At 32.9% G+C, this 72,089-nt stretch overlaps 2 protein-coding genes across 2 annotated transcripts in view; both read left to right on the top strand.

Annotated features, from left to right (window-relative positions):
- The first annotated feature begins 8,664 nt into the window (after window positions 1-8,664).
- LOC133202918 (uncharacterized) lies at window positions 8,665-24,938 on the top strand. Its single transcript, XM_061338781.1, has 11 exons — window positions 8,665-8,977; window positions 11,390-11,552; window positions 11,849-11,955; window positions 12,159-12,274; window positions 18,014-18,111; window positions 18,301-18,356; window positions 18,826-19,022; window positions 20,154-20,290; window positions 22,616-22,845; window positions 22,961-23,890; window positions 24,085-24,938. The coding sequence occupies exons 1-11, from the start codon at window positions 8,665-8,667 to the stop codon at window positions 24,225-24,227; spliced, it is 2,490 nt and encodes an 829-aa protein (XP_061194765.1). The 3' UTR covers window positions 24,228-24,938.
- A 28,775-nt stretch (window positions 24,939-53,713) lies between these two features.
- The window catches only part of LOC133202919 (uncharacterized), a 21,033-nt gene continuing 2,657 nt past the window's right edge, over window positions 53,714-72,089 (top strand). Inside the window, exons 1-14 of the mRNA XM_061338782.1 lie at window positions 53,714-53,807; window positions 57,642-57,785; window positions 57,913-58,144; window positions 58,475-58,550; window positions 59,827-59,994; window positions 60,638-60,844; window positions 61,589-61,877; window positions 65,819-65,981; window positions 66,687-66,793; window positions 66,993-67,108; window positions 69,495-69,592; window positions 69,790-69,845; window positions 70,302-70,498; window positions 71,650-71,794. Of these exons, the coding sequence (XP_061194766.1) occupies window positions 53,714-53,807; window positions 57,642-57,785; window positions 57,913-58,144; window positions 58,475-58,550; window positions 59,827-59,994; window positions 60,638-60,844; window positions 61,589-61,877; window positions 65,819-65,981; window positions 66,687-66,793; window positions 66,993-67,108; window positions 69,495-69,592; window positions 69,790-69,845; window positions 70,302-70,498; window positions 71,650-71,794 (2,092 nt within the window). The remainder of the gene's footprint in view (window positions 53,808-57,641; window positions 57,786-57,912; window positions 58,145-58,474; window positions 58,551-59,826; window positions 59,995-60,637; window positions 60,845-61,588; window positions 61,878-65,818; window positions 65,982-66,686; window positions 66,794-66,992; window positions 67,109-69,494; window positions 69,593-69,789; window positions 69,846-70,301; window positions 70,499-71,649; window positions 71,795-72,089) is intronic.

The raw sequence follows: 72,089 nt of genomic DNA on the forward strand, positions 1-72,089 counted from the left end.
TGAACATCAGTATCGCTACCATCTGGAAACTTTATTTTACTGTCAACATCACCCGATAAAAGTCCTGATATATATGCAGACTTGCACGGAAATTTCAAGAATCGACCTCATTTTTAAATCTATTTAATTATTTATAATTCTCAGGTTATCTCCTAAACTTTGAGTGTTCAGTTTTAGATCTTAAAGAAAATCTTTCATCATCTTTAATCACCTCAAGAACCACTGGTCACTGATTAGGTGTGTTAATATGCTAGCACTCCCATAGAAATACTCAAGTCATGACCACTGCCGGAAGGTTGGGGCTAAATATTTCATATGAGAAAATAAACAAAATCATATTAAAGAGTAGCAGGAGCGGGCCAAGCTAAATCATATAAATAATCAATAGTTTCAAGTTCTGTGTATTCTTTTTGTTAAATTTTGGACTATTGGGTTAAGGCGGCGAATAATTTCTTTCCATTGCATTAGTAAAAATGCTTAAATGTTTTTACTTTCAAAAACTTTTATATTTGAAATTTTATATAAAATGTTTACCAATAGAAAATCTTTAGAATAAAAGCAAATTGTTACTATTTATCTCAATATCAGAAATAGTGTTCCTGTGTAGCTATGAAAGCAAAATAAAACACACCCTTACTATTGGACAGTTTTCCTAATTTCCTAATTTCAAAAGTAAAAATGTTTCTTTGTTTCAAATTGCGTGACGTGTTTTCAACAATGTATTTCAAAGATAAGGGGTAGTATTCTTTGACCAAATCCTACCTACTTATCTTTTTTTCTTAATTTATTATCGTCATTATTATGTATGTCCCTCTAGCTTCAATTATGTGTACTAATAAACTGTAAAGGTCACCTAATGGAAAAAAAAATAAATGTATCCTTTCTTACTGATTTAGATTGACAAAGTAAAATGAGGACTTATTTACAACAATTGTAAGTATTGTAACTTCTGTTCAAGTCTTAAAAGAATCTATCGAATATATTTGCATGGCTTCAGTTTCATTAGCTATTTAAATTATCACTACATCAAATTTGAACTCAGCCAGTGTATCCTTTAACAGTGAAGTAAAAAAGCAAATAAGATATATTTTAATTCAAATGACTTTTCTTTGCTATCTTTGTGTGGTTGAAGGTTGTATCTCTAAGGTTATGAAGTTTTTTGTATTTAAAAAATGTTGCTTATGACATTAAAATTTAACAGTTTAAAGACCATTGATAAGCGTCATGTTGTAAAGATCATATAGTGATGGATAGTGGGCATTGGGGAGAGGATGATACTTGTGATGTTAGGGGTTTTTTTTTTTTGGGGGGGGGGGTACAAAACAACAGTCATGCATTTTTATTTTGAAGTACCTTTCAATATTAAAGGTGTAGTTGAACTATCTGAAAATAAAAAAAAAAGAAATGCATAAGATATTTTAAAATGACTACTTTCTGTAGAACAAAGCTTCTTAAATTGAAAATAATTCTTTTGCATCCTTCTTCCCTACCCTTAAATAGATGCACTTGGAAAAATCTGCGTGTTTTAAAGGTTTTCTTTTAAAGATCACATCATGGAAATGACTCTGGACAGCCACAGTATGATAATTAGTTGTCGAAAGCTATGATGACAGCTACAGTGTATGAAGACAGAGATAATTTTAGAATAAACCGAGACACTATAATGAATTAGTGTGCATTAATTTAGATTTTACATTCAATTATGTAAACGAAATTCACTTTTTCATAAACCTCCAGTTAGGTACAAAGTATTTTTGTATAAAACTTTCATAAGTAACTTGTACATGCTCTGTGAATCGGCAATGTGTCAGTCCAGATTTCATTATCATCTATTTTATTATGGAATTTCTTAGAAGAGTGCAGAGTTGAAAATCAACGATCTTGTTTATTATCAACATATAAAATGATCACACAGTAGCCTTTTAAGCAAAACTGAAATATTGAAAAGCTTAAGAATTCTATTTCTATGGTACAGTGTCAGCTTAGTATATCGTTGATATTTGAAATATTTCAAAATTTTCAGTCCCTATCTTATGATATCTTATGATAATCAATTTCATTGGCTCATGACTAATTAAGACCATGACATTCTAAGTTCTCTTGCTAGATTCTTTGATAACTTACAATTTAATATATTTGGGGATGAATATATATTTGTATCTCGATATACGTTTCAAAGAAAGTGGTCCCAACCAGCCACATACATCAAATTCCTTGACTCGACACAAATCTAGTGTTTCGATGATGTGATAAATACGAGGTTTATGATTTTGATAGTTTATTGATTAGCTGCAAATCCACCATCACCAGAAGCCTATTTACATCCTTATTTGGTTTATTTGTATACCAAGAAAAATTATCTTCCTTCATCCGATTTCTATGGTTGAAATCATATATATAAGAACATTTTGATTTGTTATGTAAAAGGTGTAAGTCAGTGAAAATCGAAGAAATGACTCCTTTTCACTTAACGTTTTATTTTGTAGTTTGGATTACAACGATTGAAAAAACTTATTTACAAGCAGTGAACGTTAGTTTTGCATCTCGTAAGTTTGCTTCTTTTTATATTTTTTATTTAATCTTAATGTACATGTGCTACTGAAGACCTCTATAGCTGAAATTTGGCCTTAATTTTTATGTGCCGTCTTAGCCATATTCTCGTAATATATCATGATCAATATTTTTATTAAAGTTATTTGTTGAACAGTTATGACGTCATTGGTCGGAGTCATCAATCTATGTCACAAATACAGCATAACAAATACAAAAAAATTCATTTTTGTTTATATTTGCATGTTTCTTTTCATTTTCATTAGTTTAAATTGATCTTTAGATACCAATCTTAAGAAAACTTGAGTTCTATAATTGACATCGTCTCTTCTACTATGACGTCACATTGTATCGCTGACTTAATCAATTCAGAATATGTTTCCTTTAAAAGTGATGTTCTTACTCGTGAGTTTTACACACATAGTCGATTATGGAAACACATCAGATATCCATGTTTAATTCCAGAAAAGTAAATCATAAATTAGATTTGTGGAGTGACTGCGGTAAATTGAAATATGGTTTTAGCTGAAAAATTCGAGTACGTTAACTAACTGTCATAATAGAAATGGCCTTGATATAAAATGCCCATTAGTATTTGTTTTAATCTTGGATTCTTAATCCAATTTTTTATTCGATTCATGTTCTTATTACATAATCATATTTATTTTACATTTTATAAAGGTAGATTTATACCATTAGGCACGATTAGGCACAATAATATGCAAACATATGACCTTGACTTTACACTTTGAAACCAAAACACGTTTCTTCAGAATGAATGGGTTTTTTTTATTACTCTGAACTATTGATATTTTGGTGTACAACAAAGGGGTTACATGTCTTTTACTCTTTACAGCAAGTTTGTATCGGCGCAAAGTTATTTTTTGGTTTGTCATCATGTTATCTTGCAATTGACGTGAGATAATTTGAAGGTTTTGTGTGTTTGATTATGCTTATAACAATTCTAGTTGATAATTGAATTAGTCTGTGACTTTGAGTAGTGTGTTCTGGTTTGGAAATTAAGGATTGCTTCTTTATAGTAAAAGGTTAGCACAAGGATTTTATTTTTCGTGCTGCTCGATCTCTAATAGTGATTCAGTATTCTTATATATTAACATTCCCTGTAATGATTTCTTTTGTCAATTCCCATCGAATACATCTTTATCAGTGTACGATCTACAAAGTATGACTAGTCACAAGCCTTGAAGCATAATACATGACGCCATTCCAAGTTCTTTTCCCCATGTAGAACACCTGCCCGCTTCTTGGTTTTGTGCACCCTAAATCTGAAGAAAAAATTTAAAAAATCGGGAATCCTGGAATTGATTTCTGCGATTGTGTCAAATTATTCTTTTTTACCAACTTTTCATTTCTCCCTTTTTTTCATAATTTCCTTTATTTAGATGTTATCATGGATTCCTATACCGTCTTTTGCAATTTTTCCCGTCAGATCGACTTGTCAATATCTTGATTTTCGTACGAGCATCTTTTCATATGCCTGTTATTTCTTTCCTAAATCGGAAAAAAAACTTTTGGCATTAAAGATCGATATTGTTTGTTGTTCTATTTTCATATTTTCTTCGGTATTTGACTAGTATAAAGTATATAATTTATATGATTTTATAGCACGCGTCTTAGCCATCACGTACTTAACGACATGGTGAACTACGCGATCCTCGAGTAATGTAATGTAATGTAATTTTAGTTTATTTTATTCTATTTATTCATTTTCTTCGTAGTTTTATTTAGTTGTAAAACAAAAACTGAGTTCGTTGTAGACAGTAATCATCTCTCTGTTTTACTTATAGGATTCGGTTGAAAATGTATCAATTATTAAATAATTATGTATAAAGGTATTCTAATGCTATACATTTCTGAATGGCCCAAATTCATCACTGCTAAGCATTTGATTGCTTTGCAAGAATCCTTAGAGATTAATTTTCTAAACCTTCATAGATATCTTGCTTGATTTAATCAAAATAAATCGGTACAAAATTGCTATATAAAGCTATAAAAACCGAGCCCCGTAAAAAAGGAAGCCAGGACTATTTTTTCCGGGTGTAGTATTTTGCTTTTGTTTAATAGATGTTGGTTTCCCTTACTTTTTGTTGCTGTATGGTTGAGCAGTGGCAATTTCTAGCATTTTAAGAAAAAAATAAGAAAATCCACCCCCACCCACACCACTCCACCCAAGCCATCCCACCCCCACGAAATAGGATTTTCTAGTTTGGACAGTTTACTTTTTCCTTTTTCTTTTCTATGTTTGCCAGATTTTTTTTTGGGGGGGGGGGGAGGTTGCTTTTAAAACTGTTACTACCGTCCTGAGCTGCAACATTCAGCTACTAAAATTTTCTCCAAAATCATCTCTACAATATCATGAATACCCTCTCTGATTTTTCTTTTCATCGCACAAAAAATTACACTAAACCTCATTAGCTTTCTGTCTGCTTATCAGTTACTTTGCTAAGCCATCAGTTGAATAATTAAATTGAAATAATGTTTCTTGATGACAATTTTCAGTGTCTTTGGATGAAATGGTGAGCGGATTTCGTTTCCAGCAGTTACAACTTTCAACAAGCATGATGAACGCTAGTCTACACGCTAGACTCCCCGAGAAATTGGCTGCAACGGAAGTACAAGAGGCAGAAGAAAGAAAAGCAAGAGGTCTTGTTCTTATATTTTAAGAAGAGAGAGAGAGAAAGAGAGAGAATATTTTTCCAATAAAACCTGCCTAAATGTAACTGTTTCTTATTTTGTTGATATATTATTTCCATTAGCTTTAAGTGGCACCGGCGCAGCACAGACTCCGTTTTTTGCCACGGAATCCCGTTATAACCTGGGATACATAGGCCGAGGATACGATTTGTTCAAAGGAAATCCTCTCAGCGACGACGGAGTGGTGGATCAAGGATTTCGCCTCCCAGTAATTGATTTACCATATTCGAACAAGTTCACTGCAGACGGATATTACCGAATTCCAGACAATGTTGATGTAATTGCAGAAACAAGGTCCAGAATTAGTTTATTTACTTGTTCACACTCCATATTCTAAAGGACTATTGGGAATAATAGATTACACGAATTAATGTATACACTCTCTAAGAACAAATGAATCGATGGCTATGAAAAGAAACAGGTGTAACCCTATTTTTTGAAACATTAGTAAACTAACACGGTAAAAAAATAGAGATATTTTTTTGAATGTGTTTCAATGTAAATACTAATGTTTGTCATTATTACCCTTTTGTAGAGTCATGTTTTTCTATGAATTATTCTACATCTTTGTTCAAAGTAATTATAATGTGTTTCTCTAAATTTTAGTGCTAGGTTTGGGTCCTCTCTGTATAAGGTGCAGTCGGAGTCGGACTACAAAAGCATGTTGAGCGTAGATGCTTCGGTATGCTCTAACCATTTACTGTGTATATTTTTATGAATTAGGAATTTTTTTCGTGCGATTTGCAACATAAAAAGGGGGCACGTTATTCGTCCAAGAACATAATGGTCTGAACAGCGAGGTTTCACGCATGCATTTATTGACTGATTGATTGTTATTGTACGTCCCTTGCAAGAATATATGAGGCGTGAAGGGCTTTAAATTTAGACCTTTCAAAACAGTTAAAGTTCTCTATTGTGCAAACGCCTATCGTAAAAGGTTTTAAGGTCTCTTGTCGAAGGAACAGTTTATACAATGTTAACTTCTTAAGATGATGCGCCACCGAAAACGAGAATTGAACCCAGCACCTCCCGATAACGAAGCTAGCGGCATACCACTAATTTTGGTTTCACCAAAGCAGAGCAATGACTATTTAATAATTACATGACGTACTTTCAATTTGATATGTTTGTAAACTCTTTTTCAAGGAAATGGTCATATGCACAAAACTATTAAATTTTATTATTATATTATACTATATCTATTATACTATGATATATACTGTAATATATACAATTTTTGTACTGTTGGTGTGTATGTGAGTAATAAAACCATTTAATTTTTAACATCAATTAAGGCAAAAAACTAATAAATTTTAGGCATACATTCAATGACATGAATTTATGCTAGCATTGCTAAATCAAAGAGGTTTCCCTAAATATTAAATAGCAACTTATGTCATACCATATCCTTTTTATTTTCGGTGTCTATTCATATTTTCTTCTTTTTTTTTCCCTATGAAAGATTTCGTATTTTGTGTTTAATTCAACAGTTTTGATTTTTCAAGTCGATATTTTTTTTTTCAATTGAATTCCTCTATAATGAATATCTTAATTACTGTACGCTGTGATTTGAATATAAAATTTTGCTTAAGACACACATATTTTTAAAGGTTAACGCTCATGGTGGTGGATGGGGAGTCAGTGCCAGCTTCAGTGCAAGTGCATCCTATCAAAAAAATACACAACAAATTCAAAAAGGGGAGACAACCACCTTAAGCATCGTTAGCCGAGCTGTCGCATACAAAGCCCGGATGTCTGAAACATCCAAAATATCTAAGGTAGTGAACATAAGGTGTTTGTTTTGTTATGTGTGCGTTTTATAATTCTTATAATTTGCATACAACTTGTAATCAATATTTGTAAATGTAAAAAAAAAGTATAATATATATATATATATATATATATATATATATATATATATATATATATATATATATATATATATATATATATATATATATATATATATATATATATATATATATATATATATATATTATATCCTGAAGATATATGTCCTCATTTTAGAGAATGCTGACCGGATGTCGGATTTCAATATTTTCAGAATTATTACAGCAAAGTAATAGATCCATAAATGTTTTATTCATAACGCACAGTACTTCAAATGTTATTACTCATATGTCTACCATTTTGAAACTTTCACAAGTCTGAAATACAGTGTCACTTTTGACGGTGCGACACATTTTTTCCAATTAAATCAGTCAATTTACAAGAAATCTAATATTAAATTTTTTCCACCTATTTTTTTCTAGATTTGACACATAATAAAAAGATAGTTATCGTCTTATTCAATCTAAAAAAAACTAACAAAATGCAAGTTTTACACATTGTGACCAAATAATGTGCCACATTGTAAGATTTAAATCGTGTTTCAGTAAATCTCCGAGGTAAATCTTTTAAAGCAACATCCTAGAAATGTCAGGGGTCTGTCTCAGTAATAATTTCTTCCTATTTCAGGTCTCTGATTACTTTGAGAAAGCTGTAACGCTCCTCCCTATGGAGAACTGTGAGGATGATTCACTGCAAGAAATGTACCTCAACTTCATCCGGGAGTTTGGAACCCATTACACAACCCAGGTGGTCATGGGAGCTAAGGCAGTACAACAACTTACCTTCTCCAGTTCTGATTTGTCAAAACTGGAATCGGAAGGAATATCTGCCAAGGTCAATGAAATGTAGTTCAAAACTCGAACTGTTTCGAAATTGTTTTTAAATTTAATATCTAGTTTTAACTGAAGTTAGAATACGTATGTCTTCACAAGTATTCAAAGCTTTAATTTAAGATGAATATGAGAAATGTACACATGTAACAAACCAGCATGTATGATTCCTATGCTCGGAGTTGTTATAGTATATTAAAACATATGTTATTCTTTCAAATTGGTCTTAACTTCAAAAGAAATCAAAGCGTCGCATTTACATTTTTTAAAAAATCAAAGGCTTCGGATAAAGGATAAAACATTTTTACTCCCGTTTAGAGGACACTGCTAAAACAGAAATGTGATTGATTTAATATTAAATTCAATTAGGGCTATATCTGTTAAAGACTCATGGTCAAAGGATGTTGTAACCAAATATAATAATTCTAAATTTAATCCAATGTAAATACCAGACCCCTTTATTCTAGATGGATTTATTATCTGAATGGAAAAAATAAAAAAAAAAAAAAAACTTCAGAAAGCGGCATGAAATATGGAGATAATGAAAATTATTCAAGCTCATAAGTCAATTCAAGTAATATACATCAGGAACAGAGCAAACACGGAACTCAAAAAATGATAGTGGTGGGATAAGTGCCATGACTGAGTGAGCATGCCCTGCCGACATTTATAAAACGTTATCCTTGCATGTATACTATTTCAAAATAAAATAATTACCATGGTAGTAAAAGAAATTCACACTTTTGAACCGCAGGTTGCTGCTGAGGCATCATACAGCGGTTTTGGTGGGGGCTTCAGTGTGGGTGTTGGTTCACAAAAAGATGCAAAACAACAAGTGAGTAACACCAACAAGGAACAATATGAGTACTATATTGGTGGAAACCCTCCAGCTGGAGATTTCTCAGAAGGAAGTACGGAGAGTCTCAGAGAGTGGGCAACATCCGCCGATGAGAAACCAGTGCCAATTCAGTATAAGATGACGTCTATTGATACGTTGTTGAAACCTGGATACTTTAATGACATCACATATGGTTAGTATACGCATTTAATTCTTATTAAAATATCCTTCATTGTTTCAATTTTCAAGACTGGGAATGCTGAACATAAAATATCATTTTAATTTGGAAAGGGAAAACAATTTTTTTTACAATCAAATGTTTATTTATGTAAATAAATAAAAAAAATATGATAATCATATTAAAAACCAGTTTAATCGGCTGAGCTAACTAAAAGGATAAACTTATACACATTTCTCTTACTTAATGTACTTCAAGTACCTCAAAAACGCAACCCGTTCCGTGCTAACTCATCCTAGTACTTCTGTGCTAACTCACAATACATCCTCATTTACACGTACTATACTCTCAATACAAGTTTAGTAGTAGTGTCTGTCTTTGATACTCAAGTATTTAAGGTTTAATCCTAAATATAACTTCAGCTACCTATCACTTACCTGTCCTCGATTTAAAGTATCTATCATCGTTTAGACGTACCTGTTCTTTATTTAACGTACTTGTCCCCTATCTAACATGCCTGTCTTCTCTTTAACGTTACTGCACAGTGCTCAATAAAGCTCTTGATAATACATATGGACTTTTTTGTTGCTTTGGTACCCTTAATTTCTTTTTAAAGTTACTGATACTTTACTTTAGTCTGTCTTTAATAATCTTGAGAGTACTTTTCGCATCTATCTTCCACATTTAAAGCTTCAAGTCCTCAGTACAACTTCAACTAGTGTTTCCTTCCTCAATGCAGCTTTATTTGGCTTCCTTTCTCAACAATGCTTCACATAATTATAATACATGACCTCGATGTAGCTTTAAGTATTTTGAGTGCATATCTCCTATAAATCCTAAGTAATTGCTATGCCTCTCCCAAATATAAGTCCTTACTGTTCCTGTCATGGTATGATATTTAAAGATTATGTACAGTTATTATGTTCAATTGAAAAATAAAATTTAGAGCACATGCTGAAGATAAAAAAATGAATTTTCACATTCATTAAACTGTACAGGTTTTTGTTTACAATCAATGTTTGTTTTTTAGTAAAACATTCAAATATAAACAGGTGTGTCAGACTTTGTGGTATCTTTTATTCAGAGTTCAGTAGCATATGTCGTATACACATATGAATGGAAATAAATATTTTTCATTCATAAAACGGCATTGATATTTTCTAGTGTCTAATTCAATGACAAAGCTGGATACCTCTTCCCTTATGTAGAAGTTTTTTAAACTAGTAAACTAGTAATTTTTATTTATAAAAATACAAAAACAGTCTTCTAAAATAACTATGTAATGACCAAAGGAAATCCAATATGTAGGTAATAAAAACTGATCTCCAAATACACGTTCATCCTATTGTAAATGAGGAATTCAAGAAGCTAATTAATGTCAACTTCAGAGTACTTATTATATAGAATCAGAATGAATAAAATTTGAAATATAATATGAAAATTCTCTAGGTATATGGTTATTAAAGAAGCAGTTGTCCATAATTTCAAAAGCCTTTAATTTATCGTTTAGAATATTTTTAAATGTAAAAAGTAATAGATTTTGGTGCCTTCTGTTGCGTTTTAATCTGAAAAGTAGTACGTTTGGATGCTATTGATTTTGGCAAAAGTTTTCCTTTTTAGACGTTTTAATAAGTATTTTAAGGGGGTCGAATGGGGTTTTCATTGCACAAAACTTTGCGCAGCATAGTAAAACAAAGCGTATATACTTTTTTAAGCAACAATTTTTACATAATTTATAAAAATCAATAAAATTAGGAAATCTCAGGTTAAAAAATCTAATAACTTTTTAAATAACTGATTTTTTAAACGATTTTTCAAATGATGGGTAGGTACACGTCTTAATAGTGTGTTTTTGACGTTATGAAAAACCGAAGTTCTTTAAAGGGGCCATTAATTATGTCATAAAATAAAAGTACAAAATAGATGCCATTGAAAATTTAAACATAGGAAATTGAGAATCTCACAATCATTATTATTATTATTTTTTATATAAATCTGCGATATCTGTCATGTTCTGTAAAACTCTGTAATGCGGAAAAAATAATATTTTTCTATATAATCCTATAGTAAATGATCATGTACCTGTATTTTGAGATGGTCTCTAAAATATAACCAGACGGTAGATTTTCACTAAACTTCGCATGTATACTTAACTAAATGTAAGGTACATATGGCATAAAATAAAGTAGTTTTCACACAAAAAAAAAACCACAGTTGGCTCCCTTAAATCGAAATCTATATAGAGGATTTTACTCTTTCGGTAAGCTTCATATGATATGAATGATTCAGAATTGTTATTTAAAAATATTTACCATAAGTGTCGCTTTTTAATTCTTCTAGAAAACTCATAACTCTGAAGACGACTTGAAAATTGAAAGAATCTAGATTGTCTAATCTAAATTGTCTAAGTATATGTGCTGTTTTTAGGTTTGTTTGAACGACGCCGATGTCTGCGTAAAGCCCTGTATACCTATTGTACGCAGACGGTGTCACCCTCCCTTTGTAACCCACCAGACGATTCCTACATATCACAGGGGGCACGACGTAAAAGACAAGCTACTGACGTCACCAATGCTATCGATATTATTAAGTAAGGAAATGCTGGTTACCTTTTACGCATAAAGAAATTCAGAAAAATTAAAATAAACATATTAATTTTTTGACACAGTATGTATATGAAACTCCCATGGCATAGATTAAAAAAGAACTTTAAACATTAAATCTAATTAAGGTCTTCCTCAGCCATATACCTTTTAAGATAAAATGATGTTCTTTTAAAACACAGTGTGCCTGTATGACTTATGAAACTTTTTCTTCAATGTAAAGAAAAATTTATGTATCACATAATATTTTATAATTATATGTTTTATTATAATGAATTACAAGGTTTGGTGATTTTTTCACTGTTGAGAATATTAAGACAAGGAAATTTTTAGCGTTGTCCAATTCTACTGGCTACCTCAACGGAGTCGTTACCAAACCCTTGGTACCAGGTATGGATACAAAAATCATATAATTTGCATAATAACGATTCGAACTATCTGTAAGGATTTAGTTATGTTGAATGGGTTTTTTTATATATATTTTGATCGGTAAACTTTATGGTATCAGTCAAATATGAGAATTCATTTTTTATTCTATTTTTTATCACATATTATTGAAAACAAATTGACCAATTCTTTTTCACTTTTTTCAGTTGATAGCATTACGGATTATAACGGACTTTTTCAAATCAAATCGATTGAAGGGGATTCTACAACATTGGGAACTCCATTGGCGTATGGTCAGAGTTTCAAGCTCGCCTCCTTGGAGGTTAGTTTTTACAAAACCTTAATATGTAAAAGATGAAAATAACGAACCGTGATCGACCTCAAAAAATCTATAAACAATACAAATATGTTAGAGGACATAAATCGCGGACCTCTGGAAAATTCAGAGGTGGGATCAGGTGCCTGGGAGGAGTAAGCTTCCCTTGCTTATCATTCTGAGCACTATGTATGGATTAGATAGACGAAACATTCCGTGCTCAAATTCACTATAAAAACACAGGCCAATTTCACTATAAAAACAGAGGCATTTTTGAATTTTCCATCCATTTAACTCTAATTATAAAATAAAAATACCAAAGTATTTTACGACAACCTGAACACATCTTTCAATATAATAAAATAATGAATGCAGATTACGTAAAATGCAAGAGAAATTGTCATCCCATACCGACGTAAACAGTGCAATGTTGTAGATAAAACCAGAACAAGAAACTACCATACTTAAAAAAAAATTGCGAAATATTTCATTTCAGAATTTTCTACATATAAAAACACTCCAAAGTACGATGGTCGCGCTGTACCGCGCGATAGTTTGGTATTGCTACAGACGCTGGAATCCGATGGTCACCCTAGAATCCAATCGCTCCTTTCCTACAAAATGCACTGCTTCATAAACTGTGATGGTCTGTCGCACCAAAGTCCGCTGGTGTTATAAAATAAACAATGTTTGTTTAAGACCTCACAATATCCCGATGTCAATTATTGATGCTTTTGTCCAGCATTCAAAAGTCAATAATTTAGGATTAGTTGTTGTATAAAAATTGACTGATTTTGCTTAAAATGCTTGCATACATCTCGGATATTAGGATTAGTCCTTGTCCATCAATTGACTGATAAGGATTAGTCCTTGTACGCTGTTTGACTAATTATTAGATAACTGTTCGCCCACCCAATATACATAGGATTAGTCCTGGCACATAGTTCGACTGAAAAGTGTTAGTTTCGATCGCACCAACCAAAGATTTTTAGGGTAAAATCTTCCAAACTTATCGAATGGTTAGGGTTAGTCTCTCTCACTCACAAAATATCTAGGTTAGTTCTTTTTGACCGATTATCTTTAGTCTCGTATCCATATACATCCAAGAGATTATGTTAATCCTTTCACCAATTTGATATATATATATATATATATATATATATATATATATATATATATATATATATATATATATATATATATATATATATATATATATATATATATATATATATATATATATATATATATATATATATATATATATATATATATATATACATACATACACTAGACAAAATTGCTAACGCACCACCTAAATAAATTAACATTTTTCTTTTCAAAACTTGTTTATGATGTTTTTGATATATAATTATGTTACTTTAATAAAAATTGAGACATTTCAATGTTTTAACTGATAAATAACAACAATGTTTACTGAAGCGTAACCACTTCATAGAAAAAATTAAAATCATATCCATACTTTTCTGGTGGAATAAATTTCTAATTTTTTCTTCATGGTTGTGTTCTTTATCTTTGCACTAAATAGAAACTCAGAAAAAAAAGTTACACCGTATGCGGCGTTTGACTCTAGAAGGGCGTGATAAGGCAGCCAGTATGGTGTCTGCAGGGGGTTCCTTTGAAGAAATTTGTGAAAAATTAGAACAATTCAAAGATTATGCATTTCTCTGGTGAAAAATTGTTGAAAATAAATTAACGATCATAAAAATGTTTACAATAAATATCGATGGCATTAAGTAAGCACCATACAATAACTTCAAGATTGTTCCACAAAATTGGGGCAACCGGAAGTTGGGTGGATTTGGTAGGGACACCAATGCACTGGATGACTACTAAGCGATAGTATAACATTTGATTTTTAAGCGGGAGACTGCTCCTGTCGCAACGTCAAGGACCACCATCGGTAATCACCAACTTCATATCTTGGCAAAAACGGTGCGCAGTGCACGTCGGGAAATTGGTTTTCGGACAAGAAGGTCCTTTAAGGGTCTTGACATGACACCAAGACATTTGTCAATCCAACAGTTTTGGAAAAGATGGCATATTTTATATACTAGCACGAATCAGGAAAATGATCAATTCACAAATAAGAATAACAAGTGGTGCGTTAGCAATTTTGTCTAGTGTATATATATATATATATATATATATATATATATATATATATATATATATATATATATATATATATATATATATATATATATATATATATATATATATATATATATATATCCAAAATTGAAATAAAGTCTCAGTAATCGGATTACAATATTAAACAAATATAAAAAGAAAACACAAGAATCCTCCGTAAAGCTTTAGCGCTTTCATTAAAAATCTTCAGAAGCTTTACATTACAAAAATGTATACAACGGTAACATAGTAACAATGATTATGACGTTAAACTAAGCGGAACGTTTAATGTCTATATTGTGACGTCATAGATAAAATACTGCAATGATGATGAAAAAGTTCGGGAAAATCATAGGTAGTTTATAAGAGACTATTAAGTTTTGGCTTTAGAATACAAATAAAATGTTTTTCTTTTTCCCGTCTCTGGATATCACTGGCACATCTGAGTTTATAAAAAGGGAAAATGTTAAATCGTTTTTTTCCACAAGTTTCCAGGTGTGCACTTAACTGGATTTGTCTATATTCAGGTGTACTGATGTGTTGCTTATGTACACGTACACGGGCACGGAGACTGTTGCCAGTTTCACCAATATAATATTCTTTGCATCCAGGACATATGATGGCGTATATGACATCTTTCGTATCACATGACATGTTGGCATTAACTTTAAATTCACGCCCGTCAAAACTATAACTCGTCCCTTCTGTAATGTAGTCACATAAAAGACAAACTTCAAGGAAAAGTTACGCGTCCGCCGTAAGAACCAGTTCTGCAAATAATCCTACAGTTACAGGGGATTTCCCTACGGAAAATGCGCCTGAACCATCGTTTTCTAAAGGAATAAAATCATTTTCGGGAAAACGAAAAACCGCAAATAAGAATCAATACGAGAATTCTGAATCCAGAAGTAAATCTTCTCGTAGTGCTTTTCCACAAAATCAACAGATTCCTAAGTACCACAAAGGCATAAAAAGACGGAATCAGGGCAATAACAGACAAAATGAAAATTACCGAGGATACGTTAGAAGTAGGCGTCCACCAAACTTTTACAGAAACGAAAGAACTACGTATATTGGAAGAGGGGTACGCAATTATTTTTTAGGAGGAGGCAAAATGAACCAAGGCCAAAGATACAAGAACCGATTACCACAATTGTTAACAACAATTCCAGGGATGCACCCAGGAATGTAATTAAAATAGAACCAAAAGTATTTAATCTTTCCGACAGACATCTGACGGATTCCGAAATCAAATTACTGTCTAAGGGTCTTAAATACACCCCTACACCTCATGTAAATAATCAAGAGCTTAAAACGGATATTAAAGCCTATACTCGACGACTCAGGCTATATGAATATTTTCATGAAAGTGATACCAATGAATCTGATTCCGAGTCTCAAGAAGCAGAACAAATAGACCTGGTAAGAAACAAATCTAAGTTTAATCCAAAACGAGGAAGAAATCGAACTTTGGATGCCGTTTGCGACACATTAGAAAATATTCATTTTCCAAACAAACCCAGAAATATCAAACCCAACCTTTCTAAGGAAGAGGAAAAAGCTCTTAAAAGCCTATGCGATGACCCTACTATCATTATTAAAGAGGCTGATAAAGGAGGTGGAGTTGTGTTAATGAATAAGGATTTTTACAAAAATAAAATCTTACAAATGTTACAAGACAACAACTTTTATGAAAGACTGCACAATTGTCATGAGAAGAAAACAATTACTAAAATAAAAAAGCTGGTATATGGACCACTATCGGAAGGTTTAACAGATAAAGAACAGGACTACCTGACAAACTTTGAATTCCGAGAGAGCCAATTCTATGGTTTACCTAAAGTTCACAAATCTAAAATTATTAAGGACGCCATAGCAAATCAAAATAGTGCATGTATTACGTGTCTTGATCCAGGTGATTTATGCTTCAGACCCATTGTAGGAGGACCAAACTCATCAACACAAAGACTGAGTCACTTATTGGATATACTTTTAAAACCATATTGTCAAAAAGTACCCAGCTTTGTAAGAGACGATCTGGATTTCATAAATCATTTACCTACTCAGATCACCTGTAACACAAAACTTGTCACTTTTGATGTTGTTAGTTTATATACTAATATTCCTACAGAATTAGGATTGGAAGCTGTAAAATTTTGGATGGAAAGTTATCCCGATATACTAAATGACAGATTCCAACAGAATTTTATTTTAGAAGCACTTAAATTAGTTCTGGAAAACAATCCATTTGCTTTTTCTGACCATCATTACCTTCAAACTAAGGGAACTGCAATGGGGACGAAAGTCGCACCTACCTATGCAACATTAACCTTAGGTTATTTAGAACATAAGTTACATGAACAATTATGTTCGTTGTGGGGAATAGAATCTGTAAATAATATACAGTCTAAATGGAAAAGATTTTTAGACGACTGTTTTATCTTATGGGATGATGATGTCGACAAATTATCGGAGTTTTACGATCTACTAAACCAAATGAACTCGGATATCAAATTCACGATGGAAACAGATGATACGCAAATGCCATTTCTCGATGTTCTTATATCAAAAGATAATACCAGGTTAAATACGGATATATACTATAAGCCGACAGATACACACCAATATCTGCATTTCGGATCGTGCCATCCCCACCATACTAAAACGGCTATACCATATAATCTCGCAAGAAGGATCTGTACCATTGTGAGCAATATTAATACGAGGGATATCCGTTTGGAGGAATTAAAATTGTATTTATTGAGCCAAAAATACCCAGAGCAACTGGTAGATAATAGTATTATGAAAGCCAAGGAGTGTGATAGAACACAATTACTTTCAAACACACGACGTGCGAAGGACGGAGAAACTTTACCCTTTGTTCACACGTACAATCCGAGAAATAAAAACATCAATTCAATTGTTTATGAATTAAATAGCTTACTTAGAGAGGATGAACAAACGAAAACTACATACAAAAACTGTCGTTTTATCAGCAGTAAACGTCAGCCCAAAAACCTTAAGAGAAAACTTTGTTTCTCCCAATTCGCTGACCATAATTATACAGTGTCAAAGTGTACGGACCCTCGCTGCGGCACATGTGACTACATTACAGAAGGGACGAGTTATAGTTTTAACGGGCGTGAATTTAAAGTTAATGCCAACATGTCATGTGATACGAAAGATGTCATATACGCCATCATATGTCCTGGATGCAAAGAATATTATATTGGTGAAACTGGCAACAGTCTCCGTGCCCGTGTACGTGTACATAAGCAACACATCAGTACACCTGAATATAGACAAATCCAGTTAAGTGCACACCTGGAAACTTGTGGAAAAAAACGATTTAACATTTTCCCTTTTTATAAACTCAGATGTGCCAGTGATATCCAGAGACCCAACTATATCCGGCTCGTGCACCATGTGTCAAACCCTGACTACTATTTAGGCATAGTGCATGCAAAGTACAACACTATTATATAAATATAGGTTTGAAATTTTACTAATATATAATAATTCTTTTGGAATATGCATGATTTTAATATTACGGTAAAAGAAAAGATAAAGTACAAAGCAAATCTATAATAGGGCGAAGATATGTTCATCGGAAGACAGTTCATTGAAGATGTCAGTGAAGCTCCAGAGAGTAAACTCGAAACTGCGTTTGAAGGAAAAGATCGAAGAAAGTAAGTTTATCTATAATTTGAAGGGGACAAATATATGTATGCATGGATAGTCGCTCTATTCACTTGGAAATGAAGGTTTTGAAGCACTGAAAGAGCATAAAGGTATTATTCATTTATATTTCATTTTAAATAGATGTTAAGAACTATTTTTAATTATCTTAATTTCCAGTTTCATTTCATTTTATACAGATTTGTGGCAAACGGGGATATCACAGACTTTTCTATATTCTTAAAAGCAGACAAAGGTAAGAAGCTGTTGAACTTATTGCTTTTCTTAAAAACCCTTATTCTTTAGCTGCAGTTAATTTGTAGGGCTGTCTTCATGATTTATAGAACGTTTAGTTTCTAAGAAAACTGCAGTAAATCAAGAAACAAAAATGTCCCCTCTGTATATATATCTGTTGTATCATTTTATTTTATAATGGCTTTGTACAAATATAAGCTTAAGGGAATTGAATTTGCAAAGGAATTTCTCTGAAACCGGAAAGTAGACGGTTTGATAATAGGTCAAAGGAGATGAACCTAATTTCCTCTTACATGTGTATTACGATTCAGAAAGTCAGATAGTGTATAAATTCCATATGTTTAAAACTCTCATTTTCAAATAAAATAGTTTCTTGGCTATTCGAAAATATTTTCAATGCATATTTAGATGTATAAAATAATGTTGTTAAGAAAAGAGAAAAAACTTAATGGATTTTGTTTCAATTTCAGAGCGACCATATTTGGTAAGCTTGAAATTACGGTGCGATAGATCATCATCATTACAATATCAAGTTAATATAGAAGGAGCAGAAAGAACAGCGCAGTTTGACGTGAAAAGTAATTGCAAACCTCATCTGAACGGAAGATGGTATCATAGTGCGTTTTCTGACAACAGGATTGGAGCGATGCAGAGTGTTACTTTCATGGTATGTAAATTCTATGTCAATTCCACTGTATGTAGTCTAATTAAAATATTTGATGAGTCGTATATAAATGATGTTTAATGAGTGGTATATATATTTGATGTTTTATGAGTGGTATATAAATGATGTTCTATGAGTGATATATAAATGATGTTTTATGACTGTTAAATAAATAATGTTTATGAGTGGTAAATAATTGATATAGTGTTATATGAATGATGTTTAATGAGTGGTATATATATTTGATGTTTAATGAGTGGTATATATATGATGTTCTATGAGTGATATATAAATGATGTTTGATGAGTGGTATATAAATGATGTTTTATGAGTGGTATATAAATGATGTTTTATGAGTGGTATATAAATGATGTTCTATGAGTGATATATAAATGATGTTTTATGAGTGGTATATAAATGATGTTCTATGAGTGATATATAAATGATGTTTTATGAGTGGTATATAAATAATGTTCTATGAGTGATATATAAATGATGTTTTATGAGTGGTATATAAATGATGTTCTATGACTGTTATATAAATAATGTTTATGAGTGGTATATAATTGATGTAGTGGTATATAAATGATGTTTTATAAGTGGAATATAAATGATGTTTGATGAGTGGTATATAAATGATGTTTGATGAGTGGTATATAAATGATGTTTTATGAGTGGTATATAAATGATGTTAAATGAGTGGTATATAAATGATGTTTGATGAGTGGTATATAAATGATGTTTGATGAGTGGTATATAAATGATGTTAAATGAGTGGTATATAAATGATGTTTAATGAGTGGTATATAAATGATGTTTTATGAGTGGTATATAAATGATGTTTTATGAGTGGTATATAAATGATGTTTTATGAGTGGTATATAAATGATGTTTAATGAGTGGTATATAAATGATGTTTGATGAGTGGTATATAAATGATGTTTTATGAGTGGTATATAAATGATGTTAAATGAGTGGTATATAAATGATGTTTTATGAGTGGTATATAAATGATGTTAAATGAGTGGTATATAAATGATGTTTAATGAGTGGTATATAAATGATGTTTGATGAGTTGTATATAAATGATGTTTTATGAGTTGTATATAAATGATGTTTTATGTTTTTCTGTAGGGAACAGAAGGATTGGAAGCTATCATTGGTTTTCAGATTCGAACCAGCGATAATCGTAAAATCTTCAAATACAAGCAAGATAGATTAAACATAAGGGGATATGAAAAAACAATTCAAATGAACACACCAGAAAATATGCCAGTCGGTAATTGAAAGCATTAACAACTTTTTACAATATAATTTAATTGATGTGAATACGACATTTAAAAAGTTATTATTCTTAAATTGACGCAAACAAAACATTCTGACGAATATTTCCATTGATCCCCTATCGACCCCAGATACATTTTGAGCACTAATATGGAGATTGACTTATTATTATTCTCCCAAAAACAAAGTTTGGTGTGGTATTATTGGAATCAGCATGCCAACCTGTCTGTTCGACAAGCTGTCTGTTTGTCTGACCATCTGTCTGTAGGCATGATTTTGTCCGTACCTGTCCTTGGAGACTACTGCATGTATTTGTCTGAAAATGTGTACGCTCACTATATTCATTATATATAAAGATATCATGTTTTGATAATTTTTCTTCATTTTACGTGTTTTTTCTTTTCTTCTTTTTTTTTATATTTTTGACTTAGTCATTTTGGTTTCATAAACGAGATTTGAGACAAAGAATCAAGAAACTGCCAGGTCATCAAAACTTTTTTCAAAAAAATATTCTTAGCAATGATGAGACCGTATAAACCGAGGTTCTATGCGCAATACATGCTGGCATGAAAAAGATACCTCGCTGCTCAAAGGCTCTAACGCCGAGTATGACGAATACAGGTCTAAATTTGTGACCCTCCACTAGCAAGTGGTGGTGCCTCAATATGAGTGAAAATTCTCGATAGAATGTTAAAAAACAAACATCTTTTCTTTGATTTAAGATTTGCGTTGAAACTCGCTCATAATTCAATTAATATTAAGCGGGCTTGGCTTTTTGTCATAAGCGTCAAACTTATATAAGAGTGACACAGGCACTTAGCATTATCTTCTCTCTCTCTCTCTCTCTCTCTCTCTCTCTCTCTCTCTCATTTTTTTACCAAATATAATTTTCTCTTTAAAGATCACAGGTTTGGATTATATTTTTGTGATAAGAATAAAAATGTAGAAAACGCCAGGTGCCTTTGAAAAATGAGTATTATCGTCTGATTTATATTTATATATATACTTCACCTGGTCAATCTATTTACGTAGATATTTACAAAGATTTATATAAACGTGTATAAAATTAATACTATGTAGTCTGTGCTTAAAAAATTTTTAAGGAACATCAAAAAAACAAAAGTGTTGAAAGTTTTAGCTTTATACGTCAATAATTTTTCAAATTATCATAAGATAAAAAGACGTTATATGATCACCCGGCGTTGTCGCCGTTTAGTTTCATAACGCCCGATAACTCATTGTTTCTCAACGCCTACTCCCTCTACTTCATACACTTATTTTGATGAGATTCCCTGGAGTTAAGTAAAGACATTAACCCGTCTTGTTTATATGACTTTACAATGTCATGAACAACTGATTCCAATGCATAATATTGTAACTGGATCTATACATAGTGAAAGATCCTAACTTGATCATAACAACATAATTTGCTTTTCGGAGTTTAATTAATATCACACATGATCAAAGTCACTTTTCGACGTGACAAACTTAAAACACCCTGACTACAAATCGACATTAACTGTGCATCTTAAATCTTTCTTATTTTTTCGGCATTTAAAAAGTACTCTGAATGCATTTTATTTCTCTGTAGCCCATTAAAACATTTTTGCAAGAGTGAAACTTTATAGAGTGTTGGAAAATGAAACCCCTCCTCCTTTCTGTCGTCATTACAGCCCCTTACTTGTTTTGATATTTCATATAAAATTTACGATAAAAAAATTATAAAACCTATAGAATTGGGTAGAAATTGCAAATTTTACGGAACAATTGTGTCATATCATTGTGTCATACCACGTGAGTGAAATAACAGGATTTTTGGATGAAAAATTCTCACATCAAAAGCGGTTTTTCTCAGTTACACTCATGTAGAAAAAATTTCATCTTCGAGGATGCGCCTGATTAAAAAATAAAACTTCTAATTTATAGTTTATTAAATAAATGGAAAAGATGAAAACAAAATGTTTTAAAAATTCATTGATGTACCTTAACACGTTTTTTATTTTATGGCTCTAGTCCACGAACATTTTGATAACCTCTCGTACTTGGAGTTGAGTAAAGTTCAATTGAATTTTTAACTTGATTACAGACGAAAAAGAATACTAAAAATACTTTGATCATGTTTAATTACGTCGATCTGAGTCAAGCCATTCAAAAATATCCTATCAAACGTTTACCAAAACAATTGTTGATATTATTGAGAAAACAATGGTAATAACTGTTAGAGTGAAGTTTGCTTTTATATCACTTAAATTTCTATGATTTTTTTTTTCATTTATACAATAAAATACTAAATTACCTCCATGATTAAATAGATGGTTTCTTTCTTCAGAAATTGACATATACCCCGCCCAGTTTTCATTCCATAGTAAGAATCACCCAGCCGGAAGTGTCGTCAGACGTCAGGACATTGTATTTGTAGAGGTGGTTTCTGCTATTGATAGAAAGAAGTTTTGGGGTAAACCAGTGTCGCATCTGCTGTCCAATAAAAACCGAATGGTCACTATAGAAGAAAAAGAACCTGCACCACACAAGATTAAATCAGGTCTCAGATGATATGAGTAATGATCAAATGTCAAACTTAAAATGTTTAAATGAAATATCCTATTCTATTTCCATCTAAGCTTCATGTACACGTTGTTTTTTTTTTACATTTTCAGACTGCAATGGTATCATTTTCCCCGACAATAACAGACTTGGCGTGAGAATTAATCTGAATAACAGTTACTTTGTATCTTTTGCTGTAGATGTTATGATTACCAACATTGTAATCAGGACCAAAAAAGAATTCCAAGCAAATAACTTTAGAGTAGAATATATCAGTAGAAACAGTTCAAGTTTTCAACAACTGCAGGACATTATTCGAGATCCCAACAGAGGAAGTACAAAGGCTATTAGCATTAAGTTCCCCAAAATGTACTTATCTGCCATTAAAGTATTTGTAGGGGATGTTGTAGCTTTTGTACAAAATGTTGAAAGCATCCTAATCAGAGGTTGCCCTAGTGCTCTTTTGGAAGAAAAGTCACAGGATACCTCTGCCGAAGAATGGGAGCTAAAACGCAGCGAGAACCAACTCCAGAGGTATCCATTCCTAAGAGTTGTAACAATGCAACAAAATGGATCTAATTTTGATAGAATTTTTGAGGAAATAGAAAAGCCATTCCTCAAGGTGAATTACAGAAAAGATATAGCTATTGATCCAAATGCAAGAAGATGCAAAGTTGACGAGAGATACATCCAAAATTATCTGATGACCTCTGACGAAGTTGAAGGGCTGAAGTTTCAGAATACTCGAATATCCTCTTCACTAAGCTCCATAACTATCATAACTGATGTAATGGCCATGAATAAGATAATGTACGAGCAGAATATGCCAGCATTAGATAGCTTGCTTCTCATGTCCGTTCAACGATATCCTTGTGATTTTCAACAGGCACCTTTTTTCGCTACCCAGCAGTCTCTAAAAGAAAAATCAAGCATATCAACAGCAGGCGTTATATCTCTTACTGTTCTGGCGATTTCAGTTCTGATTGCTTCTTTGGCTATATTTGTTGTATGTGGAGTAATACGACGTCGAACAGTAAAGAGGGGTATTGTTTGTTTTGTTTTGTTTCTTCTTCTTCTTCTTCTTCTTCTTTTTTGTTTGTTTTTTTTTTCTTTTGTTGTTTTTTCATAATCAATGTACATTTTCTACAAATGGCCTATCAAACGTTGATTTTTAATTTCAAATATATAATCAAGTAAATTGATGTGAACATTTTCAAAGGAATTCATCTCGTTGTAGATTCGTCCGTACATGTGCGTCAAATTGACGACAAAAGCGTATTTGAAAATGATGATAGAAAGGACGAGGCTCCACAACAGGTATATACAAACAGAGGATATGAAGTCGAAGAAGAAGTCAATGTGCCTTCAATTTATAATTGACAGAGAAAAAGTTTACATCTTCATAACAATTTCTGTCCAGAGAAAATAAATAATAACATTATATCAACAGTGTTAGAATAATTTTTTGTAGATTCCATATATGAGAAAGGATAAATGCATAAGCTTATGTATTCGTAAACTGTTTTGTTAAAGAGGGATCACTGCAAAGAGTCAGATTATTTTATTTAATTATTCAAAAGCTCTCATTTCATTTTTTTTTTCAAGTTTCAAATATGTTTATATACAAGCAATGTATGCATGCTAATTAAGAATTCATATTCAGATGTATATTGTCTTATGCAAGGTTATCTGAACTTGTTCTGAAACTCATATTTGACCTATTGTGATATTATGTTTCAAATCATTTTGTACCTTTTGATAGAGATTATTGTATCAGATATTAGTAATGTGTTATTAACTTAAAGATCAGAGATAAGAAAGGCTAAAAAAGCAAACGCTCGTATAGAGGGATCACTTTTAAGAGACAGATTAATTTATTTGATGACTCAGAAGCTCTCATTCATTTTTTCAAGTTTCAAATATGTTTATATACATGAACTGTATGTATGCTAATCAAGAATTTATAGTCCGATGTATATTGTCTTATGAAAGGCTATCTTTACTTGTTCTGAAACTCACATTTGACCTATTTTAACAGAATTGTCTTTTGTACCCTACTTGTTACGACAAACTATTAAACAAATAAAGGAGTATTCTATTCCCTTTCATTTTATTAGGTCACCTGAGTCACTCAGGTGACCTATTGCTATCTGTTTTCGTCCGTCGTCGTGCGTCGTCCGTCGTCCATCGTCCGTCGTGTGTTAACATTTGAACATTTTCAGCTTCTTCTCTGAAACCGCTGAACCAATTTCAGCCAATTTTAGCATATGGCATCTATGTCTAAAGGGGAACAAAAATTGTGAATTTCATGGTCCCTGCCCCCCTGGGGCCTGAGGGGTGGGGCTAAAACCACCAAAATTAAAGCAATCTTTAAAAATCTTCTTCTTTACTCCTGGACATCAAGCAGTCAAACTGTTGGCATGATTGTAATAAGCATTGAGTCCTCTACCAGAATTGTGAAATTCATGGCCCCAGGGTCAGGGGTTCTGGTGCTAGGGTGGGGCTATATAGATCATATAGTGAAAGTGCATTATTTCTTTGAAAATCTTCTTCTCTGCTCTTGGGTATTAGAGAAACTAACTAAGTACAGTGGCGCCTCGTTTATCCGGACGCCTCTGTCCCCAACGAAATCGTCCGGATAAATGAATCGTCCGGATAATTGAATCACATCTCAAAAAGCACTCTCTAAGTATGTATGTATGCACATTCTTGTTTCAAATGTGACAGCAAAGAAAAAAAACTTTTAAATTATATTTTGGTTAATTGTTTTAAAAGCAGTAATCGATTAATGAAAAAATATATTAAAATGTAATTTACACAATAAAAAAAATGGATGGGCAATTTTATGCCGAGACCTCTTTTTTTTTTTTTAATTCGCCTTCTCTTTGGCATGTGACTTCATGGGTTGAGCAAATTTTGATCTATTGTTGTTTTATTTCGCCATATATTATAGTTATTGAAGCTCATATGATATGACAGAACTGTTCAGCATCATCATTGAAAATGTTCAAATATAACCTAGCCCAGTATATTCCCCGTATATTAATTACACAGGGTTACTATAAAATTAACTGAACACTGCAAGCTAACTCAAACAAAGTATTAAAAACATTCGTAAACACAAGCCATCTTCATGGTTATCAATATTATTTTTTTTCTAAAGACGCTAAGTTTGAATTTCGATCATTAAAAAATACCTTGAAAAACGTAATTAACTTCTGTACGTAACGCCAGTTTTAAATGTAATGGACGTTTGCAAACGGTAGTACATTAAATAGAGTTATTTCTTCAATTATGTACCTTTCTATGCTGTATAGTGGGGAAAAAGCGTTTCAAATACATTTACATTTTTTAGAAAATGGAATATCGCAATTTAAACTAACGCAATCGACATGATAAAGAGCATTACGAAATCGCTCGTTATTTATTGTTCATTATATTTACAACTCTCCAAAATTCTCCTGAATTTACCGATGTACATGTATATACGGTTAGCAATATGATTTTGAACGAATTATTATTTAATTAATGCACACTGTCAGCTAGATTCTTTGAGCTTCAACGTGTGATTGAATTGGGATAAACACACGCTAATCATAGACGCTATTGTTTGTAGGTCACAGGTAACCTCCTTCAAACTGACTGCATGGCCAATGTTTTTACAACAATTAACACGAATGCAAGATAAGTGTGAAAATGTCGTTTCTTGAAAAATTACCGTCCGGATAAACGAGTCATTTTTCAATGAACTATTATGTTTTGTAGTAGAAATTGACCGTCCGGATACGGAACGAGAATTTCCGGATTAATGAGACAAAATAACGTGGAAAAAATCTGTTCCCAAAAAGTATCGTCCGGATGGTGAAGCGTCCGGATAAATGGCGTCCGGATAAACGCGGCGCCACTGTACATAGTTATAATGAGCATGGCTGCCTCCTCAAAAATTGTGAATTTCATAGCCCCGGGGTCAGGGGTTCTGTTGTTGGGGGGGGGGGGGCTCTATTGATTATATAGTGAAAATGCCTTATATCTTTGAAAATCTTCTCCTCTGCTGCTGGGTATGAAATAATCTAACTAAGTACATAGTTTTAATGAGCATGGCTGCCTCTTCCAAAATTGTGAATTTCATGGCCCCTGGGTCAGGGGTTGTGGTGTTAGGGTGGGGCTCTATGGATTATATAGTGAAAATGCATTATATCTTTGAAAATCTTCTTCTCTGCCCCTGGGTATTAAATAAATTAACTAAGTACATATTTATGATGTGCATAGCTGTCTCTTCCAAAATTGTGAATTTCATGACCCCTGGGTCAGGGGTTCTGGCGTTAGGGCGGGGCTCTATTGATTATATAGTGAAAATACATTTAATCTTTGAAAATCTTCTTCTCTGCTCCTGGGTATGAAATAAACTAAGTAAGTACAAAGTTATAATGAGCATGACTGCCTCTTCCAAAATTGTGAATTTCATGGCCCCTGGGTCAGGGGTTCTGGTGTTGGGGGGGGGGGGGGGCTCTATTGATTATATAGTGAAAATGCCTTATATCTTTCAAAATCTTCTTCTCTGCTCATTGGTATGAAATAAACTAACTAAGTACATATTTATGATGAGCATAGCTGCCTCTTTCAAAATTGTGAATTTCATGGCCCCTGGGTCAGGGGTTCTGGTGTTAGGGTGGGACTCTATTGATTATATAGTGAAAATGCATTATATCTTTGAAAATCATCTTCTCTGCTCATGGGTATTATATAAATTAACTAAGTACATATTTTATGATGAGCATAGCTGCCTCTTTCAAAGTTGTGAATTTCATGGCCCCTGGGTCAGGGGTTCTGAAGAATGGGGGGGGGCTCTATTGATTATATAGTGAAAATTCATAATTTCTTTCAAAATATTTTTTTCTACTCCTGGTTATAAAGCAAAGAAACAAGTGCATAGTTATGATGAGCAAGGATGCTTTTACAAAATTTTTTAAACTTGTTGTCCCAGGGGTTCTGTTGTTTCAATGAGGGAGGGGGGGGGTGCTCTATTTGATTTTATACTGAAAATGTGTGAATTCTTTGAAAATCTTCAACTAATTGCATAGTTATGATGATGAGGGTACCCCCTCCAAATTTGTAATTTTCATGACCCAAGGTCATAGGGTAGGGCTGTGTTAAATAGTGAAAATGCATTATTTCTTCGAAAATCTCCTCTGCTCCTGGGCATATTGGAAGCAAACAGAGTAAAAGTTTTAATAAGCAAGGGTATTTTTACCAGAATTTTGAACATCTGGACCATTTAGTCAAGTGTTCTGGCCCTGGCCAGGGCTCTATTGATTTGTATTCTGTTGAGTGAAGTTATTCCCCTTTCCATTCACTTTTGATAATTAATCACTGTAGATAATGTATTTGAAAGGTTAATAGATTAAGAGAATTATGCAAGAACATTTATTATATAATACAAAAAGTACTTTCATAGTTTTTATAATCAGGTAGACTTTGAAATAATAGATGAATAAAAATGAAACAAAAATAACTTATATTCTTAAATGTTCTTCAAAAGCCAAGTGAGGCCAATGTGAGAGGTAATAATATATACATTTTGTTAAAAGTCTGCATGGTAATAGTGATAAATGGGGGACAGATAGGAAGATACTAGACCAATTATTTTGTTGATCAGAATCGTACTATTTTTCTTGCTATTGGGCAACAAAGCTTCATTTATCAGTTGATGGATCCTCTAAATTGTTGTACTCAGGTGACCGTTAAGGCCCTTGGGCCTCTTGTTTACTTTATTCTACATAAGAAGAAGAAAAAAACACTTGCTGTGGCCTTTAACTCGACATTTCGATATATCGACGACGTATTATCAAATAGCAACTGTTACTTTCATTCATATGTCGACTCCATATATCCCAGTGAGCTTGAAATGAAAGATACCACAGATTCTGACACATCTGTTTTATATTTAGATATTTTACTAGAAAAAGACGTTAATGGTAACCTGACAACAAAGCTTTATGATAAACGTGATGTCTCCAACTTTTCAATCGTCAACTTCCCTTACTTATATAGCAATATACCCTTATCACCTGCATATGGGGTTTATGTCACTCAGTTGATTCGATACGCAAGAGCATACTCTATTATGAACAATTTCTTAAACAAAGCAAGCTATTGCCAGACAAGTGGACGAAACAAGGATATCAACAGTCTCGTTTGAAGTCATCTTTTCGCAAGTTTTTCGGTCGATACAATGACCTTGGCAGTACATACAACCTATCATTGAGTCAAATGCTGACTGACGTTTTTCATACTAATTGTTAGGCCATTATTTATATACTGAACTGTCTAAGGATTTTCCCGGTTTTTGTTTCCCGATCATGACAAGGAGCACACGGCAGGTGTGACCTGTCGGCAGGGGATGCTCACTCCTACATGGCACCTGATCCCACCTCTAAATTTTTAGGTCTGTGTTTGCTCTGCTCCAAATTTGTACCGTTTCATTGGACTTTCGAGATTGAATACGTAATGGATATATGCCGAATACTGTTCTATATGTAAAATTATCAGACTGTTTGAGGCCCGTTAGGGCCGAAAACAGTCTGATAATTTTACGTATAGAATTGTATGAGGCATATATCTTACTTAAAACATTGCTTTTTAAATGTCCAAAAGTTACCTGGAGGAGTCCGATAATTACACAATGGGAGTTCAGGCATCAATAGTTTTAAGCTCACCTGAGCTGAAAGCTCAAGTGAGTTTTTCTGATCACATTTTGTCTGTAGTCCGTCTGTCTGTCTGTCTGTCTGTCTGTCCGTCTGTCCGTCCGTCTGTAAACTTTTCACATTTTCGACTTCTTCTCCAGAACCACTGGGCCAATTTCAACCAAACTTGCCACAAAGCATCCTTTGGTAAAGGGGGTTCAGGTTTGTTCAAATGAAGGGCCACGCCTTCTTCCAAGGGGAGATAATTAAGAATTGGTGAAAATTTGGTGTCATCTTTTAAAAATCTTCTTCTCAAGAACCATTGAGCCAGAAAAGTTAATACTTAGGTGAAACCTTCATTACATAGTGTAGATTCAAGTTTGTTCAAATCATGACCCCCGGGGGTAGGGTGGGGCCACAATGAAGGATCAAAGTTTTACATAGGAATATATAGGGAAAATCTTTAAAAATCTTCTTCTCAAGAACAACAAAGCCACAATTAGTCATATTGTTATGGAATCATCCTCAGGTAGTGTAGATTCAAATTTGTTCAAATCATGACCCCCGGGGGTAGGGTGGGGCTACAATGGGGGATCAAATTTTTACATAGGAATATATAGGAAAATTCTTTAAAAATCTTCTTCTCAAGAACAACAAAGCCACAATGAGTCATATTTATGTGGAATCATCCTCAGGTAGTGTAGATTCAAATTTGTTCAAATCATGACCCCCGGGGGTAGGGTGGGGCCACAATGGGGGATCAAAGTTTTACATAGGAATATATAGGGAAAATCTTTAAAAATCTTCTTCTCAAGAACAACAAAGCCACAGTTAGTCATATTGATATGGAATCTTCCTCAGGTAGTATAGATTCAAGTTTGTTCAGATCATGACCCCAAGGGGTAGGTTGGGGCCACAATGGGGGATCAAATTTTTACATAGGAATATATAGGAAAATTCTTTAAAAATCTTCTCCTCAAGAACAAAAAAGCCACAGTGAGTCATATTTACGTGAAATCATTCTCAGATAGTGTAGATTCAAGTTTGTTCAAATCATGACCCCCCGGGGGTAGGGTGGGGCCACAATGAAGGATCAAAGTTTTACATAGGAATATATAGGGAAAATCTTCAAAAATCTTCTTCTCAAGAACAAAAAAGCCACAATTAGTCATATTGATATGGAATCATCCTCAGGTAGTGTATATTCAAGTTTGTTCAAATCATGACCCCCGGGGGTAGGGTGGGGCTATAATGGGGGATCAAAGTTTTACATAGGAATATATAGGGAAAATCTTTAAAAATCTTCTTCTCAAGAACAACAAAGCCACAATTAGTCATATTGATATGGAATCATCCTCAGGTAGTGTAGATTCAAGTTTGTTCAAATCATGACCCCTGGGGGTAGGATGGGGCCACAAAGGGGGATCAATGTTTTACATAGGAATATATAGGGAAAATCTTTAAAAATCTTCTTCTCAAGAACAACAAAGCCACAATTAGTCATATTGATATAGAATCATCTTCAAGTAGTGTAAATTCAAATTTGTTCAAATCATGACCCCTGGGGGTAGGGTGGGGCTACAATGGGGGATCAAATTTATACATAGAAATATATAGGAAAATTCTTTAAAAATCTTCTCAAGAACAACTAAGCCACAATTAGTCATATTGATATGGAATCATCCCCAAATATTGTAGATTCAAGCTTGTTCAAGGCATCCTCCAGTAGTAGGGTGGGGCCATAATGGGGGATCAAAGTTTTACAAAAGAACATATACAGAAAATATCCTTAAAAAACTTCTTCAATCTCAAGAACAACAAAGCCATGATCAGTCATATTGATATGGGAGCATCCTCAGGTAGTGTACATTCAACTTTGTTCAAATCATGACCCCCCCCCCCCCCCGGGTAGGGTGTTAGACATATTTAAAATTCTGTTTTAAAGAACAACAAAATCATGATTAGTTATATGAAGATAGAAGCATCCTCAGAAGGTTTATATTCAATTTCATTCAAAACATGGCACCTTGGGGTAGGGTATGCCTAGAACAGGCGATCAAAGCGTTATATATGAATATATAGGAGAAATATAGGAGAAGAAATCTGCTGACAAAGAACAGCAGGGCCATATTGACTCAGGTGAGCGTTGTGGCCCATGGGCCTCTTGTTTACTTGAATCCATCCAATAAGTAGACAAAAGAAAAGAGAAAGTTTTTTTTTCTTTAGACAGTAAAATCAGTGAGTGAACTCGTTTGTTTCATTCATTCAATGGCAGTCGTTTGGCTTAGCAGGAACTATGGACAGTGGTCAGGTGATGAAGGATTTTTTTATGATTCGGAATATTTTTTTTTATTAAGTGCGTTTGACATTGATACAGATACAGTGTTGGATGATATCTTCAAAATGCATTTAAAGTAAAAATGCGGATTTTTATCTAAAATTTTGATTGGATGATATAATGAAAATCTTGGGCTTTAAAAGTGTGGTCATTGGTGAACAAACCTCGTTGAATGAAGAGATTCGCAGACTGGTTCTTTATCAGAAATGGATTTAAATTGGCTTGTTCACAGTGTTGTATCGAAAACGCTTTGCAAAAACCGAATGGAAAGTGTTACTTTTGAGGAAGGTTAAAATTCCAGTTTCTTCTTGGATTTGCTATTTTTAACAACTTAATTTCCTCGCGTTCGCTTTCCCTGAATTTTTTCTCCCTTACTTTTTTTTTTTTTTTTTTTTTTTTCTGGACAAATTAAACCTTGATTTCACTCTAGTTTGATTTTTAACCGGACCGCTACAGGTAAATTTTTAGACTGCAAGAACAAAGGCATGACGTCACAGCAATGTTTTAATGTTCGTTATCTTCAAATTTCATTGTTCATTATTTTTCTTTAACATTTTCTAAAGTAACGTATATTGTAATTAGCATTAATATCTGCTAATTTATCTAAAATGAAAATTTAAGATAAGGTTTTATAGAGAAAGAACATGCATTTCCAATCAACATTATTTTATAACCCAACATCTTGTCCCACCGATCTTAATTCCTAAAAAAAATACCTGTCTCATAACAATTCGCACCTGCTACACTCTGGTTATATGTACACCTTGGTGCCTGAAGACCTTTTTTTTTTCTTTTCTTTTTTATGGAAACTGAAGTGGTCCGTAGCATTGAATTGAAAATGCCTGTTTAAAAAATTAATGACCTTATGCTATATTACTTACAAATGAGGCAAAAAGTCACAAACCTTCCCGAATATCAATATCTTTTATCCTATAAAAACATTAGTTTTATGGATACTGATAGTTTTGTATTATAATTCTTATCATTCTTTTGGAAGCCTCTCCCCATGGAAGGCCCCTTTATTCCTGTCTTATCACTATTGCGCATGCGTGCAAGGTCTTTTTGTTGCATTTTGAAGTAAGAATTGCTTCAGAAGGCAGGAATTGCCTGTATAGTGAATTAGAAATAAATTTCTAGCGTTTAATTGTTTTTCTAAGCAAAACATGCCCTCTGGTGACATTCTTTTTTAAAGATATAAAATTTTGAAATAGGTTTTAATTTTTTACCTGTTTGATGACCATTGTGATTGTTGAATTTTGAAGTCGTGTTGTCTTCAAACTAAACATAATTCAAATAATTTTTAGAAAACGCTTTTTGTGGCAAGGAATGGACGAAATTGAATTCAAGTCATAGTACTGTGTCTTTTTTAAAGATGTTTCACCTTATATTGTCGCTAAAAAGATGTTCATTAACTTGTAAGCGTTTTAATACTGTTAATAATTTAATCGTTATTTTCTAAAGTTTTGTTGTATCCAAAGACCTTTTGCTACTAATACTACTAACATCTGACATAACGTAAGTAAATTTTAGAGAAGACAGCCAAATCTTGAAAAAAAGTTAAAAATTGAAGAAAAATTTTACAGTATGTGGGGTTATCAATATTTAATTGTAAACCAAACCGAAAACATGAAATAAGCGGTGCTCAAGCACTGTGATACAGTGTTACTTTGGACTGTATAACATCTGTACCATCTTACACAAAATTCAGAGTGTTTCAAGATTCGGGACCAGATTATATTAGTATTGCTAAATTTAGCATTTCATTTGATTATGACACTTTGCTATATGGACGGCTGAAAATCTTAAATTTCAAAAATGACTAATTTTCCCGCATATATTGAAGAAAGATTTATCATTTTCAAAAATAACTTTAAAAATCACGGTTATATGGAGGGAATACTTGTAGAAACAATTTAGTTATACCTTTAAGATATATGAATTAATGTTATTTCGAAGCAAGAAGACTGGATTATTTATGGCAATGAACGCTTATTCCCTTACCTAAAAGATGTAACGAAGTTATTGGCTTCTTGTCACATGTGTCATTTTTTTATGTAGAAAATTAAAGATATGTAATTTATTTTTATTACGTTTTTATTTTTAAACTCATATGAAACATTAATTGTGATATTTGGATATTTCGCGCATCTGGTGCATCAAAAATGGGTACCGTATAGGTTTCGGAATGCTACTAGCAATGATTTTATTTGTACTAATCGTCACACTTGGTGCTAATGTAACCAGAGACTACTGTAAAGGTATAGAAAATTGTCCTCTCGGTAGAGACCAAAGCTGTGTCATGCAATGCGATAAAATGTACGGCTGTGTTGACCGGATTTCCTGTAGAATTAGGTTTCAATATGATAATATCATGTCCTCTGAAGGCAACTACTCCGAAGACATCTAACATTTCAACTGTAAATGAAAATTAGATATTCCTACAGAGAATTCAAACAATTTATTCATAAGATTCCTGTATTCTTTCTGCATATTACCCTATCGAATTGAATTCATCTCTTCTTTATTTTATTCTTCATATCTAGTCATAAAATTATAAGTGACACTATGTTAACAGCGCAGTCGTCATTTAAACGTTAACAGCAAAGATATTACAAGAGTTGCTTGTCCTCATGCTAACAGTAGAATTGATGGTATACGTTAAACTCGTGGGGAAATATCCCAATGAAGAATAGAATTAGTACAGCATCCTTTTCTATTTTAATGTAAAATTTAATACTTGGCATAATCTGGATAAATATGCTGAGGACATATTCCTATTTATAACAGTCCGATGGACTGGTTTGCTCTATAGATATGAGTTTCAGTGTTGGTGTAACCAATTTTGAGGGGAGAAGATTTTAAGAAAAAAATATTTATATCTTTATTAAAATTTGTATAAATTAAAAGAATCTCATAATTTATTAAATATGTAATACATCTATATGCCCATCACGTTCAGCAGTAAAATATATGTGTTTTCTGACTTACTATTCAAGTTTGCTTTCACATACTTCCAAATGTTCAAAATGACAGCTCTTCATTTTTCAAAATATTATATGATTTAAAACAAAACAAAAAAAAAAAAAAACGAAAATCATATATCTCATTCACGATCTAAGTTTCAATAAAATGAAATACTTCTAAATTTTTTTTGCACTTAAAGAGATGATAAAGACAAGTACAGTATCAGTGGAAAAATGACGTTTTTATACCAAAAAAGGCCACTGGTTCCCAGAATTCCTTTTACATTTTCTGCAGTAGTCTAATCATCTTTTGGAAGATGATTGGTGGTGTCCTGTTGATGTGCAATAAAATATCGGAATTTTCATTTTCACCTGGGGTCAAATGGGGTTAAATTTTTTTAAACCAAAAGAATTTGGTTCCCAGAACTTCTCTTATATTTTACTCAGTAGCCTAATCAACTTTTGGAAGATGATTGATGGCATGCGCGGATCTAGAGAAGGGGGGGGGGGGTCCGCCCCCGCCCCCCCCCACCTCTGGAATTTGCAGAGTTATTAAAAGTATATACTGAAGTAAATAAAAAATTACTTTGGACCCCCCCCCCATCCCCCTAGAAAACGTGGACCCCACCATCACCACCACGAAATAGTTTTCTTCACGTTTGGAAATGGATATTACGTTTTTTTCCTTGTCAAGAAATTTCTGGGTAGGAAATTTGTTTTGTCTGGGATGAACAAACCCCCTCCCCCCCCCCCCCCCCCCCGGAAAAATTTCTGGATCCCTGCCTGCATGGTATCCAATTATTTTAAAAAATTTCATTTTCACCTAGGGTCAAAATTATAGGAGGAGTAGAGTTTTTACACTTATGAAGTTTTCACATGAGTTTAATTTTTTTCTTGCCCAGTGGTTCTTGAGAAGATTTTTTCCCATTTATTCCAATGTAAAAATATGATTCCCTATTGTGGCCCAATCCTACCAATTGAGTTTAAGATTTGGACAAACTTAAAAAGCAGTCCCAGAAACCACTCCCAGGGACTGCTGGGTTCGCTTTCTAGAGCAATTCCACAGCGGTCCCTGAGCAGTCCTGGGAACAGCTTTCTGTGACTGCCTTGGTGTCAGCTTTGGTCTGGTTGGTACTGTAACTTTAAACCCAAGATATGTTTATTAAATGTTTCTGTACAAATCGCATAATGATTTGTAAACCTCAGTTTTCAAATATATCCTGTTACTTTTGTTACAAACATCGTAAAAAGCAAGAATTCAGGGATATCTGCTTAAACGAAGGCACGGGAGAGAAAAATAAAACATATTTACACGAACAAAGAATTTGCTCTTGATTTCATTTTAAAAAAATCTAAACTGTAATATAACTAATTTTTGTGGGGCGTTAAATTTAGTTGTTATCATGGTATGAAAAGACACACGAATTCATATCCACCATAAAATGCGAATTTAAAAAAAAAAATCATCACTTCTTCACCCCGAAATCAAATGCCCAGGAACCGGGGGGGGGGGGGGTCAGAACACAAAGAAATGATATCACTTACATATGTTCTTTTAGAGTATTTGTGAAACAAATAAGGCATTTAGCATAAAAATATAAAAATATTAGTCGATTATTGGGGGTAAAAGGCATGGTGGTATATTTCTGTTCCCTACATTCAAGATAAATTATGTAAACATGCAAAAAAAAAGTATGTCAACTTGCAAGATAATTATGTCTACATGCAAGATATTTATGTTGACATGCAAGTTACGAATCTTTTAAGAGAATCTGATTTTATTATGAGTAATTTTACTTATTCGCCATATGCAACATAATTATGTTGACATGCTATGTTGCAACCACTATTGAAATAACGACCACTATTAAAATAATTATTGCAATAGTGGTTGAGAGTGCATTTCAAAAACAAACAAAGGTTGTAACCACTATTGAAATAACGTTCACTATTGAAATAATTATTTCAATAGTGGTTGAGAGTGCATTTCAAAACCAATCAAAGGTTGTAACCACTATTGAAATAACGTCCACTGTTGAAATAATTATTTCAATAGTGGTTGAAAGTGCATATCAAAACCGAACACAATTTGCAACTACTATTGAAATAACGTTCACTATTGAAACAATGATTTCAATAGAGGTTTTGAATGCTTTTCAAAATCTAGACCGGGTTGCGACCACTATTGAAATACTGTTCACCTTTGAAATAGAGATTTCAATAGTGATTGAAATAATGATTTCAATAGTTGTTTAAATAATGATTTTAATTATTGCTGACAATGATTTCAATACCAAAGCCACATTGCAAGCCTTATTGAAATACACTATTGAAAAAAACATGAGGTTGACTTGTTCATTGCGTTTTCCAACGTCATCAATTAATTTATTGAGTTTAAAATATAGTGTTTAAAATTATGTTTTCCTTTCTTTTCTAGAAATTACCATTTATACACGGACTTCTTTGATTTAACTGACGTACCTGAAATTCATACAAAGTATGCAAATGTTATATGCAAGTTTCTGCAAGAATCTGGCCAACTCAGCGAAAACCAACAGACAACCAATCAATATATGCAAATTTTAAGTAATTTTGCATATGAGGTTCATCTTTGCCATTGATTTTGAAAGGAAAGGATCACAAATACAGATAGAGGTAGAAAATAGAATATATACATGTACATTCAAAAGAAGAAAGAAAACTGATGTCTATGTGTACAAGCTTTCTGATGAAGATATTGTTATTTTTAATTGAAAAGAATATAGAATGAAACTAAATTCTCTCTCAAATTCTTAGGCTTACCTACACTACAATTATGGATAGTGAATCCAACGTCTACTCGGCAAGAATTCAAAAACAAAACTTAGTTAGTATTAGCATTATTACAATAGTGGTTGTTATTTCAATAGTGGTCACACGTGTAAAACCGCTATTGAAATAATGTCTGCTATTGAAATAATTATTTCATTAGTGATCCTTATGTCAATATGGTTGCAATAATACTACCGCTATTGAAATAATATCTACTACTGAAATATTTTTTTTTTCAATAGTGGTTTGAACAATGTACACACTATTGAATTTTCGACCACTACTGAAATCATTATTTCATTAACAGATATTATTTCATTAGCAGTTTTATACATGTAACCACCATTGAAATAATATCCTCTAATGTTATAATGCTTAGACTTATAGTTTTCTCAAATGGTTGATTTTAATGTATTGACGAGTAGAAACGTTGGATTTACTATCTATCCATATTTGTAATGTAAGTAAATCCATGAATATAGAAGCGAGAATTTACTTATATTCTATATCCTTTGATTAAAAATAACCATGTTTTCATCAGAAAGTTTGTATTTTTTTTTCAATAGTGGGATTATTTCTATAAGGCTTGCAATGTAGTTTTGGTATTGAAGTAATTTCCAGCAAATAATGTTTTCTTGTCCTCTCCCGACTCAGGATGAGAAAATTGAGTTGGTAGGTAGGTGAGAAATTTTTTTTTCCAAAGGAAATTTCAAAATCAATGCTAAATTTTCAAAATCTATTTTTCAGAATGCATAAAAAATAATTGCTTCCTGGAGGTTAAAAAAAACAATTTGAGTCGGGCCATTTTAAGTCAGTCGGTGGGGAGAGGGCAACCAAACAATTATTTTCTAAAGATGGTCTCACTATTGAAATCATTATTTCAATCACTACGGAAATCATTATTTCAATCACTATTGAAATCGTTATTTCAAAAGTGAACATTATTTCTTTAGTTCATTAGAGGTTGCAACCTGGTTTAGGTTTTGAAAAGCATTCAAAACCTCTATTGAAATCATTGTTTCAATAGTGAACGTTATTTCAATAGTGGTTGCAACCTGTGTTCACTTTTGAAATGCACTCTCAACCACTATTGAAATAATTATTCCAATAGTGAACGTTATTTCAATAGTGGTTACAACCTGTATTTGATTTTGAAATGCACTCTCAACCACTATTGAAATAATTATTTCAATAGTGGTCGTTATTTCAATAGTGGTTGCAACAATGCTATATAATTATGTGGACATGCGATATAGCTATGTATACACATAAATCTTTTTTATGTTGATATGCAACTCTTATTAATGTCAAAATGCGAGTTAATTGAGTGAACAAACAAGATATTTAAGTCAACATGCGAGATAATTATGTTATCGAAGTGGAGATCATTTATTGATATTTATACGACTCAAGGAGGTTGGGGGGGTCAACAAATTAACAATCAGATATAACTTAATTTTTTTAGATATGATATCTTAAGCTGTCAACTCTCATTTGGCAAAAAAAAATTTCATACATTTTAGTTTTAAAATTTGATCATTTTGTATATCTTTATATGGAACTCTTCTTCTAAAGGAGATCAATATAGTCTGCAAATGGCCACAACCACCCAGCCTTCTTAATACAGATATATCACATGTTGACTAAATTACGTCTCATGTTAACATAATCATTATCAGATTCTCTAAAAAGATTGGTAACTTGGAAGTTTCTTACATGTAGACATAAATACATAAAATGGGTATATCTTGCATGTCTACATACTTTTCTTGCGTGTTGACATAATTTTTTATAATTGTTTTCACACCACTAAATATAAAACGAAATTATCAATGGAACAGTAAGTAACTTTTGAAGACCAGAAGGAGTCAAATTTGATAAAGCTATGTGATCTGCCAAGATTAGGTTTGAACTACACCTTGTTCTTCACAAACTTTTTGACATGCAGCCGTAAACAACAATAGCACTTTGTTTATCAATATGACAATAATTAATGATGGGCCGTATTTTGTTGTTTTGTTGTTGATCCCTACACAACTTTACCCTAACCTTTCCTTAGTATATGTACTGTCTAAAAAGTGGTACTCATAATGCCTCTGTTTTTAATATAATAATTGTAGTATATTATTTCTTATAATAAGAATAATCCTATAGAACAATGTAAAACATTTTGGTAGCCTTAATTGCTGTTGAGCATTTGGTAAAATGTTCACTGCAAAGAAAAAATAATTGTTTTCGATCATGGATAATTTTACTAATCGTAGAGCGTTAACATTTTTCACTTTAACTATACTTTTGTAGTTGAAGTCTATACTATCAAGTAATTTGGAATACTGTGGATAAAGTTTCTTCACATAAGACTACTAGTATTCTATCGCATCTAATTGTTCTCGGAACATTTTACAGATATAGTGTATATAATTTATTTGGGGGGTTTTTCAAGCGTATAATTCCTGTAGTATTTGTAGTAACCCATAATGCAATTGAACTCATTCAGCTGATTTGTCGGTTTTAAGTCACGTTATTACCTCGTTTAGCATGTAAATTTAGTCTGGCCAGACGCCAGAAGATATAATTCTTATATAAGCATGTTTGTCCAAAAAATTGAATACATAACTCCAGAAAATAATGTCATAAAGAATAATTATTTATTGAAGTTTGAATGAATTCTACAAAGAGACCATTTAAACTATATTTCTATATTATATAGATATAATGCAGTAATGCAATAATACGGATATTATGCAGTGGTGACATAACCATGTCTCCACGTGCTAGTACTTGCTAGCTACATTTCAGTGATTATCTTATCCGGTAACAGTCTCGTTTTAGTCTCAATAGTTCTCGCTAGAGCTAGTGCGAACTCCTCAGGTATTATAATTTGCAGAACACTGAAAAAATAAAAAGGTTCTGAACACATAAGTAGGGGTGTTAAATTTATTGTAAAATGAACATAACGATCTCTCCGTAGAAATCCATTAGTTCAAAGCGATGAAAGTAAGAATCAAAGTACTGAAAGTACTGGGAAGCGCTGAGTATATTGCAATTTGAAATTCATCAAAATTATTTTGAATTTAAATTGCCTGTTGTATTGGAATTTAAGCAACATCTTGACAGTGCGGCTGCGATAGGGCGAGCACAGTTGTTTGATACATAATTAAACATATGTGAGTCGTGAAAACTTCCCGCTGGGAAATGAAATTCAACATTGTCTTATGCCTTTTTATTTTAAGCATTTTACATTTTCTTCTTCTGTCAAAAGATCAATGAATTTCACATACATGAAATTGCAAGAAAATATTTCTCTGCTTCTTAAAAAAAAAACAATATATACAAATGAAATGGCAGATATTTACTCCAAACAACAACGTATTTCTCAAACCTATTAAACAAAAAGAAAAAAAAATATGTAAAAAATATTTTCTTTCTCCATTTCCTTATAAGAGTCTATAAGAGGTAGCTTTGGGGATAAATTTTCTGGAAAATGTATATTTCTAAGTGATTTTAACACTTGAAAATGCCGCTGAAATTCTTCTCATTTATGTGCAACATCGACAGCTAAAATGTTCTGGTGATAATTTTTAATAATAAATTCATTCCGTGCATGTTTACGAGCGTTTCAAATTGAAGATTGGCTGTTAGTGACTGTGCTTTAATTCTAAAAAATGCACTCGGAAAATAAAGATGTTATTTGTTTATTGCGTCGATAAATATTTCCTTATTGAAAACATAATTATTTATTAAAGTCATAGATAAAACATCTCAAAAATATTGAAAACTAGAATTCTCACTAAATTGTTTTAAGTATATCTCTTTATCTCTTTTTTTTCATATTCATAAGCGATTTATAAATTTACGTTTTATAGAAATTAAAGGATTTTACAAGAAATACATTAATGGAGTGTGTAAGATATTTACACAATCGCTACGAGCGTCCAGTATTTATTAATGATAAATAAAACTTAGACTATATATTACATTTTGTTTTGAATATGTTGCAGCTATGTATTGTACATTTTTAACACTTCACATTCATCGCGCTGTGCAGCATATCGGCATCATGTTTGTAACAACGTCATGTGACAAAACTCTATCTCAATGAAATGAGCAACCGTAGAGTTAACGTCCTTTCGTCAGAGATAATTGGTAAATATACATTTTGAGTATAAAGGTATAATATTTGTCTTCTTCGTTTGATGATAAAACATTCGGCGTTATCCTTTCATCTCTGATTTTCATATACATGATTTATAATGCATTCGCAACAAAAATTTGTCTTTTCTGTTGATCTCACAATACGTATATCTAATTTGTAAATATTACTTTTTTAAAATAAATTTTTCATACTTTTCTTCTTCGGATTAAAAATATGTCATTAAACCCCCGAAAGTATTTTGGACTTTTGTTAAAATGCTTCTATATTTTTTTTTAACGGACGCTTGATGCTTTACACCATCCTTTACTTGTTTATGTATGATTTTATCAACCATGCAAAACTTGTTTAGAGGGGGAAAAAATATCCACAGCATTGTTGTGTTAGTTGAAAAGGACTACTGAAAATAATCGCCCGTAATTTTTCTGCTATTTCCATGATAAATAATTCAACAGCCCAAGAAAGAAAATACACTGTATTAATCTCAAGTATATATAAATAAATCTTCATGAAGGTATACAACATTATTTTATTCTGTTTTTATGTAGTCCTCATTAAGTTGCTGAGCAGTCAAATCGGCAACACGCGCACATCTTTACATAAACTATTTCTTACTTGTTTCCTAATACAAATAAATTACACTGTTTGTTGAATATTCCTGTCCATTGCTAAGAACGTTTAATTAAGGTTTTTGCATTTTTCGCCATATCTTGCGCACTGGACACACAATTTTTAAGCACAGTATTTCGAGAAATTAGTTTTCCTATTTCAGTGGATTCGTTGAAAACACAGCCACCACATGCCCTACATGCCTTTCCTGCTGAATTATTCACATCATATTTTTTTATCCATATTACAAGAATAGAGTACAACAAAAGTATAGAAAGTCCATGAATGCATTCCAGTCTGTTACTAATTGATACAGAGATGCGGAAAGCAACTTCATTGATAGCTCTGCATGGTGCAAGGGTGATAATAGGAAGACTTGTTTTTAGTTACATTGCCTGAAATAAGGGTCTGTAAGAAGAAATAATAGTTTTATGGATATAAGTTATACATTTATAGAACGTACATATGTAAGTACATTGTAAATCAATTTTATGCGAAATTTTCTACTAAATAACTCAATTCCAGTTTGAGTTTTAAATACTTATTAAAATCCCATCTGAGTTTTAAAAAATATGTTACAGTACTTATTCAATCACTACATTACATGTACATGACATATAATAAACCGTTTTTAATTAAGTATTTGCGCCATAGATGCACCAATTATTAGCTACATGGTACACAAGTGATGAGTGCCAATGTATAGAGATAAGCATGACAAGAACCGCCCTTATCTACTAACAGTGGATTTTCGTACCATGTACATGCATATCTTTACCTTACTAATTAACTCATATTATTAGAACTGCACGTAACTCAGTATTACACTAAAATAGCCGAAAGAGAGTCGGGGATTTCCAGTTGCATATTTTTAGAAAACCCAGTGGAGTTATCTAACTTGCATAGTGGCGCTGGATCGTGAACGGAAGTAGATTTAAGATGACAGTAAGCGCTTTGCGCTGCGCTTAGCGCTTAAAAATTGAATTAGGTGTAATTTAGTAACGTTCAGTAACTATCCAGTGGCTGTACAAGAGCGAGCCATGGTCATGAAACCCCACCTGTGACAATGGTGACAACAAATAATTCAAAAGGATAAGACGGCTTTTAGAATGTTTTATATTTAGTAAGAAAGCTTCATGAACATATCCTATGACTACTGACACGGATGAATAAATCTGTGGATTATTTAATGCTTAAATTTTAGAATAATGACACTGTGTACAATACTTCAATCTGAAATTATTTGTAATGCGGTATTTTCTGGCGATAAGTGTTTGTTGTCACACTGGAAAAGAACAAGGTTCACTTTGGACCTTTTTGGGCCCTGTGAATTCCTAAAAAATCAAAAATGCTCAGTTTTAGTTAAAAATACATTAAATTTTATTTGAACCATTGTAGATTGTATATCTATTAAAATGACGTATTTTCTCGCTAGTTAGTATGTTATGACATCATGAATTGCGTCATTATACTCAATTTCTGCAAATTTGGCCAAAAACTTATGCTGTTTTTCAATTTTTTGCATAGACCCCAACAGTTGATCTAAAATATTTAATTTTAGAAGGAAAGTACTGTTTCAAAAGCTTATAATCGATGTTTGTTTGGTTTTTTTTTTTTTTTTTTTTTTTTTTTTTTTGGATCGCGGAGTGGGCTGATATTTTAATTCTTTGCTGAAGGTGCTCAAATATACCCATTTTCCTCGAAATTCAATAACATTGCAATTTCACAAAGCCTGTCTTGCAATACCTGGACTCCTAGAGGAAACTTTTTTCATAGGAAATGAAAGCACCAAGTCTCCACTATTTACTGATGTTTGAAATGGAACAGTGAGACCTGGTCAGTTAATTGGTATATGGACAGGGTCAATTTAGGGATGAAGTGAACCTAGCTCTTTAGAAACAGTACCCCTTGCATTTTCGACATTTTCTGGGAACGTTCGTTTCTTTGTAGATGTTTCCATGACTTGTTGATGTTCATGAAAACATAAATAGCCACTGGATAGTATTGAACGCTAGGATAATTCTAAATTAGTGCGAATAAAATTCAAAATTAAATATTGCTTACTTTATTACACATATATATTATATATATGGGCATTGTTTATTCAGGAATAAAATACATTCAAATTGATATTCACAATACAGTACATTTGGTTTTTTAAAATATATATATATTAAAGATGCAAAGTTTCAAATAATATTTATTTTTTATGAAAATTGTAATTTTTGAAAAGGAAATTTCTCACTGAAGATGTAACTTTCGAAGTGTAAAATGCCTTCGGTTTAAGGGACCGACTGGGGTTTTCATTGCGCAATACTTCGCGCAGCATAGTAAAATAAAGCGTATTTACTTTTTAAAGCAACCTTTTTTTTTACATAATTAACAAAAATTAACAAAATTAAGAAATCCCTGTGTAAAAGAAATCTAATTACGATTTTAAATAATTGATTTTTAAAACGATTTTTCAAATGATGGGTAGATAGACGTCGTAAGTTTGTTTTTGACGTTATGAATAACAGAAGTTCTTTAAGAGGGGTCACTAATTATGTCATAAAATAAAAAGTGTATCAAAATAGATGCTCTTGAAATTTTAAACATACATGTAGAAAATTGAGAATCTCACAATTATTCTGTATATAAATCTGTAGTATCGGTCATGTTATTGTAGTGCTCCATAAAAACAGGAAAATATCATGAATTTTGACATTTTGAGATACCCCTCCGGAAACCAGACGGTAGAATTTTGTGTTTCTTGCATAAAATGTACAATATAATATTACTCATCAAATAATTTAATTTGAGCAAAAAGTCTACAGCAGCATTTGTATAATTTGCTCCGAAGTGTTGAAAAATAGTATTTTCCTATAGAATTCTATAGTAAATGCACCTGTATTTTGTTTTTGTTTATTTGTTTATTTGTTGTTTAACGTCCCTCTCGAGAATTTTTCACTCATATGGAGATGCCACCCCTTGCCGGTGGAGAGCTGCAATTTTTTTACCTATACTCGGCACTCAGGGCCATTGAGCAGTGAGGGATCTTTTTCGTGCCAACACCTACTGCAACACAGGACCTCGGTTTATACGGTCTCATCAGAAGGACCGTTCTCCACGTCCAACAGTGGGATTCGAACCCGCGACGCAATCATCAGCTCCTTACTCCGCGACTCTAGAGCGAACGCTCTAACCACTGCGCCACGCGGGCGACACACCTGTATTTTGAGATGTTCTCCTAAAAATAACCAGACGGTAGATTTTCACTTAACTTGGCAAGTATACTGAAGTCAATGTACATATGGTATAAAATCAAAGAGTTTCTCTATAGTAGTTTTCACACAATAAAATCCCAGTCGGCTTCCTTAATTATAGATGTCTAAGAGTGGTCATAAGACATGCCTTACGGTATAATTACGCTATACTTCAGGTATGTATCAAAGGAATTTTTTATAATTTAATGAACATAAATATGAATGTCACCATAAAGTCAGCAGCTCTTATAGACTAGCAACCAACAGATAATAAATATATCAAAAATTATACAGTGGTTATAGGTGTATATAGTGCCTGAAATAATTTAAGAGAGACAATTAAATACAGTTTTATTTTAAAGATTACCAAAATAAGTACGACCCACTTTATCCTTTTTACATTTATTCATCACTCCAATAATAATTCTATAATTCAGAAGGAAAAAAGGAATTAGAAAGATTAAAAGATCAGTATGTAGAAGTCCAAGATGACACAGCACGTAACAACATTGTCTTTGTTTGTAAGGCCCATTATTTTAATTGTATTTTAGAGACTGGGGTTTAATTCTGCAAGTCTTAATCCAACTTATATCCATAGCTTCCTTTCTAAGGAGGAAATTCTTCAAAATCATACGTCAGTTTTAAGTATTTTCAATATTCCCAATAGTCGAAATGAATTTGAATTACTACACCTATACTGGACTCCTAAACTTCATAAAAATCCTTACAAAGATACATAGCGGGTTCCCGTTAATGTTGTACCTGGCCTCTTTCTTTACTCATCACTAAAATATTAACAGCAGTGGAGGAGAAACTTACTTCAGGAGTACTGTACAACAATATATTCGAAAAGGGCTGTAAATCAGATGTGGAGACTTACAACCTCCAAGGAACTTTTAGAAAATGTGAAATCACCAAATTTTACCAAAATCAATAACATCAAAACGTAAGACTTTCAAAACTTTATACAACCACTCCCGATGTTACGGGAAGAGGTCGAAGCGGCAGTCAATGCGATAAAACCTTCGGAACTTGTTAAGGCCGGAGGAGAGGCAATGATCACAGCTCTCAAAACCATCTGCAACAATATCTGGAGCACTGGAATATGGCCAACTCCTTGGACACAATCACTGATTATCACCTTACCAAAGAAAGTAAACCTACAATTATGTAATAATTATCGTACCATCAGTTTAATAAGCCACCCAAGAAAGGTGATGCTGAAGATCCTATTAAATAGACTGAAACCTGTAGCAGAGACCATCATTGCTGAAGAACAGGTAGGCTTTAGAGCAGGAAGAAGTACCACCGAACAGATATTTAATCTACGAATAATCTGCGAGAGGTACTTGCAACACCAACAAAACCTTTATCATGTGTTCATTGACTTCAAAAAAACCTTCGGCAGAATGTGGCATGCCTTATGGACCACCATGAGGAAATACAACATCAATGCCAACCTCGTCCGAGTGATCGAAGAGTTATACAACAAGGCCACTAGTGCAATTCTCTTGAATAACAGCATTGGTGACTGGTTCCGCACAACAGTAGGAGTACGCCAGGTCTGTCTGCCTTCTCCCACCCTCTTTAACATCTTCCTCGAAAGGATTATGGAAGACGATCTCGATGATCACAAAGGCACAGTCTCCATCGGAGGAAGAACCGTCACAAATCTGCGATTCGCTGATGACATAGATGGCCTCGCAGAGAAGGAGGATGAGCTAACCAGCTTGGTGAATCGCCATGACCAAGCAGCCTCTGCATATGGCATGGAATCAGTGCAGAAAAAATAAAACTGATGACCAACAACGCTCAAGGCATCACCTCAAAAGTCAAGATCAGAGGAACATGTCTGGAAACAGTGAAGACATTTAAGTACCTCGGTTCCATCATATCAGACGAAGGTTCCAAACCAGACATTATGGCAAGGATTGCACAAACAACTGCGGTATTAGCAAAACTACAAAACATCTGGAGAGACAGGAATATTACTCTGCGCTCGAAGATCCAACAAATGCGCTCCCTTCCTATGTCGGTCTTCCTATATGCCTGTGAAACCTGGACTCTCACTGCAGAGCTAGAGAAGAGGATTGTGAGCACCGAGACAAGATGCTACAGGAAGATACTAGGCATCCATTACACAGACCATGTGACCAACGAAGAGGTCCGCAGGACAGTCTCAGAAGCTATAGGACCTCACGATGACCTCCTCACTGTCGTCAAGAAGCGGAAACTAAGGTGATATGGCCACGTTTTCCCGCTCAAATGGTCTTGCAAGGACAATCCTGCAAGGGACAGCGGAAGGAGGACGGAGACGAGGAAGACGGAAGAAGAGGTGGGAAGATAACATACTGGAATGGACAGGATTGAGCCTGGCAGAATCCAAGAGAGCGGCAGAAAAGAGAGAAATGTGGATGACAGTGGTGGATGAGTCTTCGAAGGTGCCCCAACGACATCCACGGAAGTCAAGGGATAGGTGAGGTGATACAACCATTCCCCCGCGATAAATTAAAGTCCAGGCTAATAGACACCATAGACATCTGCTTTTCCAATAAAAAAAAAGTCTTTAATTGTAACCTAATAACAAAATTTTAGGATAAACGTGATGACTCCAACTTTTCCGTTGTAAACTTCCTGTACTTATGTTGCAATACCCTTATCGCCTGCATATGGGGGTTTTACATCTCCCAGTTGATTCGATACTCAATAGTATACTCCACGTACGAAAAATTTCTAAAACGAGGCAAGCTATTGACATACAGGTTGATGAAACAAGGATATCAACAGTCTTGTTAAAAGTCAACATTTCGCAAGTTCTATGGTCGATACAATGACCTTGTCATCACATACTAGCTATCATTAAGTTGAATACTGACTGGCTTTTTACATACTGATTGTTAGACCATTATTAAAACACTTGAATTGTCAACGGATTTTTCTGTTTGCCCGATCATGACAATGACGACTCAACAGAGCTGCTTACTCCTCCATGGCACCTGATACCAGCTCTGGCGTTTACAGAGGTTCACAGTACAGTTAAGATGCGCAATGGAAATATAATAATAATAAATATAATAATTTTTGTGATTAAAAATATATTCTTAATCAGAATGGAGATTCTTTTTAGTACTTTATTTATAGCGGACAAATGTAATTATGGTTATTAACTACATATTGAGGACGATTAGATTTTATATTTACACTTGTAACGTGATGTGCAAGTCACGTGAATTTAGCACATATACTTGCAGTATCGAGGTCACCTATAAATTTCACTGGTGCAAGGGCACAACCAAGTTAAAATTCTAAGCTTAGTTTATAAATATTTTCAACACGCATTTTAGTTTCTTAAAAGTGCTGCCATCCTATATAGATTCTGCTATTTCATTGTTAAAACCATATTTGTATGTGAGCACGCATGCTAAATATTTTGCTGGTCAACGGCATTAAATATAGATAAAATTAATTCATTTTCAAGATTTTACCAGGATCGCCTCACTTTTCAAAAACCTAGTACTTCTAAAATTTATTTGTAAAAGCTTACAATGATCCACTGAGTGTATGCCCTTGCACTGGATCGATTTATAAAGACCCTTACATTACCCTCCGATATACTTGCGTACAAATATACGGCAGTATCAATTAAATACAGAAAATATATGAATAAAATCATAAAGAAGACATTGCATCCAAGAAAATAGCCTCTTAAATATCTGCAAATAATACTTTATTTGATAATAAAATACATTTTTCGTTGTGAAAAAGTTCCGCCTCTCACTGCATACAAACTGCGTAAAGTTTTACGAAATGACGTCACATCGATAAGTGCATCGCGATCAGTGACTTGTTTATACCTTGCTGTGTGAGATATAACTAACGACATAACAGCATGTTATAGTAAGTTTTGATGTAGTTTAATGCTCTGGTACAGTTAAAATCACAGATCATTTCATTCTGAGATATTTTAAAGAATCGGTAGTTTTGTGTGATGTCATACTTAATTTTTCCCATACAAATTAGGCCCCGCCTCCTTTTTGTAGCCTTAACTGTGCTGCATTTGTTCTGCTCCCTATTTGTATTGTTTTAATGGATTTTTGAGCTTGATTACTGTTCGTTATTTCCATATTTCATTCAAGGATAATGCATCTACTTTTGAATGCAAATGAGTAAAGGATGACTGCACTTAAGTACGTGTGACAGCTGTAATATTTTGGCAAAAGGATTTATTGATTTTATGTTTGTTTTACGTCCCATATACCCGTTCAGGGCTTCAAATTTAGACCTTTATTCGGCACACAGGATCATTGAGCAGTGCGGGGTCTTCATCGTTTTAACGGCTGTGTTGTGACATAGACCTCGATTTTAAAGATCTCATCCAAAATACCCTCAGCTTTCACCTCAAAGTACCGAGTTATTGGCGAATGAACAGTTGCTACCTATTTCTTATGACTTAGGTCAGTCGCTGTCGGGGTTTGAACCCAATACCTTCCGATCACGGAGAGAGCGCTCTATCAAATGAGCTACCGTGACAGTTTAGCAACAGGAACGTATTGATAAAGTTTTAAATGGAACAAAACAATTGTTTTAGTAAAGGGAAGGATATGTTTTAGCATTTACATCGCCAGTAGACGGGAAATTAAACATACACACCAACTGAAATTTCTATACGAAGTTCACTTCCTGATAACAGATTGAACATCAGTGCCTGTACCATTTGGAGATTATATTTTACTGTCAACATTACCGGACAAAGTCCTGATATTTATATAGACAAACATGCACGCCAAATTTCAAGAATCGACCTCACTTTTAAATTTATTTATTTATTTATATAGCATTCTCTTACTTCTGTTATTTCCTAACCTTTGAGAGTTAAGTTTCAGATCTTGAAGAAAATCTTTAATCATCTTTTAACATCTTCTCAAAACCACTGGCCACTGATTAGATGTTTTAATATTCTAGCACCCCATACATAAATTCAAATAATGGCCAATGACGGTAAGTTGGGGCTAAATATTCATGAATAAATAAATAAAATCATAAAGAGTAGCAGGTGCGGGTCAAGCTTAATCATACAGATAATCAACAGTTTCAAATTCTGTCTATTATTTTTGTTTTATTTTAGACAATTGGATTAAGGTGGCGAATAATTTCTTTCCATTGCATAAGTAAAAATGCTAAAATGCTTTTACTTTCAAAAAACCCCCATGTTTGAAATTTATAAAAAAAAAATGTTTACCTATAGAAAATCATCAGAATAAAAGCAAATTGTGACTATTTATATCAAAATCGGAACTAGTATTCCTGTATAGCAATTCATGCAATCTAGAACACACCTTTACTATTGGACAGTTTTCCTAATATCTTAATTTCAAAGTAAAAATATTTCTTTGTTTCAAATTGCGTGAAGTGATTTCAACAATGTATTTCAAAGATTGGGGGTGGTATTCTTCGACCAACATATACTCCTACCTACTTATCTCTTCTTTTAAGTTTATTATCGTCATTATCATGTATGTCAATTATATGTAATCGTCACTGTAGCTCAGTCGGTAGAGCGCTCGCTCCGTGATCGGATGGTCGTGAATTCGATTCTCGGCCGCGACTGACCTAAGTCGATAAAAAAAAACTGGTAACATGTTCCTTCGCTATGCTCTCGGCACTTTGAAGTAAAAGTTGCGGGTCCTTCGGATAAGACCTTAAAAACCGAGGCCCCGTGTCACGGCAGGCGTTGGCACGATAAAGATCCCTCACTTCTCAATGGCCTTGAGTGCCGAGTAAAGGTCTTAATTTGAATCCCTTCACCGGTATATGGTGAGGTCTCTTTGTGGTTGAAGGTTGTGTCTCCAAGAAATATTTGTGGGAGATTAAGGACAGATGATACAAACTTTTGTCAAAAATCTGGAAAATAACAACTTTAGTCATGTTTAAAGGAGTAAAATGAATAACTTTAACCGCATAGTTTTTCATTTTTTAGTCAAATTCTCACAATTATGGGATATAAATCGACGAAAAGTGGTATAGATTGATAAGGATGGTTGTAGAAAGGTAGAATTTTGAGCATCATAGAAAGTTTACAATTTCTTAATATTTCAGAAATTTATTATTCGCATCATTTACAACCAAAATAGGTTAAAAAATACATATCGATCCAGGCATCCATTTTTTCGTTTGTATCATCTGTCCTTAAATTTCGGGGTTTTTTTCATTGTTAACAATTATCAACGAAAATAAATCCAACAAGAAATATTTATTATGACTACATATTGAATAGGGTTACTTTCGAAACAACGCAATTTAATGCTGAAAAAAACCTTTTTAGATTTCAAATCAGCGAAATTTTATCCCCACGAAAATTTGTGCTTCTTCAGTATTATGTCCAGTTATTACGGTAAAACTATGGGGTTGGCATAGATTTTAATTTTGTTTTTTAAAAAATGTTGCTTACGACACTGAGATGTAACAGTTTAAAGACCATTGATAAGCGATATGTTGTAAAGATAGTAATGGATAGTGGACATAGGTGAGAGGGTGATATTCGTGATTTTTTTTTTTATTATTTGGGGGTGGGGGTAGAACACAACAGTCATGCATTTTTATTTTTAAGAACCTTTCAATGTTAAAGCCGAACTTGAATATCTGAAATTAAAAAAGTAAATGTGTAAGATATATTAAAATGTCTACTTTCGGTAGGGCCAAATTTCTAAAACTGAAAATGATATTCTTTTGCATCCTTCTTCCTTACCCCTTAAATGCCCTAAAAACATCTACGTGTTTTAAAGTATTTTTTTAAAAATAGATCACATTAGGGAAGTGACATTTCAAACTTTCTGGACAGCCACATCATGATATTTAGTTGTCGAAAACTACGCATCTTGTGGCATATCAAGAGAGAGAGAGAGAGATTTAGAATACACCGCGGCACTTTAATGAAATAATGTGCATTAATTTAGATTTTACATTCAATTATGAAAACGAAATTTACATTTTCATAAACCTCCAGTTAGGTAAAAAGTGTTTTTGTACAAAACTTTCACAAGTACATTTTCAGTGAACTCGGCAATGTGTAAGTCCTGATATCATTATCTTTTTATTATGGAATTACTAAGAAGCGTGCAGAGATGAAATTTATCGATCATGTTTATTTATCAACATTTAAAATGATCACACAGTAGCAAAACTAAAACATAAAAAATCTTAAGAATTCAATTTCTATGGTACAATGTCATCTAAGTATATCATTGATATTTGTAATAAGAAATGTCAAAATTTTCAGTCCCTTATCTTATAATGATCAATTTCGTTGGCTCATGACTAATTAAGACCTTGACATCCTAAGTTCACTTGCTAGATTCCTTGATTTATTAATTGATTGTATGTTGTTTAACGTCCCATTCGAGACTTTTTCACTTATATAGAGACGTCACCATATACCGGTGAAGGGCTTCAAATTTTGACCTTTATTCGGCACTCAAGGCCATTGAGCAGTGAGGGATCTTTATCATGCCAACGGCTGCCGTGAACGGGGCCTCGGTTTTTAAGGTCTTATCCGAAGGACCCGGAAATTTCACTTCAACGTGCCGAGCGCATGGGAAGGAACCGTTGCTACCTATTTTTATCTACTTAGGTCAGTCGCGGCCGAGATTCGAACCCACGGCCTCCCGCCCCATCACGGAACGAGCGCTCTACTGACTGAGCTACCGTGAACGATACTAGACTCCTTAGAAACTTTTCTTAATTGAAGAAATTTAATATATATATATATATAGAGAGAGAGAGAGATTTCAAGAAAAGAGCCTCTCATCAGCCACATACATCAATATACTTGATTCCACACTAATTTATAATGTTTCTGCAGTGTAATATATACGAGGTTTATTTTTTTGATAGTTTATTAATTCGCTGCAAATCCGCCATCATCAGGAGCCTATTTGCATACTTATTTGGTAAATTTGTATGCCTAGAAAAATTATCTTCCTTCATCCGATTTCTATTGTTGAAATCATATATATATATAAGGACATTTTGTCATTTAAAAGTTTTAAGTCATTAAAAATCGAAGAAATGACTCCTTTTCACTTAACGTTTTATTTTTTAGTTTGGATTAAAACGATTGACAACACTTATTTGCAAGCAGTGAACGGTAGTTTTGCATCTCGTAAGTTTGCTTCTTTTTATTTAATTTAATTTAATCTTAATTTAACATAAGCTACTCAAGACCTCTATAGCTAAAATTAGAAAATTATTGGATATGCGGGTATTTTAAGGAAGCATTCAAATAATTTCTCTGGAAATTTAGACTTTTTGAAGAAATTTAAGTTTGATAAATTATCAAAGCCGCCGATAAAACATAAACTATTATTAACTATTGCATAAAGACAACAGTGTATGAGACCAAGAAGTACACTAGCACGACGTTATCACATGACTGCTATTAATAGAAATATATTCCTATATAAAAAGGTAAACAGAACAACACAACCCTGGGGTTTAATAATTTCTTTGAGTAAATAATATAGCCGAACAACATCTCTAATGCCTAAAAAGTGCAGCTAGAATCCTACTGTTCGGTCTGGAAAATAATTATTCCACACATTCGTACGAAACCTCATCCGATGTTATGTTTGTTTGTTTGTTTGTTTGTTTGTTGTTTAACGTCCCTCTCGAGAATTTTTCACTCATATGGAGACGCCACCACTTGCCGGTGGAGAGCTGCAAATTTTGTCCTATGCTCGGCACTTACGGTCATTGAGCAGTGAGGGATCTTTTTCGTGCCAACACCTACTGCGACACGGGACCTCGGTTTATACGGTCTCATCCGAAGGACCGGTCTCCACGTCCCACAGTGGGATTCGAACCCAGGACGTAAGGATCAACTCCTTACTTCGCGACTCTAGAGCAGACGCTCTAATCACTGCGCCACGCGGGCGACTCCGATGTTATGGGTTATATACATAAAATATAACTCGAAATATTTCTTCAAATCATGTTTACCTCACGATTTAAGCAGCACCTTATAAATTCATGTATCATAGAACGCAAGCCTTTGAGCTGTACAAATATACTGTTTTAAAGTATCCAGTTTAGTGTTGTTCTCTTCCATCATTTTGTCACGAATGACAGAGTAAAGGCCGATCGGGATACGTAAATATCTGACTGTCTTCATCAATAAAGATATAATCGATGGAAATAATTCAGCATACTTTTTTGGAAAACTTTAAATCCATATGAATCACACACAATATTCACGGAAATAGCTTCACGTGCCGTCTTAGCCATGTTCTCGTTATATTTCATGATCAATATTTTCAAGTTATTTGATGAGCAGTTATGACGTCATTGGTTGGAGTTTCAATCCAAGTGACAAATACAGCATAACAAAATACAAACATTTCATTTTTGTTAATATTTGTATGTTTCTATTCATTTTCAGGAGTTTAATTAGATCTTTAAATACCAATCTTAAGAAACTTGTTTTCTAAACATCATCTCTCCTACTATGACATCATATTGTATTACTGATTTAATCAAGTCAAAATATCTGTTTCCTTAAAAAATAATGTTCTTCCTCACACACATAGTCGATTATGGAAACACATCATTATCCATGTATAATTTTAGAAAAATTATAAATTAGAATGTGTGAGTAACTGCAGTAAATTGAAAAAGATGCTTTTAGCTGAATAAATTCGAGTACGTTAACTAACTGAGATAATAGTAATGGCCTTGCTATTTACATGCTTTTTAGTATCTGTTTTAATCTTGGATTCTTAATCCAATTTTTCTTTGATTCTTGTTCTTATTACATAATCATATGTAGGTTATTTTACACTTTATAAGGGTAGGTTTATACTATTAGGCACGATAATATGCAAACATGTGCCCTTGACTTTACACTTTAAAATCAAATTACGTTTCTTCAAAATGAATAGATGTTTTTATGATTTTTGCTCAGAACTATTGATATTTTGGTGTAGCAACAAAATTGAATTCGTCTGTGACTTTGAGTAATGTGTTCTGATTTGGAAATTAAGGATTGCTTCTTTATCAAAAAAGGTTAGCACTAGGATTTTATTTTTCGTGCTGCTCCATCTCTAATAGTGATTCAGTATTCTTATATATTAACATTCCCTGTAATGTAAATCTTATACGATACCACTTTTGATGCACCAGATGGGCATTTTAAAAAGTTATATCTCTTCAGTAATGCTCATGCCAAAACGTTGGGCATCCGATTTATTTAAAGAAAAATGAATTTGAAGAACTGAAAAAAGGGGGCAAAAGACTGGAGCCAAATACGTCGAAGGATCAGAGCTATGTATGAGGGAGGAGTACTTCTTTTGTCAATTCTCATTAAATACATTTTTATCAGTGTCTGCACTAAAAGGTGTGACTTGACACGAGCCTTGCAGCATAATACATGACGCCATACCAAGTTCTTTTCCCTATATAGAACGTCTGTCCGCTTCCTGGTTTTGGACAGCCTAAATCTTGAGAAAAATAGAAAAATCGGGAATCCTGGAATTTATTTCTGTGATTGTCAAATTTTTTTAGCCAATTTTTTTTTCATAATTTCTCTTTATATTAAATCACAGCATGGATTCCTATGCGTCTTTTGTATTTTTTCTGATCATCTTGTCAATATCTTGATTTTCTTACGACCATCTTTTTAAATGCCTGTTATTTTTTTTTCTTAAAAGGAAAAACTTTTGACATTAAAGATCGATATTGTTTGTTTTACTATTTTCATATTTTCTTCGGATTTGACTAGTATAAAGTATATAATTTTTATGATTTTATAGCTTGCGTCCAAGCCATCACATACTTCATGACATGGTGAAATACGCGATGGTTCTGACGTGAGCTTTATTTCCTGTACACTACTACGTCTCTTGCAATGAATAAACACACAAGTATTTCAGAGGAATGATAAAGGAATAGAGGGAAAGCCGTATGAATAAATCAAGTGAAAAACTTTATAAAGTGTTGAATGCAACCGTATTAAAAGCGATCACATCTATTTGATTTTTTTTTTTTAAAACATACATTAACACAATGTTCCAGAAATTCTAGGTATTCACTTTTTTTGTGCATGTAAATAAAAAAGTTGTTAGAAAATAAACATGATAAATATATAAGGAGAAAGGGTAATGTTTTTTTAATTGTTTTTTTTTATTTCTATTTATTCATTTTGTTTGTAGTTTTATTTAGTTGTTTAAAAACTGAGTTCGTTGTAAACAGTAATCATATCTCTGATTTTTGTCTAAAAGGGTTGGGTTGAAAAGGTTTGAATATAAATATCAATTATTTAATAATTATCTTAAAAGGTATTCTTGTGCTATACATTTTAAAATGGCTTAAATTCATCATTGCTAAGCATTTGATTGCTTAGCAAGAATGCTGACAGATTAATTTTCTAAACCTACAATAATATATTCCTTGATTTGATCAACATAAATCGGTACAAAATTGCAACATACAGTTATTAAACCCGAGGCCCATAGAACGCGATTGTTATGGGTTTAGTCTTTTGCTGTTGTTTAATAGGTAAATTTTAATTTTGATGTTGGTTTGCCAGTACTTCGTGTTGCTGCATGGTCGAACACTGGCAAATTTTAGCATTTTCAGGAAAAAATGAAAAATCTTTCCCCAACCCCACCCAATCCAACCTCCACGAAATAGGATTTTCGAGTTTGGACAGTTTTTTTATTTCTTCCTTTTTCTTTCTTATGCTTGTAAGATTTTCTTGGGAAGGTTGCCCCCTTCTTTATAAATCATTGCTACCGTCCTGGACTGCAACATACAGCTAATAATTTTTTCTCCAAAATCATCTCTACTATTAATATCCTTTCAGAATTTTCTTTTCAATCGCAGGTTGCACAAAAATAAACACAGTGCATTTCATTATCTTTCTGACTGCAGAATGATTGCTTTGCTAAGCCATTGGTAGAATAATTAGATTGAAATAATGTTTCTTGATGACGATTTTCAGTGTCTTTGGATGAAATGGTGAGTGGATTTCGCTACCAGCAGTTACAACTTTCAACAAGAATGATGAACGCTAGTCTACACGCTAGACTCCCAGAAAAAATGGCTGCAATGCAAGTACAAGAGGCAGAGGAAAGAACAGCAAGAGGTTTTGTTTTATATTTTAAGAAGAGAGAGAGGGTGGGGAGAAGGACAGAGAGAGAGATACTTTTTTCAGTAAAACCTGCCTTAACGGAGCTGTTTTTTTTATTTTGTTTTCATATCTTTTCCATTAGCTTTAAGTGCCATTGAGGATACGCAGACTCCGTTCATTGCAATGGAATCCCGTTACAACCTGGGATACATAGGCCGTGGATACGATTTGTTCAAGGGAAATCCCCTCAGCAACGACGGAGTGGTGGATCAAGGATTCCGCCTCCCAGTTATTGATTTACCATATTCCAACAAGTTCACTGCAGACGGACATTTCCGAATTCCAGACAATGTTGATGTAATTGCAGAATCAAGGTACTTATTAATTACTTAATTTACTTGTTCGCAGTCGATACTCTAAAGGACTAGTGAGGCGAATAGATTGCACGGATTAATTGATATACACCCCAAGAACAAATGAATCGATGGAAATGAAAAGATACAATTGTAATTCTTTTTTTCGGAACATAAGATAAACTAACACGGTGAAAAATAAAGATTTTGATATATTTTTGTGAATGTGTTGTTAATGTAAATACTAATGTTTGTTATAATTACCCTATTGTAGAATCATATGCAGGTATTTCTATTAATTATTCTACACCTTTGTACAAAATAATTTTATTGTGTTTTTTTTACTTTTAGTGCTAAGTTTGGGTCCTCTCTGTATAAGGTGCAGTCGGAGTCGGACTACAAAAGCATGTTGAGTGTAGATGCTTCGGTATGCTCTAACCATTTACTATGTATATTTTTATGAATTAAGAATTTTTTCGTGCAATATGCAACATAAAAAGGGTAAGTTATTCATCTAAGTACATATGGTCTGAAAAGCGAGGTTACACACTTTGCAATTATTGATTGATTGATTGTTGTTTTACGTCCCTTGCAAGAATATATGAGACGTGAAGGGCTTTAAATTTAGCCTTTGAAGATAGTAAAAGTTCTTTATTGTGCAAACGCCTACCGTGACAGATTTTAAGGTCTCTTGTCAAAGGAACAGTTTATACCTATATATTTATATTTCCAAATATTTGTTTCCTTAAGATTCTTTGCAAATAAGAAAAAGTTCATGTTCTCGTGAACTACCGTGGGATGAGTAAAAATATTTCCATTGTGATGTGATTGAAGTAAAAAAATTATGCAAACTTTTTTTTTCAAAAATGATCGTTGAATGACAAAAATATGTGGCAAGTCATCAGAGAAATAATGTAAATATAAGATATGAATTTAATTTTTGAGAATTCATGAGGCACATGAACTACAACGCTTCAAGCCTGGATATTTATAATGAAGCGCTAACGCGATTCATGAAATATGCCGACGTGAAGCGCCGTAGTTCATGCCGTCATGAATTCTCAAAAATTAAATTCATCTCTTAAGTTGACTTCCTAGGTTTGACGCGCCGCCGAGAACAAGAACCGAACCCGGTAACCCCCGATAACAAAGCTAGTGGCCTACCACTATGCTTGATTTCACCAAAGCAAGAGCAACGACTATTTAATAAGAACTAATAAGAACTTTCAAATTGTTATGTTTGTAAACTTTTTAAAGAAAATGGTCGTATGTACAACATTATTTAATTTTATTATATCATATTATATTTATTACACTTTGATATACACTCTACTATATTACAATTTTTGTACTGTTGGTGTGTACGTGAATAATAAAACCAATGAATTTTGACATCAATTCAAGCAAAAAGCTTGTCAAATTTAAGCATACACGCAATAACATGAATTTATGCTAGTATTTGCTAAATCAAAGAGGTATGACTTAAAATTAATAAGCAACTTATTTCTTACGATATGCTTTTTATTTTAAGAATCAATTTTTTCACATATGAAAGATTTCGCATTTTGTGTTTTAATTCAATTTATTTTATTTCAAGTTGATTTTTTAAAAAATTAAATCCCTTTATAAATAATGAATATTTAATTACTGTACACTGTGATTTGAATATAAAATTTTGCTATAGACACGCATGTCTCTTAAAGGTAAACGCTCATGGTGAAGGATGGGGAGTCAGTGCCAGCTTCAGTGCAAGTGCATCCTATCAAAAAAATACGCAACAAATTCAAAAAGGGGAGACAACCACCTTAAGCATCGTTAGCCGAGCTGTCGTGTACAGAGCTCGGATGTCAGAAACATCCAAAATATCGAAGGTAGAGAACATATGGTGTTTGATTTGTTTTGTTTTTGCGTGCATGTTTTAATTCTAATTATTAGCACATGCACAACTTGTTATCAACATTTGTAATTGCAAAGAAATGTAAATAACAAAAAAAGTATAAAAATATTTTATATCCTGGTAGTTGAAATAGAGTATGAATAAAATGCTAACTGGATTTTAAAATAAGATTTAGTTCTAAATTCCAAGTTCTTAAAAACTATTTCAGCACAGTAAAAGATTTATAAATGTTTTATTCTTAACGCACAGTACTTGAAATGCTATTTCTCATACATGTATGTCTGTCATTTTAAAATTTCTACAAGTATGAAATACAGTGTCGCTTTTGACGTCGCGATACTTTTTCCCCAATCACATCAGTCAATTTACAAGAAATCTGATATTAAATCCCCCCTTATTTTTTTCTAAATTTGACACATATCCTTAATCAAAAGATAATAATACTCTTATTCAATCGTACAAAAACCCGAAAATGCATGCTTTTACACTATGGCCAAATAATTTGTCACATTGTAAGATTTAACGCGTGTTTCAGTAAATCTCCGAAGTAAATCTTTTAAAGCAACATCCAAGAACTGTCAGTTGTCTGTCTCAGTAATAATTTCTTCCTATTTCAGGTCTCTGATTACTTTGAGAAAGCTGTTATGCTCCTCCCTATGGAGAACTGTGATAATGATTCACTGCAAGACATGTACCTCAACTTTATCCGGGAGTTTGGAACCCATTACACAACCCAGGTGGTCATGGGAGCTAAGGCAGTACAACAACTAACCTTCTCTAATTCGGATCTGTCAAAACTGGAATCAGAAGGAATATCTGCCGAGGTCAACTGAATGAAGTTTAAAACTAGAACTGTTTCGAAATTGTTTTAAAATTTAATTTCTACTTTTATTTGAAGTCAGAATAAGTATACTTTACAAGTATTCAAAGCTTTAATTTAAGATGAATATGAGAAAAGTAACAAACTAGCATGTATGATTCTAATGCTCGGAGTTGTTATAATATATCAAAACATACGTTATCCTTTCAAATTTGTCTTATTTTCATTCAAAAGAAATCAAAGCGTCACATTTACATTTAAAAAAAAGTTTCGGATAAAAGATTAAAAAAAAGTTTACTCCAGTATAGAGGACACTGCTTAAACAGCATTGTGATTGATTTTATATTAAATTCAATTAGAGCTATATTTGTTCAAAACTTATGATCATGGAATGCTGTGACCAAGTATAATAAGTCTAAATTTTATCCAATGCAAACCAGACCCCTTTATTCTAGATGGAATTGTTTGGTCTAGGGCATGTCTGCATGGGAAAAATAAAAATATTTCAGAAAGTGACATGAATGAAATATGGAGATAACGAAAATTATTCAAGCTCATAAGCCCGTTCAAGTAATATACATCAGGAACAGAGCAAACACGGAACTCAAAAAAATAAGGTCGGATCAAGTGCCATGAATGAGTGGACATCCCCTGCCGACACCGATTAAACGTTATCCTTGAATGTATACTATTGTAAACTGAAATCATTACCATGGTTGTAAAAGAAATTTAAACTTTTGAATCGCAGGTTGCTGCTGAGGCCTCATACAGCGGTTTCGGTGCTTCGGCTGGTGGGGGCATCAGTGTGGGTGTTGGTTCACAAAACGATGCAAAACAACAAGTGAGTAACACCAACAAGGAACAATATGAGTACTATATTGGAGGAAACCCTCCAGCTGGAGATTTCTCAGAAGGAAGTACGGAGAGTCTCAGAGAGTGGGCAACATCCGCTGATGAGAAACCAGTGCCAATTCAGTATAAGATGACGTCTATTGATACGTTATTGAAACCTGGATACTTTAATGACATCACATATGGTTAGTATACGCATTTAGTTCTTATTTAAATATCCTTCATTGTTTCAATTTTCAAGACTGGGAATGTTGAACATAAAATGTCAATTTTGAAAGGGAAAATAATTATTTACAATCAAATGTTTCTTTATGTAAATAAATAAAAATAAATGATAATCATATCAAAAACCAATTTAAGAACCCTCTATACACTGCGCACTAAAGAGTTCTGATTCTGTGGTATTTTTATGAAGTTAGAGTAATCTGCCCTTAGATCTAAAATGAAATAAATTGAAATCTACAGTTTATCAATCAATTTCTAATCAATTCAAGCATTCTTAACATTTTGATAGGCCATGATAAATTAATTGAACACCTCATCTGCATGCTTTTTCCCAACTTATGTAAACAACAGTGATTTCTGTTCATCAAAATTTTGTTGCCTTTGAACATTTCTCCTGGGGGTAAAAGCCAGGCAACCAGTGTTGAAAACGATATAAATAAGCTCAATATTTACACCTTTATACAATATAATTTTCTCAATGTCGAAAAAAACATTTTCATTTAGTGTAGAGAGGGTCCTTAATCGGCTTAAATAACTAAAAAGGTAAACTTATACTCTTACTATATGTACTTCAAGTACTTCAAAGAACGCAACCCGTTCCGTGCTCGTGCTTGCCTGTCCTAGTACTTATGTGTTCACTTACAATACATGCTCATTTACGCGTACGATACTCTCATTAAATGTAAGTGCTAATGTCTGTCTTTGAAACTCAGCTATTTAAGGTTCGATCCTAAATATAACTTCAGTTACCGACTACGTTTCTATCCTCAGGTTTAGGTACATGTATTTATCATCTTTTAAATGTACCCGTTCCTTATTTAACGTACTTGTCCTCTATATAATATATCTGTCTTCTCTTTAACGTTACTGCAAGGTTCTCAATTTAGCTCTATATAATACAGATGGACTTTTTAGTTCCTTTGGTACCCGTCATTTTTATTTAAAGTTTTTGATACTTTCTTTAGTCTCTCTTTAATAAACTTTGAGTATATTTAAAGCTTCAAGTCCTCAGTACAACTTCAAAAACCTAGTGTCTCCTTCCTCAGTACAGCTTTATTTGGCTTCCCTTCTCGGCAATGCTTCACATAATTATAATACAACCGGTGTAACTTCAAGTAGCTTGAGTGCATATCTCCTATAAATCCTAAACAATTGCTATGCCTCTCCTAAATACAGCTTGAAGTCCTTATTGTTCATGTACAGTAATTATGTTAAAAGTCCAATGAAAAAAATTCAGAGAAGAGCAAACACGGGCCCCCAAAAAATTAATGGTGGGCTCGTATGACTTACACGAGTGGGAATTCCTTGTCCAGCGGTCATTCTCACTGTAAACCCATTTTCTTCATCGGGTAAAAGTAGTCTTCTTTCCGTATATAAATACTGGCCTTATAATTTGTTAAGAAAAAAAACCTGAATCGACATTCGATCCATCGACAAAACTGTGTCTACAAACAAGGGTATTGATTCGATCATACGTTTTCGAAAAGTTGCCTTAAAACGAGATTGTTGATACCTTTGTATCAACGAATGCTGGACAACTCGCCCCCAAGACAACTCGTCCCCAAGACAATTCGCAACCTATTCAGGACAACTCGCCCCCCAATTCAGGACAACTCGCCCCCAGTTTAAGAACCAACAAATATTAAATATATTATATAGATATTTGAATTTAAAAATGTTCCTAGAAAGTTAAAACGAACAACTGAAAATAAAGAGGGTGTTGCAGTTCTTTTGTTATTTTCCCTAAAGTTGTAGCAAAATTTTAAGTTACAGAAAACGGTCTTAATTTTTTCCAGATACAGCGGTATATACAGCACAATGTAGAACAATATTTAGAAAATGCATATCGACTTCCAATTTGCCATTAAATGAAGTGTTAATTAGTCACATAGCAAAATAAGTCAAGTTTTCTGTTTTTTAAATAGGGAATCCCCATTGTTCTGAAAAATTGCCTCCTTGAAACAGAATGAATTTGATATACGCATAAAGAGACAGGATTTTTCTTCAAAACTGCCATTTCCGATTTTTGTTTCAAAGAGGCATATTTTTGGAAATCACAAAAATCGAATAAAAATTATTATCCATCCGAAATGCAAAATGTGCACATAAAATAGATTAGTATACTTCACTGTCGGAGATGGTCCAGTGATAAAGCGTGTGGACTGTTTACAAAGATTCTTTTACCTGAGAATGGGTTCGAATCCCGGAATGGCTGGTACATATATACATAATTTTTTCTTGTATAATGGAAGTACGATGTAACATCTCTCTTGAGAGAGAAAGAGAGAGGGAGATAACTCTTCATGCGTCGTGGGTATTTTTAAAAAATGTCCTCGATTTATTGCGAGTTTCTGCAACACCCTCTTTCTCAATTTTATTGAAAATAAAACACAACACAAATAATTTAAACACTAATATCTATTGTCGGTACTGGCACTTTTTGATATATCTTAAATAAATTCACACATTTTTTTTACATTTTCATCACAAATAAAACTAAATATATGTAATTTTCAGAGCTTGTATGCTTTAATTCTTCATCACGTTGAAGCTGCTTCGGAGCTTGGATACGGCACGCCAATTTTTTTAAACAACTAAATAAATAATACGTAATTTTCGGAGCTTGCATGTTCTAATTAGTCGTCACTTTGAAGTATATATCAAAATTATTTGTGAGCTTGGGGGTTTCATTAAAACTTTTGTCTGATGTTTTCATTTAATTACTGATAATCATTATCATAAGTTTCTTAAAGCCGTCAGTTAAACGTTAATTTCGTCATTAAATAATTAAGATGTTTTAACATTGAGGACAATGTGCTCTTTTAAATAGACATATTTTATAAATATGAATTTAAAAAAAATATGATAAATCAAAATGCATTTATTAACTCTATTTCACAAGAATAAAATTTAAGAAAGCATGGATATTATGATTAAATCTTTTATGCATACATTGTGTTTTTATACAAAATTATGATGTAAATGCATAAAAAAATAAATAACCTAGCTATTACAATCGTAAATATTGATTATGATTTAAATTTGCATATAAAATATACATTATTGAATAACAGTTATTTTTCCCCTTGCAATTCACAAGAAAAAATAATGGGGGCGAGTTGTCTATAAAATGGGGCGAGCTGTCTTGAGTGGGGGCGAGTTGTCCTAAATTGGGGGCGAGCTGTCTTTAATAGTGTTGGGGGCGACTTGTCTTGGGGGCGAGTTGTCCTGATTCCGTATCAACAACTTATTTGTCAGTAGTAGAAATTGAACGTATGTAGAACATGCTGAGGATTAAAATCAAATTATTACATTTATCTAAGAGTTCAGTTATTATTTTGCTGTATATATTTTCTCCAGTAACACATACAGCTATAAACATATATTTTAGAGAACTTCAACTTCAGAGTACTTATTATACTTCAACTTCAAAGTAGTTATTATATAGAAACAAAATGAACAAAATTTGATACATGATATGAAAATTCTCTAGGTATACTGTTATCGTTATGAAAGAAGCAGTTGTCCATAATGTCAAAACCCTTTAATTTGTCGTTTAGATATTTTTAAATGTAAAAAGTGTACATTTTGGTGCTTTTGTTGCGGTTTAATGTGAAAAGTAATACGTTTGGGTGTTATTAATTTTGGCAAAAGTTTTCCTTTTTAGAAGTTTTTAATAAGTATATTCGATATAGAGGATTTTACGCTTTTGGTAAGTTTCATATGATATGAATGATAGTCAGAATTATTAATTATAAATATTTACCATATGTATCGGTTTTAATTCTTCTGGAAAACTCATAATATCCTTCAAAATTATTATAACTCTAAGAACGACTTGAAAATTGAAAGAATCTAGATTGTCTAGTCTAAATTGTCTTAGTATATGTGCTGTTTTTAGGTTTGCTTGAACGACGCCGATGTCTGCGTAGAGCCCTGTATACTTATTGTAAGCAGACGGTGTCACCCTCCCTTTGTAATCCACCTGACGATTCCTACATATCACAGGGGACACGACGTAAAAGACAAGCCATTGACAACACCAATGCTCTCGATATTATTAAGTAAGTAAATGCTGGTTATCTTCAGATTAGATTCAGATTAATTAAAAAAACATATTATTTTTTTTTTAAACAGTGTGTATATGAAAATCCCACGGCATAGATTTAAGGAATCACTGTCTGGTTAGTAGAGTATGCCAGGGCATCAACGATAGTTGGAAACGTGGGATAATTTGCATAACGGGCGATGTTCCTGGCATACTCCACTAACTCGACAGTGATTCCTTATATTTCCATTTCATTGTGAAATAGAATTGTAAATTTAGATTTTAAAAATATAAAAAAAAAAAAAATAAATTACACGAGGCCTAATATGTCAATTTCAATAGTCCCCGCCCACTGACGTCAAACACAAAGACAGCCGCACGAGATTTACATGCATATTAGGCCTTCTTAGCTCCTGACCTTTCGCTTGGCGAAAGTTACATTCCGGTAGAATGATCAAGAAATCAACTCAACTACCTTTCAAAGAGTTATCACAGAGAAAACAAATAGAAATGGAAATATTAAAAAAAAACTTTAAACCTAAGGTCTTCCTCAGCCATATAATTTTTCAAGATAAAATTCTGTTGTTGTTTTTTTTTTTCAAACACATTGTTCCTGTATGGCTTATGAAACTGTTTCTTCGATGTAAAGTAAAATTTATTTTTTTATGTTTATTATTATTCTTTATTATTTAATATATGTTTTATTATAATAAATTACCAGGTTTGGTGATTTTTTAACTCTTGAGAATATTAAGACAAGGAAATTTTTAGCGTTGTCCAATTCTACGGGCTACCTAAACGGAGTCGTTACCAAACCCTTGGTACCAGGTATGGATACAAAATTCGAATAATTTGCATAATAATTATACGAATTATCTGTAAAGATTTACTTATGTTGAATGCCTTTTTCACATACTGTGATCGATAAACTCCATAGTATCAGTCAAGTATAAAAATTATTTTTTTTATTCTATTTTTTATCATGTTACTGAAAGCAAATTAACTTATTTTATTCCATATTTTTCAGTTGATAGAATTACAAATTATGACGGACTTTTTCAAATCAAATCGATTGAAGGGGATTCTACAACATTGGGAACTCCGTTGGCGTATGGTCAGATTTTCAAACTCGCCTCCTTGGAGGTTAGTTTAGTATAAAACTTTAATATGTAAAAGGTAAAAATATCGAACCGTGATCGATCTCAAAAAATTATACACAATACAAATATATAAGAGGGCATAAAACACGGATTCCTAGAAATTTTAGAGGTGGGATCAGGTGCCCAGGATGAGTAAGCATCCCTTGTTGACTGTTCTGAGCCCTATGGACTGATCAGGTAGACGGAACTTTCCGTGGTCAAATTCAGTATAAAAACAAAGGTCTTTTTGAATTTTACATCCATTTAACTCTTATTGTAAGACAAAAATACCGAAGTATTTCATGGCAACCTGAGCACATCTTTCAATATATTAAAATAAAGAATATCGTAAAATGCTAGAAGAATTGTCATCCCGTAACGGCTTTAACAATGCAATGTTGTAGTCAAAAGCAGAACAAGAAACAATCATACTTATAAAAGTTTACAAAACATTTCATTTTCAGACTTTTCTACATATAAAAACCACTCCAATTTCCGTGGTCGCGCTGTCCCGCTCCATGGTTTGGTATTGCTATAGACGCTGGAATCCTTTGGTCGACCTGAAATCCGATCTCTCTTTTCCTACAAAATGCACTGCTCCATAAACTGTGATGGTCTGTCGCACTAAAGTCCGATGGTGTTGAGAGAAAAAAACAATGTATGTTTAAGACCACACGATATCCCAATGTCAATCAATAATGCCTTTGTCTAGCATTCAAAAGTCCTTGCACGCTGTTTGACTAATTATTGGATAATTTTTCGCGATACATAGGAATAGTCCTGGCACATAATTCGACTGAAATGTGTTAGTCTCGATCGCACCAACCAAAGATTTTAAAGGAAAAATCTTCCAAGCTTATCGATAGTAAGGGTTAGTCTCTTACACTCACAAGATATCCAGGTTTGTTGTTTTCGACCGATTTCTCTGGTCTCGTATCCATCCGAGAGATAACTTTAAGTCTAGCACCAACTTGATACTATATATATATATATATATATATATATATATATATATATATATATATATATATATATATATATATATATATATATATATATATATATATATAAAGCACTAAAAATGACCAACCACACGAACAATAATAATTGTCAAATTTTCGGGACGACCTGTCCTTCCTCAGGACAAAGAAAAAAGTTAAGAATTCATAAAAACAAAGGAAATAGAGAAGCAAAAACAACTAGCACTACTACTAAACTACCAAACACTAAATATTTACAATGTTACATGTTTAATTTGGAGTTTATAAACAGTTGTGAACAAAGAAATCCGGAGCGCTATGAATTGCGTGCGGTCTATCGGGTGTACTCTGGTGAAGCGTGATTTACATAATTGAACGAATTAATTATCGCTAATTAATTACGACCAACAGTAAATCGTACATTGTCTTATTCTCTCAAAATAGCGTAACTCTACATGATAAAAAGAAATTAAAGAAAGATAATATGGTAGGACAATTTTGAAATATGAATTTGGATATATTATAAATTTGGAAATCGGAAAAAAGAAATAAACAAAAATGTAAGCTGTAAATATTTGGGTAGGTTGTTCCAGGATTGCTAATACGAATTAACGGTAAAGTTTACACTATATAGAGAGAATGAACTTGTTTGTTACAATCCAGGATTGGGTCTAGTTCACGTTCATCCTGGTGAAGTCATTAAGTTTGTTAATACCATTAGGGCGGAATGACTTCAGCCTGTGCATCCAGAACTTTTCCTTGCCTTTTCTCTGCGCGTCTGTCCATCTTGGATTATGGTCAATAACCACTACTGTCATGTCCTCCCATTTGTGACCTTCAAGGTTGAAATGTTCCCCAACGGGTTCATTGAGTTTTTTGGTCCTAATGGTAGAACGGTGATTATTGACTCTCCTGTGGAGATCTCCTGTTTCACCAACATACTGTTTGGAGCAAACTTTGCAACTGATGAGATAAATACAGTTGTCTGTTTGACAGGACAAATTCCCTAGTATTTTGTAGCTGCGGCCTGTAACGGGGCTGTTAAAACTGTCTGTGTCAGAGCTGTACTTACAGAGAAGACATCTTCTGTCAGAGCAAGTTTTAAAGCCCCCGTTAGGTAATGGATTGTCCAATCTGGTTCTTACTACCATGTCCTTTAGGTTCCTCGGGCGTCTGTATGCAGCCAATGGGGGCTCCTTAAAGACCTCTGCCATTAGTTTATTTGAGTGGAGAATTGGCAGATTCTTTTGAAGGATACCGCTGAGGTTCTTAAGGACGGGATGGTATGTGGTTACATGTACCAGAAGGACCCTGCCGCTATTGTCTTTTTCCTCTTATATTATAATTCTTTTGCATGATTTTGATATTACGGTAAAAGAAAAGGTAAAACGCAAAACAAATCTTTAATAGGGAGAAGATATGTTCATCGGAAGACAGTTCATTGAAGATGTAAGTGAAGCTCCAGAGAGTAAACTTGAGACTGCGTTTGAAGGAAAAGATCGAAGAAAGTAAGCTTATAATTTGAAGGGTACAAATATGCAAGAATAGTCGCTTATTCACTTGGAAATGAAGGTTTTGAGGCAAAACTTTAAACCCTTTAAGGCATTTCAATGCAGTTGAAAGCATAATTCTATTTTTATTTATATATTTTATTTTTAAACTAATGTTCAGAATATTTAATTTCGTTTCATTTCATTTTATACAGATTTATGGCAAACGGAGATCTTACAGACTTTTCTATATTCTTAAAGCCAGGAAAAAGTAAGAAGCTGTTGAACTTATTGGTTTTCTAAATACTCGTTGTTCTTTAGTTGCAGTTAATTTCTAGATTTATGATTTATAGAATGTTTAATTTCGAAGAAAAGTGTTATAAATCAAGAAACACAAATTTTCCCTCCTGTATATCCGTGGTATCATTCTATTTTATAATGGCTTCTTACAAGTATAAGATTAAGAAAATTAAATTTGAAAAGGAATTTCACTGAAACCAATCAGAAAGCAGACGGCTTGTTAATAGGTCAAAGGAGATGAACCTTACTTCCTCTTATTGTGTATACGAAGGTCAGATCGTGTACAAATACCATCTAATTAAAAACTCTCATTTTCAAATAAAATAGTTTCTTGGCTATTTGAAAATATTTTCAGTACATATTTAGATGTATAAAATAATGTTGATAAGAAAACAGAAAAACTTGATGGATTTTGTTTCAATTTCAGAGCGACCATATTTGGTAAGCTTGAAATTACGGTGCGATAGATCATCATCATTACAATATCAAGTCAATATAGAGGGAACAGACAGAACAGCGAAGTTTGACATGAAAAGTAATTGTCTGCCTCACCTGAATGGAAGATGGTATCATAGAGTGTTTACCGACAAAGGAATTGGAGAGATGCAGAGTGTTACTTTCATGGTATGTAAATTCCATGACAATAACAATGTATGTAGTCTAATCGAAATATTTCGAAAAAAAAAAGTGGTATATAAATGACGTTTTATGAGTGCTATATAAATGATGTTCAATGAGTGGTATATAAATGATGTTTTATAAGTGGTATATAAATGATGTTTGATGAGTTGTATATAAATGATGTTTGATGAGTGGTATATAAATGATGTTTGATGAGTGTTATATAAATGATGTTTGATGAGGGATATATAAATGATGTGTTATGAGTGGTATATAAATGATGTTTGATGAGTGGTATATAAATGATGTTTAATGAGTGGTATATAAATGATGTTCTATGAGTGATATATAAATGATGTTAAATGAGTGGTATATAAATGATGTTTTACGAGTGGTATATAAATGATGTTTTATGAGTGATATATATAAATGATGTTTGATGAGTGGTATATAAATGATGTTTTATGAGTGGTATATAAATGATGTTCTATGAGTGATATATATAAATGATGTTTGATGAGTGGTATATTAATGATGTTTATTGAGTGGTATTTAAATGATGTTCTATGAGTGATATGTAAATGATGTTTAATGAGTGATATGTAAATGATGTTTAATGAGTGGTATATAAATGATGTTTTATAAGTGGTATATAAATGATGTTTGATGAGTGGTATATAAATGATGTTTTATGAGTGGTATATAAATGATGTTTAATGAGTGGTATATAAATGATGTTTAATGAGTGGTATATAAATAATGTTTGATGAGTGGTATATAAATGATGTTTAATGAGTGGTATATAATGATGTTTGATGAGTGGTATATAAATGATGTTCTATGAGTGGTATATAAATGATGTTTTATAAGTGGTATATAAATGATGTTTGATGAGTGGTATATAAATGATGTTTTATGAGTGGTATATAAATGATGTTTTATGAGTGGTATATAAATGATGTTTATTGAGTGGTATATAAATGATGTTCTATGAGTGGTATATAAATGATGTTCTATGAGTGGTATATAAATGATGTTTTATGAGTGGTATATAAATAATGTTTGATGAGTGGTATATAAATAATGTTTGATGAGTGGTATATAAATGATGTTTGATGTGTGGTATATAAATGATGTTTTATGTTTTTCTGTAGGGAACAGAAGGATTGGAAGCTATCATTGGTTTTCAGATTCGGACCAGCGATAATCGTAAAGTCTTCAAATACAAGCAAGATAGTTTAAACCTAACGGGAAACGAAGAGACAATTCAAATGAACACACTAGAAACTTTGCCAGTCGGTAATTGAAAGTATTAACAACTTCTTACAATATGATTCATGCATTCATTGATGTAAATATGAAGTTAAAATTTCTTTTTTCAACTTGACGCAAACAAAACATTCTGACGAATATTTCTATCGATCTTCTATCGATCCCAGGTCCATTTGGAGACTTACTGTTTATTAGACACCTGCAAACGAAGTTTAGGTGTGGTAGTACTGGAATCATAATGTGTGTCTGTCTGTTCGTCTAGCTGTCTGTATGTCTGACTATCTGTCTGTAAACATGATTTTGTCCGTACCTGTCCTTGGAG

This window comes from Saccostrea echinata, unplaced genomic scaffold (genome assembly GCF_033153115.1).
Source record: "Saccostrea echinata isolate AGI-Se365-2 ecotype Australia unplaced genomic scaffold, CSIRO_AGI_Sech_v1 ptg000047l, whole genome shotgun sequence".
Taxonomy (NCBI): Eukaryota; Metazoa; Mollusca; class Bivalvia; order Ostreida; family Ostreidae; genus Saccostrea; species Saccostrea echinata.

Excerpts from the sequence above, each read along its gene's own strand:
- LOC133202918 (XM_061338781.1), top strand. The coding sequence starts at position 8,665 with ATGGTAGTAAAAGAAATTCACACTTTTGAACCGCAGGTTGCTGCTGAG. Across the intron at positions 19,023-20,153 it reads TGCAGAGTGTTACTTTCATG|GGAACAGAAGGATTGGAAGC; the intron begins GTATGTAAATTC and ends GTTTTTCTGTAG. Across the intron at positions 23,891-24,084 it reads ACGTCGAACAGTAAAGAGGG|ATTCGTCCGTACATGTGCGT; the intron begins GTATTGTTTGTT and ends ATCTCGTTGTAG.